Below are 71353 nucleotides of genomic sequence, written 5' to 3' on the forward strand. Positions count from 1 at the left end.
TCAGAGGAGAGATGTGTGTGCAACAGGTAAGTCCTGGACAAAGCGGAGAGGTGAGTGTGGTTTGTGGCTATGACCCCATCTCCTCTACCAGCTGGCAACACCCTGGCCACCTGTTCTGGAAGACAGGATGCCTATTTCATGAAGAACATGTGTGCAGCCTCCAGTCTGCAGAACCGAGACCTGTGGCCCCTTCTGGGGGAACCCTGGGCATCTTTGAAACAAGCCAGCGGGGACATTGTTTTTCTGGTCCATTCCCATTTCAATCCCAATCCTGCTGCACTGGGCCATGGAAATATTCAGTGGGAGAGGAGCTCTGGCCCCATGTGCTTAGAAAGTTTTCCTCCAAGAAATTATATTAACCCTCCAGAGAGGCCAGCAAGGTCATGGGGATTGAGTAGACTGATTGCCCAGTTGAAATGGCAATATGTCCTTCTGTGATGGGCACCAGCCCGGAAGACCATGCAACCGTTTGCCGAAGAGAACTCCTTTGGGAATGAGAATCCCCTAATTCCTATTTCCATGCCCAGATTCCATGGAAACCTTGGCCTCTGGGGGTGGGGAAGGGGAAGCAGGTGGGTGAAGTTTACGGGACCAAAGAGCAGGCGGGGGAGGCCTGGAGAAACTTCAAGGAACTTATCTAAGTGTCTTTCCTTTGCCGTGGAGAAAAATGACTTGAAACGCCTCTGGAGAAGAGTGTGGCTAATTGGCATGTAAGTTGGGGGTTAAAGAGCGGAAGGAAGAATCTGATTGTTTTTTTAAGTTACTGAGAAAGTGAGAATGTCACTTTGGGCCGAGAGAAATCTTTTTTTTCTGGGGTGTGTCTTTCTACTACAGACCATAGTGGGCCGCTGAGACTTGCAAAAAAAGATTTCTTTTAATCCACCTTCCTTTTTGCAAGCAGCAGTAGAAGGGCCTTTAAATCAAATGCAATCAGCGAACTTGTCTCTTGCGCTCATTCCCCACTTCACTCCCTGGAACTTGATGGATTCTGGATATGACTTAAGTCTTTTTCCAAATCCAAGACTTGGGGAATTTTGTTAACAGTGCAATAAAATAACTTCATAGTGTTACAGGAGAAACATTAAAGAAATTGTGTGTGTGCTGCTCTCTTTCCTTAAAAAAAAAAAAAAATACAGACAATGTTTCTTTAAAAGACTCCATCTGCAAATCCCATTAGATGTGCATATAAGGTTTCTGATGATTAATAGTTGCCTACTCGGGTTTTGGTTGGAGGGGATCGTGTGTGTGCTGGTTAACCCCTCCCTCTCCTCTCTCACATTTCACTTCAGAAATCTGTCACTCTCTCCCCTACCGAAGGATTTAAAAGTGTGTCTCAGCAGCCCTGGACCAGCTCTTTGCAGGCATTTGCTGCGGGCTCCAAGACAAGCACTCATCAGCTGGTGCGTCTGGGCTGGGACAGTGAAAATGTTTAGTGTCATCGGCGACAAATACACGTACAGGGGACCCCACTAGGCAGGTTGGTGTGTCGGAGGGGGGGACCAGGAAGCCAGGAACGAAGTCCAACATAGGTGCGGGCACACGTACGTGTGGCCAGACACATGTGTGCGTAGCTGTAAGGAACAACGTTAGCTTTGGTTTTTGTTTTGGTTCCTGGGGTGAATTTTCTGTTGAACCTTTTTCCCTCCTGTTAAAAAAAATTTTTTTTTTTTGCATTTTTAACACTTTGAATATAAAAAGTGTAAGACTCCAGCCTTTGAAAGGACTGAGGCGTGCATCAGACAGCAGATGGATCCAGTGGCCAGCAGCTGCATGAGGGGCCCCCATCCCCCGGCCCCGGTCTGGGGCTGCCTTCGAAACCCTCACTCAGAAGGCAGTGGGGCCTCAGGCCTCCCCCACTACCCGCCAACCCCGTTCTCCTTCCACCAGAAACCAGACTTCCCAGGGACGGCAACAGCAGCGTACCCTGACTTCTCAGCCTCCTGCCTAGCAGCCACCCCACACAGCCTGCCCCGGGAGGAGCGCGGCTTCACTGAGCAGCACCCCGCCTTCCCACAACCTCCCGACTGGCACTTTCCTGTCTCAGAGGCCCGGCATAGGCTCAACCCGGGCCCAGCAGGGGGCTCCAAGGAGATGGGGGCCAGCAGCCCAGGCCTGGTGGACACCACGGGAGGCCCAGGCGAGGACTACGAGGTCCTTGGGCGCACTGCCAATGGGACGGAGAAGAAGTCAACCAGGCGGAAAAAGGAGAGTTCGGGTAAGTGCCTGAGGAACAGCTGACCGTTCCTTTGCTGTGTGACCTTGAGGAGGTTGCTTGCCCTCTCTGAGCCTAGGTATCCTGACCATGAATGCAGAACAATATGATCTAATCTACCCAAAGGCAGGAGACTTAGAACAGTTACTTTTGGGGTTGCTTCTACTCAGAGTTCTAAGATTCTCTGGTGACGGGGGCTATGTCTGTGTCCTCAGCTCTCCTGGGCCTTGGGAAGGATGTGCCGGCAAGAGAACGAAATAGGATCCACAAAGATTTGAAGGACATGTGGGACAGAGCCTCTGGGTACAGGCTGGCAAGGGCTGGAGAGGGGCTTTCCTGAACCAGGCTGCCTCTGGGTCACGCTTCTCCCCACCATGCCCCAGTCAGCTCCAAATGGTCCCAGAGCCCCAGGGCTTGCTCCCCAGGGGAGTCAGCTGAGACCAAGGCTCGGAGGGCGAGGACCAAGGCTGGGACCCCGGGCAGTCAAGTAGAACCAGGACTCCGTGTCTGCAGGAGTCTAGAGGGAGAGAAGCAGACATAGCGCAGGGACGCAAGAGGCAGGCAGTAAGAATTGGGGCAGACTGCCCATGAGGTATCGCCCTCTGCAGCTGGGCTGTGCCCAGGCCAAGGGGCAGCTCAGCATGCTAAGGTCTGGGTGACCCCCCCCACAAAAGGCCACTCCTCTGAGGAGTCCTCCTGAGGGATTGCCAGTCTTGGAGAAAGTCGGGGAGGCAGGCAGCAAAGGGTAAGCACTGGACCCCAGAGTGCAGGTAAAGCCCTGCTCGGCACTGGAGGAGCAGAGGCCAGATGATGGAGCTGACCTGCTTGTTCAGGTCCCAGCTAAAGTCCACCTGTTGTTTCCTCATTTCCCCGTGGGACTGCCCCGCACCGCCCACCCCCCCAGCCTCTCTCACTGCCCATTCACCTTTTGTCTGGTTTCCTGTCCCCACCTTGCCCGGAACAAGACAGTGCCCTTGCCTCCTGCCCCCACTGCCCCACTACGTCCTCCTGACGGCCGCCCTTGGGGCACATCTGTCTGTCTGAACCTACAGAAGACCTTTCATGGGGCTAACAAGGGGCAGGCAGCAAATGAGAGGACCGACTAACCAACGAGAACACTCTCTGCTTTGCTTTACGAAGCACTTTCAGGGTAGCAGATTTCCCGAGCATCTTTTTTTTGGCCAAGCATTGGCAGAGGTCCTGGGACTGCAGAGATGAATAAGGTGGTCTCACCCCCAAAGAGTTCAGACCGAGAGGGAGGAGAAGCCAGCAGATACCTTTCCGGCAGTGGATGTGCTGTGATCTAGGGGGTTCGAGGTGCTGCAGGAAACATACGATAAGTCTTTTGAGTCCCACAAGTTTTCGAGTTTGGTACAGCAGGTCTTGTCAGTGACTTGATTCTTTACACGTGGAAAAGGAGAGACTGAAAAGTCTGAGGGGATCTCTGCTAGCATGGAGTCAAAACAGAGTGACCCACTCATCTCGACGTACCCAGGACTTTTCTGGTTTTAGCATTGAAAGTCCAGTGTCCCCGGGACAGTTGGTCACCCTAGAAGAAAGCTCAAACCCCAGACTTCAGACCCCGAATCCCACACCCTTCAGTAGATTTCAAGCAGGATCCTCATTTTGAAATATCTGGTCTCCACGCTTGAAGAAGCCCCTCATTGTGCTCACAGTGGATGATAAAAACCACAGCCTTCCTGGCTACTAAATACAAGGGCCCTTTAAATCCCCAGCCAGTCAAACCCTGAACTATTCCTAAGCCTGGATGGAGATTTGCAGAGAATGGGGCACTTTCTGCTTCTCCTCTCCAATGAGCTGTCAGCCACTTGGCTCTGCGCCTGGTTGAAGAGCTCTCCCCTCCTTGGCGCCTGCCACTGTGGTTCCTCCATCTCTGCCCACATCCACCTTGGCTGCATCCAGCCACTTTCCAGGGACCTGTGAGCCAAGAGCCTTGGGAAGGCATGGGCAAAGCCAAGGGCTGGGCTTAGGCAAAAGCTCATTCCATGTTTCAGCAAGACCCAAATGCACCATCTTTCCTTTTGGCGAGTGGCCCATGGATGGCGCTGCTCACTTGCCAAGCAGCTGGCCACCCCAGATCGCCCTCTTCATAGGGTCAGCCTCTGGTGGGGGGAGTTTCCCACCCAGGAGGGAGCCTGGGCTCTCCCTCGAGGTCCCCTCAGAAGCAGCAGCAGGAGTAGCAGTCGCACAGGACAGGGCACAGCCAGCTGACTCTCATTCATTCTCTGGGGTTCCAGACCCTCTCTGGTCAGCATGGAAACCTTTTTTGCACGGCTGCTTGCATCTTCCTTCAGAATGTAACTGAAGGGGAAGGAGGCAGGAAAGATCAGTGTTGTAAGAGCCTAAAGAAAAGGGAAAGCGATGGACAAGGCTCACAGCCAACTCCAGGAGTCTGGAGTTCAGTTCACGAGAGACAAACCCACGAGGACCCCCGCCCCACCCTACCGATCCTGAGCCACTGGTTGCATTCTCTATTTTGAATTTTGACATTCTGCTCATTGTGGACTTTTGTATTAATTTTGATTTTTTAAACCTTTGCGTTAAAATATTCTTTCTCTTGATTACTGAGGTTTTTGGCACCCCTTGCATTTTGCATTCATCGTGTCTCACGCACCTCACCCTGGCCCCTGCTAAGCCGTCTCTGGAAGGTTAACCAGCATTGCCCAGGAGTGTGTTTTCCATCGTGCTTCACAATCAGGCAGTCAGGTTGCAGGGTCGGCACTGCCACTTTTGGCTGCTTGACTCTGGGAAAGGTCTTAAATTCTTGGAGTCTCTGTTTCCCCAGCTGTAAAATGGGACTATAACAATATCACTCTCCATATGGAATCACTGTGAAGGTTAAATTCTGCGATCTGTGAGATTAACACTGTGTCTGGCACATGAGTTCGATAAATAGCAGCTATGAATGGTCTTAGGCCCATATTTCCAGAACCAGTCTTCAGAACATAGAATCTGATAAATAGCCCTATGTTACGGGCGACAGTGGAATTGAATATTTCAAATACGCTGTCTCAGAAGTTCCTGAGTCTGGGGTATAAGATGTGGGAATTTCTCGCAATCGTTGTTGGTCCTGAAATCCAGTTGCCATTCACTAGGAGCCTGGAGCTCAGAGATCTGCCAGAGAGGCTGGGGTAGGGGGTGAGTCACGCCTGGTAAATGTGTCCCACACTGGCTGGCCTGGCCAGGCGGGTCCGGTAACAGAAAGTTACTGAAAGTTTGTTTCAAAAGGAACGTTCTCTGCTCTCTCCTCTTCTTCCTCTGCCAGTCCCAGCTGCTCCCCCATCACTCCCCATTACTGGAAGTGGAGCCGATTTGCTGAGGGAGATGGTCAGGAAAGCAGGGGTCCTCGGCTCCTACCCTGAGACTTTCTGTTGGTTCACAGCACAAAACTGATTTAGGAGACAGCTGCGATAGTAACTCATCCCAACGGCTCCCGCCCTGGGGCCAGGGGGTGTTAAAGACCCCTGCTGGCAAGGACAGCTGCAAGGCCACTCTTGTTTGCCCCCAATCTGTCGTTGCTACCGTGGTCGTCTTTAATTTATGGGAATGAAGGATTTCGCGGTGATTTCCTGACGGGGTTCAAGGGAAGGTCGCGCGTGATCAGCCCGGCTACAGGTGAATCTGATCGCCCGCCTGGGAGAGTCGCGGTGCCCCGGATCAGCTCAGCGCCGCTCGCCGACACTCACTCTGCCTTCATCAGACTCGCTTTGCCCCATCCTCCTGCAGCTCCAACACGCGTGCCTCCCAGGGCTTCTCCTTCCCCGATTTCTCCCCTGCAAGATCTGATGTCCACCTCCCCGTGCCCAGCTTACGCGCACTCTCAATTTCCCCTGAGGTTGAAAAACCCTCCACAGATGACCTCTTTCCCTGCTTATTTCCCGCTACAGGCCACCCCTCCCACCTCCATCTTCACTCACCTTGCCACGAAACCATACCAGTTTACTTGTCTTGCAAAGGCACCCCACATTTTCTCCCCATGCCCCCGCCCCCCGCATTTGCTCAGTTCTTCGCCTTGCCTCAAAGACCCTTCTCTTCCCGGGCTCTTCTGCCTACTTATTTTAACATCCAGCTTGAAAGCCACCTACTCCAAGGACCCTCCCTTTCTTTCTTTCCTTCCTTCCTTCCTTCCTTCCTTCCTTCCTTCCTTCCTTCCTTCCTTCCTTCCTCCCTTCCTTCCTTCCTCCCTTCCTTCCTTCCATCCTTCTTTCCTTTATGACTCCACTTGTACCTAGCATCATTTTCAGTGAAAGTTACAGTTCAGAAGTTTCAAACTATAGTATCGCTAGAACCTGTGCTGATTTTATAAATACAGCTTGTAACTTCATAAAGGAGCTCCCCTGCATTTTCTTACCTTTGAACATCTTGCATTTGAAATCTGCTTTTTTAAAAATTGTGGTCAAGAACACATAATGTAAGATTTACCATCATAACCATTTTTGACCATGCAGTTCGGAAGCATTAACTATATGTTCACTGTTGTGCAACAGATCTCTAGATCTTTTTCATCTTATAAAAGGAAAACTCTATATCCGTTGAAAAACAACTCCCCTTTACCCTCTCCCCACGGGCCCTGGCACCCAGCATTCTACCCTCCGGTTTCTAAAAATTTGATTACTCTAGATACCTCATGTAAGTGGAATCGAGCAGTATCTGTCTTTTTGTGACCGGTTTAGCTCAGCACAACGTCCTCAAGGCTCATCCATGTTGTAGCACATGATAGGATGTCTTTATTTTTTTAAGGCTGAATAATATTCTATTGTATGTGTGTGCACGTTTTCTTCATCCATTCATCTGTCATTGGACACTTGGGTTGCTTCCACCTCTTGGCTATTATGAATAATTCTTCAATGAACATGGGTGTGCAAATATCTCTTTGAGATCCTGCTTTGAATTCTTTTGGATATATAACCAGAAGTAGGACTGCTGGATCAGGTGGTAATTCCATTCTTAATTTTTTGAGGAACCTCCATGCTGTTTTCCATAGCAGCTGTACTATTTTACAATCCCACCAACAGTGCACAGAGTTCCAATTTCTCCTTTCTCCATATCCTTGCCAACACTTGTTATTTTCAGGGGTTTTTTTGATAGTAGTCATGCTAGTAGGTATGAGGTGATACTTCATTGTGGTTTTGATTTGTATTTCCCTAATGATTGGTGGTGTTGAGCATCTTTTCATATGCTTATTGGCCATTTGTATATCTTCTTTGGAGAAATGTCTATTCAAGTCGTCTGTCCAGGTTTAAATTGGACTGTTTGATTTTTGTTGTTGACTTGCAGGAGTTCTTTGTATATTCTGGATATTAATCCCTTATCAGACGTATGGTCCACAAATATTTTCTCCCATTCCTTAGGTTGCCTTTTTATTCTGTTGATTGTTTCCTTTGCTACACAGAAATGTTTAAGTTTGTTGTAGTTTTGTCTATTTTTGCTTTTGTTGACTATGCTTTTCGTGTCATATCCAAGAAATCATCACCAAATCCAATGTCATGAAGATTTCCCTCCATGTTTTCTTCTAGGAGTTTTCTAGTTTTAGGTCTTACATTTTTATGCCTTTAATGCATTTCGAGTTAATTTTTACATATGGTGTAAGGTAAGGATCCAACTTTATTCGTTTGCCTGTGGAGATCCAGTTTTCCCAGCACCGTTTGTTGAAGACTGTGCCTTCCCCACTGTGTAGCCTTGGCACCTTTGTTGAAGATCATTTGACCATCTACGTGAGGGCTTATTTCTGGGCTCTCTATTCTGTTCCATTGATCTAAGTGTCTGTTTTTGTGCCAGTACCATAATGATTTGATTACTATATCTTTGTAATATGTTTTGAAATCAGGAAGCCTGAGGCCTCCAGCTTTGTTTTTCTTTCTCAAGATTGTTTTGGCTATTCAGGGTTCTTTGAGATCCCATGTGAATTTTTGGATGATTTTTTTTTTTCTATTCTTGCAAAGAAATGCCATTGGGATTTTGATAGGGATGGCATTGAATCTGAAGATCACTTTGAGTAATATGGACATTTTAACAATATTAAGTCTTTCGATCCATGAACACAGGATGTCTTTCCATTTATTTGTGCCTTTAATTTCTTTCAACAATGTTTTGTAATTTTCATTGTACAAGTCTTTTGCCTCCTTAGTTCAGTTTATTCCTACGTATCCTATCCTTTTTGATGCTATTATAAATGGGATTGTTATCTTAATTTCCCTTTTGGATTGTTCATGTATAGAAACACAAATGATTTGTGCATGTTGATTCTGTAACCTGCAACCTTGTTGAATTTATTTATTAGTTCTAAGAGGCTTTTGTGGAATCTTTAGGGTTTTCCACATACAAGATTATTTCATCTATAAACAGAGATTACTTTACTTCTTCCTTTCTGATTTAGGTGCCTTTTATTTCTTTTTCTTGCCTGAGTGCTCTGGCTAGGACTTCCAGTATTATATTGAATAGAAATGGTGCGAGTGGGCCTCCTTTCCCTAGTTTCTGATATTAGAGGAAACTATTTCCCTTTTTCACCACTGAGTATGATATTAGCTATGGGCTTTTCATATACGGCCTTTATTATATTGAGATAATTTCCTTCTACTCTTAGTTTGTTGAGTGTCCAAGAATCCTTTCATGACCTCTCTCCCCTCACACATGGAGCATACCTTGCTGACATCTCCATCTTAGAATCAAACCACAGTTGGCCCATATCCAGAGTTCTAGATGCATATAGCTGCCTTTGTCCTTAAAATTGAAGTGTCTAGAGGGCTGGGATGCTATCTGATTCACCTGTGCAGTCTCCCTAGCACCTACTGAAACATGTGTACACAGGAGAAGCTCATTCAATGTCTGGCCAATAGCCTCTAGTGCAGCCTGGCATTCACTCATTCATTCTCTCACTTTCTCTCTGAGAGTGGCTCCACCGCCTGGCATGAGGGTTTTCACCATGCGCGATGTGCTTCTGGAAAATGCATCAGGATTTTTACAGTCTCACTCACAAAAAAGTGTGCAGAGAGCCAGACTTCAGTCATAAAACCAGCCCAGGGTCAGGGTGAGTGCTGGGTCAGAAAGATGTATAATATTCACACGCAGGTTGGACTTGCAGGAATCCGCTACGGGGTACCGGGGTTGCATCCCAAGGACTCCCATGGCTGGAGCTGTTGTGGCTGAGCAAAAAGGGGACCCACCACGGCCAGGCAGTTAGGGGGGCTCACGGCTGGGCAACGAGAGGGCCCAGCTGCCACATGGACAAGTGACTGTGCTCTCCAGTCTAGAGGAATGGTACCTTTTTCTGATTTGCAGAGCCGTCCCTATGGCCTTGCATCAGCCTTGCCAAGCACCCCTCAATGGCCTTGCTCCCTCTCTCTCCTCAGTGATAACCACGGATATGGGGAGTTGGGGGCATCTTAGTTTGCTTGGGCCGCCATAACAAATACCACAGACTGGGTAGCTTAAACAACAGACATTTATTTTCCCACAGTTCTGGAGGCTGGAAGTCAAAGATCAAGATGATGACAGGTTTGGTTTCTGCCGAGGCTTTTCCCTTTGGTTGGTAGACAGCCGCCTTTTTTGTCATGTCTTCACGTGGCCTTTCCTCTGTGTGTGCACATCCCTGGTGGCCCTCTGTGTGTCCTAATCTCTTCTTATGAAGACACTAGTCAGATTGGATTAGGGCTCACCCTAACCGCCTCATTTTAATTTAATCCCCTCTTGAAAGACCCTATCTCAAAATACAGTCACATTCAGAAGTACTGGGGGTTAGAATTTCAACATATTAATTGGTGGGGGGGACACAGTTCAGCCCATAAACAGAGGGTACAGGGACAAAGTTCTAGCAGCGGGACAAATGCTCCAGTCCTGGGTCCGTTGGCCACTAGCGTTTGCCCATTCAGACAGAGCGTTGCTTCTGGCCACAAGCAGATGCCCGCATTCTTATCTTACTCCCATCAAGAGAGAAGAAAAAAAGTGGAGACTGTTTTACTAATGAATCTCTAAAAAAGCAGGCTGTTGGACAGAGGAAGAAGGAAAGGAGGTAATAACAAAATAAATGGACAACCTCAGTTGAGTGTCGCCTGGGTCACAAACGTGACACCGAGTATCAGGCTGAGCGATCTCAAATCCACACTCACCCCTTTCTGAGGGGCAGGACTCGAGGCCCCTGCAGACCCCTGGGGCCAGCTTCCCCAGTGCCCACTCCACTCACGGAATCAGGGTGCTCTGGCCCCTGGCCAGGATTCCTCTCGCAGTCCCCACCCCCATTCCAGACTCTTCTATGTCATGTTATCCTTGAACTCAGTGGTGGAGAAGCAGTGTGAGCAGTGGGCCCTGGGTCTTGAAGCCTACGCTTCCTTCGGTGACAGCTGAGCGTGACATCTGGAACTGATAAACACAAACAAAGCCCAGCGCTGCTCTCGCCTGCCCCAACCATCTCAGAAACTTGCTGCTGTTCCAGCCTCTCATTTCCACCGCCCCCGTACCCCCTCCACTTCTCTGCTCCCCTCTTTCACGGTCCCCACACCCCATCTCCTCACCCAGTCCATTCCACTATCCCTCATCACTGCCCATCCTCACCCACCCCCCGCCACCTGGGACTCTCAGCAAAGATGACTCTAGCCCCAGGTATTCCCCTCCCTGAATCCCCCAGCCCCACTGCTGGGCTCCTCAAAGAGGCTGGGAGCCTCACCAGGTCTCTTCAGGCCCCCATGGGAGACAGAAAGGGCCCGGACATTGAGGTGCGTCGGGACCCAGAGAGAAAGTCAAGCCAGTCCCAGGAAGCCAGGGAGGTCTGGATGCAAACGCCCATCTGGTCTTGGGACTGGCTCCATCCAGGTCTTGTCTATTTTCAGGGCTTTGACTCCTCCCTCTGAAGTTGAAAGTATCAAAACTAACGAGCACATTAAAGGTCTGGTCTGTAGCCCAGGAAGCTGTAGACCCCATTTTCAGAGGATCTGCCAAGGGGAGTCCCAGGGAGGCAGACCTGGACCCAGACCCAGACGCCATCCCTGGAGCGAGCACAGCTCCATACTCATCACCCCTGCAGTGCAGTGTGACGTAGCCTGAACTGGTCCCAGGGGACTTCTGGCAAGCCATTTAGTCTCTGGGTCTTAATTTCCTCGTCTGTTCCATGGGCTAATGTGTACCTTACCTACCTCACAGGATAATTAAGAGGACCCAGTAGGAAGCAGCCTAACAGTCAGGAAATAGCTTCCTATAAAGGAAATCTGGGTTCTCAGCCCAATTCTGCTGCTAACTTGCTGTGTGTCTTTAAGCAAGTTTCTTACCTTCTCTAGGCTCACCTGTAAGATATAAAGGCCACATCAGATCATCTCTAAGTCCCCTTCCAGGTCTACTATTCTATGATTCTGTAGTACAGAGGAAAACCCCAAAGAAGTTTATCTCTGGGGGAAAGAAATCCATTGTCAATTGTCAACTGCAAAGTGCTACCCGAATATGGGGCTTGTGGCTGTCTATCTGGTCCCGGATAGAAATTTATGTTAACTGGCTGTTAGAGTTGGGGAGTAGGAATACAGGACTCCAAAAAGGCACGTTCCCCAAGGTCTATCTGAACCTCCCCGTAGTTCCGATAAAGCTGTCTGCTAACTTTAAGAAGGTCTGCCAAACGTGATAGCTACTTATGAAATAATTTACCTCGGATGGTGTAAAAGCTCATGGTGGAAACCGCAATCACACACACATCCTGTTTGCATTTCTCTGGGTGCTCCGGACCATTCTATCATGGCCCTGCTCCCTCTGAGGGTGTGCAGAGGGTGGGGCGGGGCCGGGGGTCTCCTCCTTAACCACAGAGGCAGCCAGCTGAGCACCGGCCTCCTCCCTCTGCAGTCCTGGAAGAGGCACCCGCTGGCCCTGAGGAAGAATCAGGACCAGGAGGACTGACGTGGATTGTCACGCTGATCAGTGCTAGTTACTGCGCCTGGAAGCAATAGAGACACGGATTCAAGTACAAATGTGCAAAAGTAGTGGAGAAGGGAAAACAGTTAAAAGGCCAGACGTTGAAAAGGCATCCCTTTCACACAGCTCTGGAGATGTGGTGCCTTGAGATGCACTGTGTTTTATCTCCGCCTGTGTCATCTCTCCAGCATCATCTCCAGTAGAACCTCTTCCGGTGGTTCTCCAAAAGGAGCCTCAGCTGTGTGCCAGGCACTGTGCTAAGTGTTAACACACATTACCCATCTCGTTTTACCTTCTCAGAAGTCTTCCGATCACAGGGGGTGAGGCTATTCTGTTTTACAAATGAGGAAGCTGAAGCTCAGAGAACTTAAGGGACTTGCCCAAGGTCAGAGAGCCCTTTCTTGGAGCCAGCTAAGGCTCAGGCTCTCCAAGAGGTCCTCAGAAATCTCTGCAAACACAACTCCCTTCCACGCAGCTCCAGGCTTGGGGTGCTGTGCATGTCAGAGGGAGAGAGAAATTCCCCAGCATAGCCCTGATCTTTGGGCTGAGGGCCTTGGGAAGGCTGCGGAGGGCCTTGGGACAGAACACACAACACACTGTTCCTTCCTGCTGACTGAAGGGTGTAACCTGGGGCCAAGACAAGAATCTTTGAAACTGGAAAGGACCTCAGATTCCAGGCCGGGGTTTCTCAACAGAAGAGGGAGTAGGGAGAGAAGAGAGTGCCAGGGTGGCGTATTAGAAAAGAACTCTGACAACAGCTCGCCCAGGGAAAGAAGGCCCAGCCCAATCCCATATTTCTACCCGTGGGGAAGCTGAGGCCAGAGAGGGGAGGGAGGCTCCCCAACAAAGGGATCAAACCATCTTGGGGGTAGCGTGCATAGGAACTGTGCGCGTGATCCAGCAGAACGGACACCCCCCGCCAGAAACGGTATAAAAGTACTTATTTTTCTTTGTCTTTTCCTATCTTGATGAAAATGTTACCATTTTTTATACTATTGTAGAACAAAGAGAACCATAACTTCCACTTTCGTTTTCATAGCTAACTTGCCATACTTCTGACCCCTTTGTCATTTCTTTCTTTTTTTTTTTTTTTGCGGTACGCGGGGCCTCTCACTGCTGTGGCCTCTCCCGTTGCGGAGCACAGGCTCTGGACGCGCAGGCTCAGCAGCCATGGCTCACGGGCCCAGCCGCTCCGCGGCATGTGGGATCTTCCCAGACCGGGGCACGAACCCATGTCCCCTGCATCGGCAGGCGGACTCTCAACCACTGCACCACCAGGGGAGCCCTGTCATTTCTAACAGTGATCAAAGTTCTTACCCCTCTGGGAAGCTGATGAAGGACAAAGGTTCTTCCAGTGTCAGTTGCCACCCCCTCTAGTGGGTGTTGCCCCGAGGTTCACACAGGGGCTCAGACACTCAATTCCCAGCCCAGGCTCCTTTGTCTTATTTCTTCTTTCCCATCCTGAGGCCCCAGTGCCTAAATCAGGATACTAAGAGGTGAGAGAGGACAGTGGATAGGGAGGGGTTTGGCCTGGTTGACAATGGTCAGCTGCCCCCATAACCAGTCCAAGACCAGCTCCAAAGGTCTCCTCCCTTTATCTCCCTTCTTCTGTCTAGGAAGGATTATGTGCAGAACTCTGTGTATGTGGGGGGGGGGGGGTATTTGGGGGGTTTCCATAGGGAACCTGTGCACACCTCAGCAGGCCTGGGAGAAGGGGAGGGTGGGTGTGGGCATCGATCCAGGGCCCACAGGAGCCCTGGAGGTGGAGACGAGCAGAACTGCGATGGTCCAGGTCCAGCTGCCAGCCAGCCGACGCAAGATGGAGAACCTGACGCCAGGGTTGATGGCTAAGGCTCTAGTCAGGTGGATCTGGATTCGAATCTCGGTTCTGCGGCCCAAAAAGCTGCCTGGCACACTGGGCAAGTTCCCGGGCCTCTCTGAGGCTGCTTCTGCCTCTATCTACTGAGAAGGATTTAGCAAACATTTAGCAAGAACCTCCTAAGTGCCAGGTACAGTAGCAAGTGAGAAAAAGCAGTTACATCCCTGGGGAGAGAGCGCTATTAATCAAATTATCACACAAATCCACACGACAAAGCTAAAGGGATAATACTACTACCTACTCCTACGTGTGGTGTATGGGGAGGATTAAAGCAGTGACTGCGTCTTAGCATTAAAGCAGTGACTGCGTCTTAGCACGTGGAAGCCTTTAAGAAACAGTAGCTATTACCCCAGCCCCTCAGATGGCGTCTCAAGGAATTGAAGAATCGGAAGAATACTTTATATTTGTCCACAGCTTTAGAGTTTTAAAAGCATTTCCCACACACAGCAGCTTGTCCAAGCTTCCCAAAACCTCTGGGAGGTAGATTTCTGGATGAGAAGCCCAGAGAGGTTAAGCGACTTCCCCAGAGGCTCCAGCAAGAAGATCCAGGATTCAAACGTCGGGGCAAGTCCTCTGGGTTTAACACCCCCGCTGCTGCGAAAGCTTAGAGCTGGGAAATACTGAGCTCCAGGACAGGAGCGGATGGGAAACAATCCAGGTTTCCCAGCCTCGCTCTGGGCGCGCAGGCGAGGATGTGCTCCGGAATGGGCGTCCCTCCGCGGCGTGACTGTGACCGCCCCTCCCTCCCGGGCTCCCGCCAGCCAAGGCTGAAGACTCCTGGGGGACCCCAGCCAGGCGGCGCGTCCTTCCCCGCCAGCCCCGGCTCTGCTTCCGGAGGGGTCTGGGCAGACAGCCCGGCAGGAGAACTCGCCCCCTTCCTTCCCGCCCCCGGGCGCGCCTGGCAGGCGGCCCACCCGGATCCGGCACGGGCAGCCGAGCATCGTGGTTGCGGGGACCCCCGGTGGCGGCACCCGGGCGGCGGACCCTCCTTCGCCTCTTCTGCTTCCCGGGGGACGTCGGGAGGGGACGGGCGGCTCCCCCTTCTATCCGGCTCCCGGAGGCGTGGCGCGGGGGCGGAGGACGCGCAGACAGAAGTGCAAGGGGGACTGCGTGGAAAGCGCTAGAAAGAACCGGCGGGCTGACGTTCCCATCGGGAACGTGGGGTGGACGAGGGGGCTCCACATCCCCGTCCCGCTCGGCAATCTGGCCGCTTGGCCGGGCTGCCTGTATGTACAAGGGCAATGAAGTGAAAGACTTCTAACTTTTAAAAGCGCTGCAGTAAAACGTGCTTCCTGGAGCCCTTCCCGGGCCACGTGGCACGCGTTGTGTAGGTGTGTCGGTCTGCTTCCTGTGTGCTTCTCCATCCACCACCGCCCCTTCCCCTGTTCAGATCACGATACAGTCCTTTCTGGGTGCACAGTACTTTACAGTTTGTAAAGCCTTCCTACATATATTTCATTGGAACACTGTGTGAGTCAGACTGCCTGAGTTGGATTCCTGTCCCCACCACTCACTGGCCAGATGAACTGGATGAACTTGGACAACTTGCTTCACTTCTCTGTGCTTAGTTTTCTGGTCTATAAAATGAGTCTCATCCTAGAACTCGCCAGGCTGAATTACTGTGAGGATTAAGTGGCTGATGCATGTAAGGTGCTTGATTCCTGTACCCGTTACCAGCTATGGTTGAGCCCCTGCCCTGTCGAACTCAGAGCCTTCTTCGTAAATGAACTTACCAGACCTGGCCCCTCCTGGTGTCAGAGCGTTGGGGGGCAACGGGAGAAACTTAAGGCAGCACTTCTCAATTTACACGTGCACACGCCTCCCCTGGGAATCTGGCTGAAATGCGGGCTCCGATTCAGTAGGTCTGAGGATGGAGTGAGGTGGAGCTCCTGCAAGTCTGACAGCTCCCTGGCCACACTACTGCTGCCACCAGGCACCCTCTGAGTAGCCAGGTCTTAGAGCAGAGGTTTGTAACCATGACCATGTGTCAGACTCATCGAAGGCTTGTTAAAACAGATCACTGGGAAAAACAAAAACCAAAAAAACAGATCGCTGGGCCCCACTCCCGTAGTTTCTGATTCAGCAGGTGTGCGGTGAGGCCCAAGGATCTGCATCTCTAACAAGTTCCTAGGTGATGTTTCTGTCGTTGAGGACAGAGAACCTCAGTTTTAGAGCATCCTGCCCCACAAGCTTACAGCCACTGCTAATGTCAAGCTGTGGGTAGGTGGGGACTGAGGTGGGGTGGAGATCATTAAAACAGCCAAGGGCAGTTTCTTGTGCTTTGGGAATTAAAAACAGTTGTGGGGGAGGTGTGCCTGAGGTTGATATCCAAAAATCTTTCCAGTTCTCTGGGGGTGAAGACGCTAGAATGAATGATAAAGGGACACCGTGGGTTCTTTCTCAGCATCCTTTCAAAATAAGAGCAACAGGGAAACGCTGCCCCGCTTCTGCTTGAGGACAAAAAGAAAGGGAACCAAGGCCCTTGCGGCTCACTTCCTCCTGTTTGGGGCCCTCTCTCCCCAGACAACCAGGAGAACCGAGGGAAGCCAGAGGGCAGCAGCAAGGCCCGCAAGGAGCGGACGGCCTTCACCAAGGAGCAGCTGCGGGAGCTCGAGGCCGAGTTTGCTCATCACAACTACCTGACCCGGCTCCGGAGATACGAGATAGCCGTAAACCTGGACCTCTCCGAGCGGCAGGTGCCCCTCCTCTTCTGGCCATCCCTCCTTTCCTGTGCTCTGTCATACCCCTCTCTTCCCCCGCTTCTCCCAGAACCTCCTTCGTCTTCTCCCTCTGCCCCAGTCCAGTGGTCCTCAACTCTGGCTGTACCTGACAATCACCTGCGGAGATTCTAATAACACCAGTGCCTGGGCTCCACCCGCTAGAGATTGTTTTCATTGGTCTGAGGTGAAGTCCAGGCATCAGAATTCATCGAAGGTCCCCGAGGTGATTCTCACATGCAACCAGGGTCGAAACCTCTGATCTGGTTATCCCTAGACTTGAGCGTGCAGTGGAATTATCCAGGCCCTGTTTAAAACGCAGCTTCCGGAGCTCCACAGAGCGATTTTCCAGTAATAATGAGTGGGGCCAGGAATCTGCATTTCTAGTAAGTTCTCCAGGTGATTTGGATTTGCAGCTGGTTCCTGGACACACTCTGAGAAAAGCTTCCTAGCCCTTTGTTTTGGGCTTTCTCTCAGAGCATTCCATCCATACCCGTGCTCTGACATGGAATAAAATATTATTATTATTATCATCGATTGCAGCTTTCAGTTGAGAGAGCATCTGCCAAAATGCTGGATTTAGAATCAGAGGACTTAGATTCAGATCCCGCCTCTACCCTTTCGTAGCCCTGAGACCTCTGGGACATGTCTTCTCCTAACCTCTCTTGGTCTCCATCTGTAAGGCAGTGTCATAACGCCACCCTGCAGTTTTACCTGCAGGTAAATGCTGAAGCTCAGATGAGAAAATGTCCAGACCAGAGCTATCTAAGCTGAAAAGTGCTTTATAAATGTGCCTAAGGGTGAGGTTGGTGATCCTGTGTTCCCAGATGCTTGGGTAATAGAAGCTACAGGGAGAGGGTGTTGGCACAGGAGGGGAGGGGCTTGTGAAAGGGGGTGGGGCCAGTGTGACTTTTAGAACTGGTTCTTCTGTCGGGCTTTCTTTATCTGGAGACATAAGACAAGCCTCTGGGCTGATTGGTGGGTCTTCCCTTTCAATTCCTGGAGCCTTTGGAGGCGTGGGGAGGGGCAAGCAGAATTTGGAGCTGGGTGGTCCCCAGAGCTGCACCCCAGGTAGCTTCAGCATCAATATGAGGAAATGGTCACACCTGCCGTGAAGCGACCAGGCTCCTCTGCTTCCTTCATCAGGTCAAAGTGTGGTTCCAGAACCGAAGGATGAAGTGGAAGCGCGTGAAGGGGGGTCAGCCCATCTCCCCACATGGGCAGGACCCCGAGGATGGGGACTCTGCCGCCTCTCCAAGTTCAGAGTGAAATTCTCCAGGGAGAAAAAAAAGACTGAGGACTGAGCCCCATACCAACTACCCCCACCCCAATCCTACCTTCACCTTCTCCCACCCACCCAGGGCAGCCTCTCCACATCTCGCAGTGACTCTTGGATAGGAAGCTGCCCAGGGTTCCCGGGAGCCTTGAAGTTTCCCAGAAAGCTCTGTCCAGCATTGCTCTATCTTAGCAGCCCCTTCCCCAGGGCCTTTGCTTCTCACATTTCTCATGGAGTCAGTCATACAGCAGCCAGAATGGACCCTAGTGAATCCCAGGAATAGCTCCAGGGACACTGTTTCTCGGAGTCTCAGCTGCCACTCATGAACACAGATGCCCCCAAAGAAAGGAAAGGAGACACACACACCCTAGACCACCCTTCCTTTCTGGGCTCTATATCTGAGGCTTTGGGGGACCTCAAAGGTCCCAAAACCCGAGGGGAAATCAATGTGAGGAAGTTGAGGTCAGAAACTTAGCTGCTACAAATCAGAAGCCATCCCTGGATCCAAATTTGCTGGTGAAATGGGAAAGTTCATGATCACTAGCTAGAAGCAGTCAGCCAGCAGAACAGCCTGGTGTAGGTCTCTGTGGTCCCCACGCAGGCCTTTCACGCTGGCTTGACTGGGTTAGGAGCATGGACCCAGGACAGCACCTGCTTCTTCAAAATCAATTCAGGGATACACGCAGGACAGTTGAGCAGGATCCCCAGAACACCGGAACAGCTATTCCTTTTAAATCTATAATTTCTGGATTGAAAACCTATCCAGATGCTCACATTATTGGGGTGAGGGCTGGAGAGGGTCCCCTATATTCTACGAATGAAGTGATCACTTCATGAAGCGATTGAGGTAAAGGCTGCTGGGTGAGGACCTAGAAATGTGGAACCCTGTTAAGAAAGTTTCTCCAGCTGCAATGTCCTGTGCTTTCAAAGAACTCTGACCGCAAATAAGGACCAAAAAAAGTCCCCCTATCTCCATGGGATGCATCTGAGGCCATCCAATGTGTTCCACAAATGTTGTTATGACCGGAAGAGCTGCCACGTTTATGTGTGTGGACTGCCCAGATGCCCTGGGACTGTTGGCCAAACAACCTGGGGTGACTGACGCCTTGAGAGAGACCCCCTGCCTGCCTCAGTGCTCTGTCCCCCAACACCACCTGGTGTTGCAGAGGGAGGTCAGTAAGAGTTTGGAGCTCTTGTATGTAGATGTAATCATTCACGTGTAAAAAAAAAAAAAAAAAAAAACTCACCTCCCCATCCCCGAAAGGACAGACGCTGTGGAAAATGATTGCCAAATGGCTGGTTAGAGCATGTGTAATTTTTTCTAAAGCATACTTCATCTATTTTCTTTAGATTACATCAAGTTAACTGTGTAAGGTCAATTCACTTAGTAAGAAAACTCTTCGAGAAATAAAATCAATAAGAAAAAGCCAGGCTCCTCGCAGAACTTTTTCCTGGCAGAGCTAAGAACCACAGCTCCGTGCGCAGTCCTCTGACGCTCATGTGATGATTGGCCAGACAAGGTCTAGAAGCAACGAAGAAATGGAAGAAATCCTCTGGACCAAGGTATCCCTTGGTTCCTCGAAAGGTGGCGGTGCAAATGTAATTGATGTAAAAGAAAAAAGCATCTTGTCTTCCTTGCAACTGTGTAGTCTGCATTTCCCATTGAAAAATTTTAGCTTTCAGTTTCTCTAACCCATGGCTTATCAAATAGACAGTGTTCCGTAAACAAAAGATGAACTCTTTTGTTAATAAAGGAATCTTGACCATAAACTAACCAACCCTAATTTTTAAATTCAAAGTTTGAAGATTTTTGTTTTTCAGGGTACAACAATATACACCAACGGTAATAAAAAAAAAATGACACAAGAAAAAATGTGTCTTTTTAATGAAAAGAGATTTGTCTCACCAAGATGTCAGCCATGGACGAAAGAAGACTGGCTAGAGAGGAGGGGAGGGAGGGACCTCGGAGAAGAGACCTGGCCAGGATTTGGCATTGAGGCAGTCTGGGCCTGGTGTTGGCGGTGACCAGAAATGATACCATCAGGAGCTGGCAGAGGAAAGCAGACCCACCAAAATCAAGGTGCCAAAGGGAAGGTTCAGGTTCAAAGCCAAGCAGAGCAGACATCCTCAGGCACTCCAACACTCCCTCCTAACTCAATTCCTGTGGCTTCGGAGGACATCAACCTCTCTTGGTTTTCTTGTGTGTCTAGAATGTTCCTTCTCTGTCTCCCAAGCAGACTTAATCTCCCTTTCGCAATGCTTTTGCCCCCACTGGTGGTTCCCAAGTTTTCCACTTTCTGCCCACCACCCTCTTCTCCTCTTCTTGCCCTCCCCAGACAATCCCATCCACCTACATTTATAAAGTGTTTACTCTGTGTCTGACACTGTTCTAAGCGCTCTACGTGGACGAACTAAGTTACTTCCCTTAACAGTCCTAAGAGGCAGTACTGCTATTCCTGCCTTACAGATAAGCTAAGCAAAACAGAGAGAAGGTGAGTAAATCCCCAAGGTTTTATAGCCCATTAGTGGTTGTCATAGGTCATATGGTTGGGCCCAACGATTTTCTTTTCTCTCCACTAGATGAATACAGCTCCCCGACCGTTGTCATATGCTGTACCTCCGGTGGGAGGAGTGTATGTCCCCATCTGGCTGACTTCAGACTTGCCCATGTGACCTGCTTCGGCCAATAGAATGTGAGCAAATGCACCGAGTGCCCTGTCTATGCAGAAGTTTTAGGGTCATCTCATGGCTCTGCCATCGCTCTTTTCCTTCTGCACGAGGCTGGGCTGAGACGGGGGTTCCACCATCACCCTGGGTTCCAGAATGAGAAAGACGTGGAGCAAAGCCAAAGCTAGCTCCCAATTTTCATCTATGTCAGTGAGGATATAACAGCTCACTGTTGTAAGCCACTGGGATTTGGGGGTCATTTGTCACTGCTGCACCACTTTGTGGAAACTGACCGCTCCAGTGATGACACTGGGATTTGCATCCCAGCGTGCTGGTACCAGACCAACATTCCCCTACCCCTGATATGGGAGCTTAAAGTTTCATACTCTGCTGCCTACTGCCCTTTGCCACCTAAATGGCTACAGGCACGTCAAACTCAAAATATCTGAAGGGGAAACCTCCATTCCCCAGCTTAGGCTAGCTCCTCCGCCTGCATTCTGAATCATCTATTTTAGTTGGCGACACCACAACCTACCCGTTCACTCATGCTAGAAACCTGGGACACATCCTTGATACTACCTAGCTGCTTTGCAGAACCAGTCGGTTACCTGGTCCTGTTCATTTCACTTAACTCGTAGGTATCTCTCACACCCACGCGTGCTTTGTCTTCGAACCACCATTGCCTTTGCTCAGGCTGTCAACATCTCACAGTTGAATTAGAACCTCTAACAGCTCTCAAAGTCCATCCCCTACAGCAATCACACACACACAAATTCAACCTTGTCACCCGATTTAAAACCTATCAATGGCTTCCTATCACCTACAAAATAAAGTTCGAAACCCTTTATACGCCTCCAGGTTCCCCATGCTCTGGCCCTTGCCTAACTCTACAACCTCGTCACACCAACCCCTGCCACAAAACCCAGCAATACCAAGCCACTGGCCCTTCCATATACAGATACCACGTGATTTCTTACCTACATTCCCTTCTGTTTGGAAAGATCTCCCAGACCTGGACCTGCCCCCCAAGCACTTAGGCATTCTACTGGCACTTAAAGGGACGACTTGAAAGGCACACAGAGGAAGTTTTAATGGGTCAGTGTGGCCCCGTTTTCAACAGGAGGCCGATGCCTGACATCAGGCAGCAACATTATCCACTTTCTAAAGTCAATAGAAGAAAATCTCTTTCAATATGAGAATTTTAATTTCTCCAATAATAGTTAATAAATCCTTGGAGGAGAGTCTGATAATGAAATTAAAGGTGCACGCACATATCAGCCAAGTTTTCTGGTTTCTTTTGAAGAGTCCCTGACTCTTCCCACTCTTCAGTGTTGGCATTTGACGGAACAATGCTAGGTCAACAGTAGCTGGGACCAACTGCTCCTCAAGCTGGTAAAAATCTTCTGCTTTTTCTCGGGTGCAAAGCTGTGCGAGGGAAGCAAGCCCACTCACTGGCGACTCCCTGATGGGAACCAGTGACTGTGACCAGAGATGGTGGCTTGGTAGGAATCCAAACAGCCAAGAATTCTCCGACAGTAACTTTTCAGTAATGGGTTTCTCCATCCTTCAGAGAGCGTTGAGGACAAGCAAGTATGTAGCTGCCCTTTGGAGAGAGGGAGAGAGGGGAAAGTAAGACGAAGTATGCAGAGAATCCATTTCCAAATGCAAGGGCCTGGAAGGACTCAGGGCTTCAGAAGTCTACCCCCTTGCCTGGGCCAAACCCTGTGGTGGATGCATTTGTAACAGCTCTTCTATTCAAAAAGGAGAATCAGTGTCAGGCAGGAATCCACTCTTTCCTGTCTGGACCCCCAAAGTGCCACAGCTCCAATAACCAAGAAAACCCATGGTGGATGGCTTTCTTTCCTTCCATTGAGTAGAAACGTTTTCCACTGAGAGCTATATATTCTTCAGCCAAGTAGAAAGGCCTGTGCCAGGTAATCCCACACAACTACCAACACAGCAATTACAAGTGGTGTCCTCTCTTAGCTACCATAGCGTTAGGCTCTCACCACGTTCCTTCTCTCACGGGTTGTGCCTTCTCAGTCCCATTTGCTACAAACCATGAATAAACCTTCAAAAAGTATCTCATATCCATGCCCTTCTCTGATGTCACCATCAACCCTGCCCACTACTATCCTTTGATCTTTGTCTTCTCACCTTATGTGTGTTCCTTTATGGCTGTTACCACAATTTATAGTTCTTTTATTTGTTGTTTGCTTATTCATTTGTGGTCTGTGTTCCAAGCTGGAGGGAAGAAAATGAATTATGGTTCTCTGACCATTTTATTCCCAGCTACTAGCATGACGCCTGGAATATAATAAATGTTCAATAGATAGTTATTGCATGGATGGATGGATGCAGGGATGGATGGATAGATGGATGGATGGACAGATGGATAGATGTATGTATGTATGTACGGATGAATGGATGGATGGATGGACAGATGGATGGACAGATGGTTAGATGATGGATGATGGATGGAGAGATAGATGGATGGCCAGATGGATGGATGGATGGGGGAATTGTTAAATTAGTGGTGTCAATTGGCTTCTCAGCTCACAATTGCCCATTGCTGGCCACGCAGACCACATAGGGGAATCTCTGGCCAAGATGCTGGTTAAACTGGCTGGCTTGATGCAGTCCAGGCCTTTACTGCCCACCAAGTTTGGCAGGCCATGCCCTTGCCAAAAAAGAGGGCATCGGACACCCACCCTGTTTCTGTGGCTCAGGGAAACTGTCTCTGATTCTAGCCACAGGACCAAACCAAGATCCTCTGTCACTCCCCACCTCACAGCCCTGGGCCCTGAGGTCTAAAAGAGCCGCTTCCTTTGACCTGCAGTGGACAAAAAATTAGTGTCCAGGGTCGACCACCGACAAGAGCAAGACTCAGAGGTAAACCTGATAAAAGCTTTGTGAGATCCTCTTTCAAGCCTCTAAGGGTGATGCTGAATAGCTCAAAGGTGACCTCAGGGTCAGTACTAATATGCGACTGAACGGGAAGAGACATGACCTAACTCGTCTCTCACCATGGGCCTGGCTGCGAGAGCTTCTCTTTCTTTATTAATATCCTAATTGGTGCTGCTGGCTCAGGACTCCACCCTGTCCCCAGGGCTAGGGCCCACGGCTGGGCTGAACTCCAGCGTTACTGGGAAGGGCACAGGCTTAGCCAGGTCTGAGAGCCCCTGTGAAGGGCGTCCACTATCCAGCCTGTGCTCATCTTGGCCAGAGCCCGATGCTTGGTTTTCTCTCCGATCCAGCAGATTTACCATACTTTGAGAAAATCCAGTAGGACAATTTAAAATCTCTAAAGAATTCTTGATGGTACCAAAGAAAAAATGGCTGCAGCCTTTCCCAGCACCTGTAAAGGATGGTTTTGTTTGTGTTTTTTAAAAGGATTTAAAACCAGTTTTCCAGGAACACAAATCCTTTCGAAGGCACCCAGCACACCTGACTAGGGAGCTGCAGGTCTGTGTCTGAGCTGGCCGGCCGCCTGTATGGTGGGACCAGGCTTTCTTCGGGTTGTTTTCTCCTAATATGCTCTGCATTGCAGGAGGAGAAATCCCTTATTCCTTATAACATTCCTTCCCCCACCTCCACCTCCCCCCCGCAACACACACACACACACACACACACACACACACACAGACACACCATGTTCTAGACAGAGTTTTCTTCTCCTTCTACAGGGAGGCTGCAGTGTAGCAACAACAAAAGCACAGAGCAAGAAGGAGGCCTGGGTTTTAGGATCTGCCGTCCTACTCATTTGCTGTGTGACTTTAAGCAAGCCACTTACGCTCTCTGGGCCAATTTCCAGGTGTGAAAAAAAAAAAGCAACCTTATACCTTGCTCTGCTTTGAGTATAAAAGATACGCAGACACCCTGGGCAGAATGTTTTCAAAGCACCAAGCTGTCCAGATAAGAAGCACTGCTGTGGGGCAGTAGGGGATAGTGATCAAGGTCAAGTGTTTTCAGGATTCTGGGGCTAGATCTGCTTCTGATACGTTAGCCCAGAACAGAACCCCTGCCCACTGCCACACTATGGCCTCACACCACAGCCCCCAAGAGAACCCCCTATGATAGCGATTCAGTTATGAAAGCTTCCTTACCCCTATACCGCCCCCAACACATACCCTCCACGGGAGGCATCTATCAGACCTTGACCCAATAACCTGGCACCTGGGGTGGAGCAGCCTCTTCAGAGGTGTCCCTGGAGGGAATTAGAAAGTGGACGCCCAGGCCCCTGCTGAACGGTGTTCTCCTGGGAAGTTTTGCGATGGCTCTCGGCCCCATAAGTCCTCTCTCGCCAGCCCACTCTCCCTTCCTTCTGTCTTCCTTGGCACTGCCCCCCAGAACCCCACTTTCCCTCCCCAGAATGTCCAACCCATGGAAACACTAGAGCAGGAAAAACCAGACACAACTGCCTCTTCCCAGCAGCCTGCCTGGCCTTCTCCCCTCCATAAAGGAGACCAAGGGCTAAGGGCTTTTCTTATGGGAGAGGGTGGGAGGGCTCCTGTCCCCTTAAAATGCCTTTTCATCCTCAGTCACCACCTCTTCAATGGTTTCCTCACCCATCTTGTCCCTGAAAGGCCTGAGGATAAGCTTCTCCAGAGCCCTGGGGCACCTGGGAGGACTGGCGGGAGGGTGGGAGTGCTGCGGACGCTGAGGCCTGCGAGGCTGGGGGACCCTTCAGCCAGGACCAGGTTCTTTCTGCTCAAGAATCCGTGGCCCTTCTGTGGGCTGCAGCTCAGGACGCGGCGCCTTCGTCCCCCAGATCCCCTCTGAGCGTGCCCCCCGTCGGATCTCTGTGGAGCAGATGCCAGGGGTGTGGAGGCAGACACAATGGCCCTCTTTGTGGGGGGATCTGAGCCGGCAGGCAGGGGAGGAAATCAGACAGCGCTCCTGACAGCGGGCTCTGTCTGGGGTGTCTGTGAAATATGGGCCAGAGGGGCTCCTTCCCGAGACCAGTTCAAGGCTGCCGAACACCCCCAAGCCCGCTTTCGGCAAGGCCACTGCCTGTTTGGAGAGAAATGATATACGACACCCAGCTTCCTTCCCTCCTCCCCTGAGGGGCTTAAGGGAGCTCACAGTCTCTCCTGGGAGGTGTGGATGGACATGCATGTGTGTACACACACGTGCACGGGTGTGTGTATACGTGTGTGTGTGGCTGCATAAGTGTGCATTGTGTGTATGTTTTCTCTGTGTGTGCGTGTATGTGTCTGCTCATTCCATGGCCAGAGGAGAGAGTTCAAAATGCTGGGCCTCCACAAAAAAACAGCCAAAAAAAGTGCTGGCCAAGATGGCCCCCTTTAGCCGGCCTGATTTCGCCCAGACCGGGAGGAGGGCCCTTAGGACCCAGAGCCTGAGCAAGCTTAAAGAGAGTCGTGCTGTGAGGAGAAGGGCAGGCGTCTTGCTGAGCCCCTGCCCCCTGATTTCATCCTCCAAGTAACCACCTCAGTATAGGAACTGTTTTCAAGATGAGCACAGCACCCGCCTCACGAGGCTCCAGGAAGGCTCCCAAGCCAGCCACAGCCTGCAGGGTCTCCAGTGGCCCCTGAACCATTTGTCTTCAGGGGAGGAAATGGGAGGATGTCCCCACCCACCCACCTCCTCCATGGCCAGCCAGGCCTCCACATCTGGGCTGCAGCTGGCTGCTGAGCTGCCCTTACAGGCTAGCTCTCTGTAAATGACAAGAAGACAGAGAGCTGTCAGCAGAGGGCTCTGAAAGTCACCACAACTCCTCAGCCAGCTGGGAGCCATAAAAAAGCAGCCTCAGGGGCTTCCCTGGTGGCACGGCGGTTAAGAAGCCGCCTGCCAATGCAGGGGACACGGGTTCGAGCTCTGCTACGGGAAGATCCCACGTGCTGCGGAGCAACCAAGCCCGTGTGTCACAACTACTGAAGCCCACACGTTCTAGGACCCACGTGCCGCAACTACTAAGCCCACGTACTGCATCTACTGAAGCCCGTGTGCCTAGAGCCCGTGCTCTGCAACAAGAGAAGCCGCCACTCACTGCAACTAGAGAAAGCCTGCGCGCAACAATGAAAACCCGACGCAGCCATAGATAAATAAATAAATAAGTTCATTACAAAAAAAAAAGAGCAGCCTCAGTTTCCCCATCCTGTAAACTGGGGCCAAGGGCAAAGGGCAACCCTGCCCTCTGAAAGGTCTGCTGGGAGAATTAAAGAATATAAGGTGTGGAAATATTCAGTAAATTCCAAAGGTCTGTCCAAATTATGGTGACTAATTTATACCCAACGAATGTCTACCAGCTGTGGGCTACAGGTGTCCCTGGGATGGGGGCTGTGAGAGAATAAGAAAGATGGTATATTTTACATCAGAGCCAGTGAAGTCTCTTCACTGTTGCTGCCTGTTGAGGTGGGTGGGGGATCTTATGCCCATCATGCAGATGAGCAAACCGAAGTTCTGATTGTTGGAGGAACTCGCCCAAGGTCACAGATCTACTCTGTGTTGGAAAAGATGGCACCTGGCCTTGTGTCATTTGGGCTGTTGTGTGGGACTCATTCTAGAGGCTTCTCTGGTAAGCCAACCTGGTCAGTGAAGCTGGCCACGACCTGAGATGGGGAATGCAACAGGCGTGAAATCATATGCAGGGAGCCCAGGGCTCAAATTCATTACTGTCATGTCCCAGTCGATTTCTGAGACTTGAGAACTTCCCTTCCCCGTCTGCCAAGGAGCTAGGCCTTCAAAGCAAGACCCCACATTTGCCTACTCTGCCATCCTGCCCCTTCTGTCCTCAGGTTGCCTGGAGCCTCACCCAGGAAGAACCCAGATGGCTAGGTGACACAGGAAGGTGATGTAGTGAAGAGAATCTGACCTTCAGAGTCAAACACACCTGGTCTGAATCCTGGCTCCGCCTCTTTCTGGTGTGGGAGCTTGGCCAAGCCATGGTTTCTAAGCCTCAGTTTCCCCATCTGAGATGAGACTTATCCGTGGCTCTGAGCTGCTGAGAAAATTAAATGAGCTAATATGTGGAAAAGGGCCAGCTTAGTCAGTGCTTAGGGGGGATGGATTGCCTTTCTCTTTCCCCAGGGAAAAAGTGACAAAAGAGAGACAAGATGAAGTGAGTCCAGGGTAGGAGGAAGGTGAGACCTCATGGGCTCTGCCAACCAAGGGGAGAGGGCTAGAGAAAGGAAAAGGAGTGATGCTTCAGTGAGATGAGCCTAGAAAAATGGCAGAGAAGACTTCTGGCTAGGGCTGTGAGTCACCGGGAGAAACAGAGACTATGTGTTTCCTCCCTGTTGGAGGAATCCTATGAACAAACACCACCATAGGGCAGAGTTGACAAGACCTTGGAGACCAGTTCATCCAGTTCCTTTGATCCACAGGGAAACTGAGGCCCAGAGAGAAGGGACTGGTTCAGGGTCATACAAGGCATTCGTCACAGACTCCTGACTCCCTCCAGTGCTCAGCTAACCTCCCAGGAGGCCTTGGGCGGGGGGCAGTGGCGGGTCTGGGGAGATAACGCGCTCCTGTGAGTCGACAGTCAAGAGGGACAGGAGGAAGACCTGGGCCAGAGAAAAGAGCCAAAGGCTGGGCTCCTGCCTTTCTGTCCAGGGCCTGATGTCCTCTTGACAGGTCAGATCTGCCCACGGAAGCTGGCTGGCCAGCTCTGGAGGTCCCTATCTGTCTAGACTGCTTGCTGGCCCATCCCACCAAGAAACTCGACTCAAGGCAGGCTGGGGCAGGCGGGATGGCCTTGGAGGTCCCCGACAGCTCCGGAAGTCTGCACACAGAATCTCTGGAAGACTGAGAGGTGTTGTCTCTGCAGAAAAGCCGTCGGACATTTCTGTGTGGCGGTGACACAAACCATTCCTTCCTCCATAATCACCCTCGCTGCAGTGCTGGCTCAGGGCAGACAGCCTGCCGTGCATGGGCTTTATTTTCAAATCCCTCTTGCTTTTTAAAAAATCCCTGTGAATGCCTGAACGCCCAGGGCAGAGGAAAACACTCAAATCTGTCCTTGAGTGTGCTGGTGGTGACGTGATGGCTCAGACGGGACCCTCCGAGCTCTGCGGTAAGAACAAACCCCCTGCTGATGTAATTTAAAAGAATAACCTCCCAATTTTCTCATCTCCCTTGGCTGGATACACCTTATCAAATGACAAGAGAAGCCAATGTTTGGTTAAATGGTTCAGAGGTTAATACTCAACAGATGGAAGACTTTTTTTTCCCTTTCTTTTCCCCCCTTCCAGGAGATCTGGTCTTGTCCTCTTGCTGGATATATGAGGCTGGGGGGACCCAGGGGCATTTCTCCCATCATGCCCTTCGAGGGAGCCCATCTCCCACCAGCCGCCGCTGGTCCTCAAGGTGTCTCAGGCTGTGTCCACAGCCTCCACAGGGTCTCAGCCCGGGGCAGGGCCAGCCCGGGCTGGCTGAACTCGGGAAGCAGAACTGTCTACGCTACGAGGTAGCTAGGTGGGACAGGAGGGCAGGCAACAAACCAAGTTCCCCACCACCAGGGGAATGCTGTTTTCCTGGTTTAAAATAAATAAATAAAATTTAAAAATTCAGGGGGTTGGAAGCAGGTGGGAGAGAACATTTACCTCCTGCACCTGGTTCTGTTCCAGGCCTGCTGGGGGACTGTCAGCAAACCTCAGCCCAGCTCTGAACCCCAGCATCCTTTCTATGGAATGGGAAAAAAAAAACCTTCTTTTCTTCCTGGCTTCACTGAAGTGGAGAATGAAAGAAGCCCCTTTCTGGGGCCTCGTTCTCGCAGAAGCTGACCCTGGAACGAGGCTTTGAGGGCAAATGGTTTATTTGGGAGTGAGGCCAGGAAGTACCAGTAGGGAAGGGGGACTGAGGCAGGGAAGAGAAAGGGGTCCCTGAAGAGTGTGTCACAGCATGTTGCCCACGGTGGGCAATTGGGGCCCAATCACATGGGCGCACAGGGAGACTTGTATGGGTCTCAGCGTCCAAGGCAGTACCACTGGCCACTTGTGACAACTGGGCACTTGAAACATGGCTAGTCTGAATCGAGAGGTGTTGTGTGAAATACGCACCAATTCAAAGACTGAGGACAGAAAAAGGATGCCTAATATCTCATTAATAATTTGTTTTAGGGCTTCCCTGGTGGCGCAGTGGTTGAGAGTCCTCCTGCCGATGCAGGGGACGCGGGTTCGTGCCCCGGTCCGGGAGGATCCCACATGCCGCGGAGTGGCTGGGCCCGTGAGCCATGGCCGCTGAGCCTGCGCATCCGGAGACTGTGCCCCGCAACGGGAGAGGCCACAACAGTGAGAGGCCCGCGTACCGCAAAAAAAAAAAAAAAAAAACTCATAGAACTGTACACCCAAAGAGCCAACTTTAATGTATGATTTTTTAAAAACCTATCTACCCATCTACAAAGAGAGGGAGAAAGTGAATGCAACAAAATGCTGACTACTGTCAGGTCCAAGTGGCGGGATACCAGTTGTGTTGTACTAGTCTTTCTGTTTCTCTGTACCTTTGTTATTTTTCTTAATACAGAGGAAGAAGAGGTGGGAGATTCCCTCTAAAGAGCCTGCCTGGGTCTGTCCCTCTGAAGCACTGGTTCCCTCTCCCCCGGAAGCACAGGGGAGGCAGCCACTCCGCTCGAGGCCTGAGTAGGTATGATGTCTCACCCACACCTCCTCGGCCCCCAAGAACTGACAAAGTGCTTTCCAGGTCAGCCCCCAGCCAGGCTGCTCAGTGTCTGATCCGAATCTTCTTCTGTGGCCGATGCCTGCCTGGTACAGGCTTCAGGAGAATGAGTATATCTGGCCCCTTACTCTTTTTTTCTATTTATTTGTTTTTAATTTTATTGAAGTATAGTTGATTTACAATGTTGGGTTAATTTCTGCTGTACAGGAAAATGATTCAGTTATACATATGTATTTGCTCTTTTTCATATTCTTTTCCATCTTGGTTTATCACAGGATATTGACTATAGTTCCCTGTGTTATACAGCAGGACCTTGTTATTTATTCATCCTATATATAATACCTTGCCTCTGCTAATCCCAAACTCCCAATCCTTCCCTCTCCCAACCCCTCCCCTATGGCAACCACAAGTCAGTTCTCTATATCTGTGAGTCTGTTTTTGTTTCATAGATACGTTGATTTGTGTCATATTTTAGATTCCACATATGAGTGATATCATATGGTATTGGTCTTTCTCTTTCTGAGTTACTTCACTTAGTTACTTTTTACATGCTCATTCCAGAGACCAGATAGATAAGTTCAGGACCCCTGCTCGGGGGTGGTGCTCCCTCAGGACCCCCCTCCTCCAGGTTCCTGTTTCACTGCACACATAGGTGCCTATGGCATTTCTCACACCTCAAGGTCACTGTCTCTGGAACAGGAAGGAAACATCCTTGTTCCATGAGAGGGGCTGCCATCTGAGTGTGCACTCACAAGGATTGGGCTTCCCAGTGTGCTCTGGGGCCCACCTGCCTCAGAATCGTCAGATGCTGATGAAAAGGCAGCTTCCTTGTCCCTGCCCTGGACCCATCTGGAATAAGGCCCAGGAGTCAGCATTGGAACCAAAGTCCCCTCACAGAAATCTAAGAACCACTGGCCCAGGAGAGCCGTTCAGTTCCTCTACAGATGAGAAATGCTCTTCTAATGGGTGCATTAGGTTGGGGAAAAAAGCTTCCCCCTCCCTCCTCCCTATAACCCCCACCCAAGTCCTAGCCCACATTAGAGGTCAGAAAACTTTTCTTTCAAGGGCCATATAGTAAGTACTGTAGGCTCGAGGGCCACAGAGTCGCTGGTGTAACTATTCAACTCTGCCCTCCTAGCACAGAAAGCAGCCCTGGACAATTACATAAACAAATGGGTGTGGCTGTGTGCCAATAAAACTTCACAAACATTGAAATTTGAATTCCATGTAATTTTCACATGTCACGAAATCTTCTTTTTTGATTTTTTAAAAACCACTTTAGGGGGCTTCCCTGGTGGTGCAGTGGTTAAGAATCTGCCTGCCAATGCAGGGGACATAGATGCGATCCCTAGTCTGGGAAGATCTCACATGCCGCAGAGCAACTAAGCCCACACGCCCCAACTACTGAGCTTACGTGCCTCAGCTAGAGTCCACGCGCCACGGCTACAGAGCCCACGCGCCCTGGAGCCTGCACACCACAACTAGAGAAGAGAAAACCCACACGCCACAACTAGAGAGAAGCCCACGCACCACAACGAAGAGCCCACATGCCTCAGCAAAGATCCCACGTGCCACAACTAAGACCTGACGCAGCCAAAAATAAATAAATGAATAATAAATGTCTTTAAAAAGGTAAATAAATAAAATAAAATAAAAACCACTTTAAAATGTAAAAAGTATTCTTAATAGAGATAGAAAGTAAATTAGTGATTGCTTAGGACAAGGAGGATGGGGGAGTGGGGGGCGGGGACTGTGAAAGGGTATGGGGTTTCTTATCGGAGTGATGAAAATATTCTAAAATTGACTGTGGTGATGGTTGCACGTATCTGGGACTATACTAAAAACCACTGACATACACACTTTAAATGGGTGAATTACATGGTATGTGAATGCTCTCCCAATAAAGTTATTAAAAAAATATATATGTATATATATATATATATATATACATATATTTTATATATATATATATATTCTTAGCTCCTAGACTGTGCAGTAACAGACAGCAGGCTGGACTTGGCTCCTGATGTAGCTTGCTGATAGATAGGAAAGATTTAGCCTAACAAGATTTAAATGCTCTGCATAATAAGAAAACACTATGGGATGGGGACCTGAGGGTAGGTGGAGAGGAGATGGGAGGAAAGGTCTGGAGGAGACAACTTGAAGACAGAGCAATGCCTACACCTGAAAGCTAGTTATAGAGGCAGGGATTGGCTGATGGACGTCTAGCCCAAGGGTCACAACCTACGGTCCATGGGCCAAATCCACCTGCCACCTGTCTTTGTAAGGCCCGTGAGCTAAAACTGTTTCCTACAGATGATCATGTCAGTTTGATGATGGGGAACACTAACTTTGAACCAACTAAGCAAAATGTTATATCCCCCCCCAAATAATTCCATTCTTCTCCTTAGTAGACCTGTGTTACAAAGAAATGTACTCAATTATTACTATACATTGAATTTCATTAATAAAAAATTTATGGAAATTTGCTTTCTCTGGTGTTATATAAGCATACTATACATAATATGCTTGATTTTGCTTGCTGGTCCATAAGCCTAAAATATTTATTATTTGGCCCTTAACAGAAAAAGTTTGCTGACACCCGGTCTAGCAATAGATGATTTTCAATTTCAAGTGGCTTCCTGTCTGGAAACCCCATATTATCTCAAACCTGGAGTGAAATTCTATAAAACACACACCAGCCTATGTTAGGGGAGCTCTGATGACCAGCAACAAGTTGAACGAGGCCCCAGAGAAAACTGGGCGGGTTCAGAGAGGTGGAGCCAGGTGAGAGCTGAGAGAGAAGATACACAGAGAACTGAATGACCCAGGAGCCCAAGGGAGAATATTCTCCCTGAATATTCTAGAGGAAGTTGGTTCTGGAGAGAGGAAGGGAAAGGACTAGGTCCTTCTGTTACCTAAATGGGAACAAACAGTTAATTACTTCCCCACCGGGAGGTCAGTCCCCCAAAAGCGGGAACTGTGTCCTATTGATCTTTGTTTTCACCCTATGCCCAGACTGGCATTTAATAAACGTTTGATGAATGAATGAATGATCAGACTCAATTGGCCTGAGTGAAGAGGTTGCTCTAAGGGTGACTTGGACTAACCTCTGATATGTGCTCCTGTTACCGGTCAGGGTTCTTGGCCTTTCCCCAGTCAAGAGAATGACTAGAGGCCAGACAAGAAATTCAGGCAAGGCTTTATTGGGGCCCCTGCTGCGGCAGGCGGGAGTGAAAACAAGTAGCGGGTTCCCTTGCTTGTAAGGAACCAGGAAGCTGGTTCCTTACATGAGGTGAGGGTAGGGGTGTGTCCAGGGGTCAGGCCAGAGGGGCGGCTCAGGGGGTCTGCCCACCCCTTTGGTGGTGTTGAGTGCAGGGGGCATGTGCAGTACCCCGCTTCTGCTCCCGGCTCTTCAGAAGTGGCAGTTGGGTTTTTTTTGGTCTTTTTGTATCTTGTTGTCCAGAATTTGCCCTGACCAAGCACACACGCAGTTATTTGTAGCCCCTTATAGTCTCTTTGTATTTTATTGCTTTGGTCCAGGTGCAAGCACTGCAACAGAGGGTCCCAGGTCCCAGCCTGCCTCACTCCCACCCCACCTCCCAGCCGCTGGCAAGTTTTAACAGCATTGCCCAAGCTATGTTGCCTCAAGCTGTTTAAAAGTGAGAGGGGAAAAAAATGTCTCAGAGATAAATCTGTTTATAAAATGCTGCCTAATGAATCCCATTTGTGGACGGTCTCTCAATGTAACTGCACATCAGCTTCTTAAAGACCCTGAGAAGTCCTGCACCACCAGCTGTTCAGAGTGCGGGAGGGACCTGGGGCTGTTTCTCAGATTTCCAACCCATCCGCCTGAGTAGAGCACTCACCCATCTCCCCAGAGGATCCAGAGGTTCCCCGAGGCCACCATTCCTGAAATTCAGGGCATGAAAATCAGATGGGTTCTCAGCTTTCCCCAGGACCGGGGTAAGATTAAGTTTTCTTCTGTCGCATATTGTTTTACTCTCCTGGTCTTCTTGTTCTTGTGGATTTATGCCTTTAACAAAAACCCAAATCCGTTGTTTCCATGGGATTTGGGTTTGGGAGGGAGCAAAAGTTGATATGCATGTTCATTTGCCATCTTTTTTTTTTTTTTTTGACCACACAGCAAGTCTTGCGGGCATCTATAGTTCCCCAACCAGGGATCGAACCCGGGCCCTGGCAGTGAAAGCACCGAGTCCTAACCACTGGACTGCCAGGGAATTCCGTCACTTGCCATCTTTCAACACAAGAAAAGAAAGGCTCTGCAGTGGGGTCACGTCGGGCAGCAGAAAAAGACGGGGAGCAGGTAAATGAGAGATGGGGTTTGGGGGTAGAGGGCTTGCCTGGCTTCCCCGAAGGGGAGGCTGATCGGCCAAGAGTTTTGCCAGGGCCTGGAAAAGCAAAAATGTAAAAATGTGGAGAAGATTCCTCCTTCGAGGGGCTTAGTGGCTGAGAAGTAAGTAGATGATTAGAAAAACAAAATGTGGTAGGACACTGTGACAACGGAGTTTGGAGAGGATGCAGGGGGAGGACAGCAGGGCTTTGAGTACCACCTAGGAGCTTGGGCTTTATCCTGTGGGTGATGTGGAGCCTCTGAGGCTCTCTTGGGCAGCTGAGTGGAGGACGGGCCCAAGGTAGACGGCACTGGAGTCTGGGAGGCCACTTAGGCAGCTGTTGCAAAATCCGGTGAGGAATGAACGATGAGGCTCACGCTCAGGCAGCGAATGTGTTCGTGATGGAGCACTGGGGACAGAGTCAAGGAGGTGAAATCAGTGGTGCGTGGGCTGGGGCGGAGGGAAGGGGAGGGTGGCCTCCTGGAAGTCTCCCAGGTTTCCAGCTCTGGTTGGCGGCTGGGGGAGGGGATGGATGAGCCCTTCCAGCTCCCCTCCCTCCTGCCCAAAGCCCAGAATGTTCCCCCACCACCACCATGAAAAAAGTGTTGGCTCCCCTCCCTGCCCCACCTTCCCTCCTCCAACTGTTTGCCTGGAGCCCCCAGGGAGGAGAGAGAGCAGGAGATGAAATCATGGAACAAAGAGGATTAGAGACGCATTTCTTCCCTCCTCTACAATGGAAAACTCTCAGTTTGTTGAGAGAGGGGAGGCTTTAGGGGGGCGGAGGGGGAGCTTGATGAGGTTATGGTTTTGAAATAGGAGCTGCGGGGACCTGCCAATCTGACAGGAGACAAGGTTCTCATTTTTCTTTCTTCTAAGTGGGAGCTCTACTTGGTTGACCCCAGTTTAGAGCCTCCTCTGCTGGGGTGAGACTGTCCAGTATATTCCCAGCCTGTGTGTGCCCCCTTCCACCTGGCTCACCACTCAGCCATCCTGGGCCCCCACAGAGAAGCAAGACACCACATCCCAAAACAGAAGCGGCTCCCCATGGCAGGAAGGAGGTCCAGGCAGTAGGAAGAGCCAGCAGTGGAGTTGGAGGGTTTGATTTCACCTTGAAGTTCTGCCATTTTCCAGCTATGCAGACTCAGGCCAGTGTCTTAACCTCCCTGAGCCTCAGAGTCTTCATTTGGAAGTGAAAATGATCAGACCCAGCTCACAGGCTTAGAGGAGACCAGAGGTGTTTTGGAAACCAGGCCCGCCCCTAACAGTGGCAGGGCCTGGGGCCACAGTACAGATAGGGGCTCCTCTGCGTGTGTCTAAATCCTTGGGTTAAAAATCAAGTCTAGGGCTTCCCTGGTGGCGCAGCGGTTGAGAGTCCGCCTGCCGATGCAGGGGACACGGGTTCGTGCCCCGGTCCGGGAAGATCCCACATGCCGCGGAGCGGCTGGGCCTGTGAGCCATGGCCACTGAGCCTGCGCGTCCGGAGCCTGTGCTCCGCAATGGGAGAGGCCACAACAGTGAGAGGCCCGCATACCGCAAAAAAAAAAATCAAGTCTAACAAACTCTTAGATGAAATATGTGTTATCCTCCAAACTTGACAAATATTCTATGATAATATTTAAGAAAATATCATAATCTGGAAGGCCAGGTCTGAATTCAGAGTTCCTGGACTCCTTGGAGTAGAACTTGGAACACCACGGCATAGGGAAGCCCGCCACAGCCCACAGCCCATTCCCCCTTCCCTTCGCAGTGCGGCTCCATCCTGCAGAGCAAGGGCTTCATGCAGATGCAGGAGGACGCCCAGCCCTAACCTCTAACCTACACGTACATACACACATTGCAAACAGATATGGACCTAGAGGTCCACACTCTGAGGGCGTCTGGGGAGGATGGATTTGGGGAAGAAGCCCACGCAGATCCTGGGAGAGGCTCAGACGTTCCTGGGTCCCAGGTACACTCAGCATGGTGTAGAAGGGGGGCATTGGTGCTAGTGGGTGCATCCCCTTGGCCTTGCACACTGCTCGGCCCATGGAGAGGGATGTGGCTGGAGGAGGCTGAGCACGCAAATCAGGGGCCCCTTTTGCCTGGTCTAAGGTGCTAGGTACTGCTCGAAACTCTAACGTGATCACAGGTAGGAGGGATTATTATTCTCTCCCCCAGGTTTTGGTATTTCCTTCCTCTCTCTCTCTCTGATTCCCCACTCCTCTCTTTTCTATTTTCCTTGGGAAGAATTGGGAGATAATTTACACGCCAGCTGGTCAGAGAAGTGGGAGAGCAGATGCCTTAGGGGACAGATGAACCAGGATGCCAGGAACTCTTGGGTCAGGTCCAAATCTTCCTCGGGCCTCGGTGTTGCTGAGTTTCTTCCTCCCCAGATCTCTGGAATACTTAGAGGCTTGTAATTTATTGTCTGAAAACAGAGAATCTTTAGAGCCTTAGACATGAGCATGGCCAAAAACCTGGGGGGAGGAAAAATGCTCCAAGCACTCACCAAGCACCATGAAATATGTAGTGCTGAATGAGGACATTTGGAGAGACTCAGTGACACCCACCTGGACAGGAGATCCAGGGGGAAGGCTGAACTCAAAGCCTTCCTCTCCCTGCCCCCACATCGGGTGAGCCAGCGCACCCAGGCCCTCGTGAGCCTGGAATCGAGAGGAAGAAGCCACAGGAAGTAACACAGGAAAGATGGAGTCTGGACCAAGAATCAAGAACCAAGTGCCTGGGCCTGGATGAAGGGCTGATGGGCATTCTGGGGAAGAAGAACATGGACTCCAAGACCCCAGACCTACGACCAGTGCAGCTAATCCCACCTACCAGCAAAGTCCCTTCCCTCTCTGAGCCTCAAGTTTCTCATCTGTAAAATGGGGTTCAGGGTGTTTTCACCACAGAGTGGCAGTGAGGATTTAATTAAAGCATGAGATACGCTTAGCTCCGTGCCTGGAATGGAGAAAAGGATCAAGACATGTTAACCACGTGATTGTTACTATGAGCTCGGCGCCCGGAAAATATCAATCAAATGCAAGTTGAACTCGTGTGACCTTCAGCAGATCATGTCCCATTTGCAGACCTCGGTTTCCTCGTCTGAAGAATTTCTGTTCTTCTCTAGACACATTTCACTGTCAATGCCCAAGGAGCTCCCTTGACACAAAGAATAGCTGACCCTTGCAGAGCACTTGCTGGGGGCCGGGCGCTATCCAAAGCTCTTCACACACATGACATCATTTCATCCTCACAATCCCCTTTGAGGGGTCTTCTATTATTTTCCATTTGGCAAATGAGGAACCTGAGACATAGGACGATTAGGGAATTTGCCCCACGTCACCCAGCAAGACTCAGGCAGGCTGGCCGCGCAGTCCATCCTTCCGATGGCTAATCCATCCTCCTTCTATGGCCAGATGTGGGCCCTGCCTCCACTGGAGCCACCAGGCAGTGCGTTTTGACTGATCCCACCAGTCAGTTCAGCCAGCTCACTGGTTTGGCTGGTATTCCTCACACTGAGCTAGTTATGGGGCCAAATTAGTCATTTTGGCCCTTGAGTCAACGATCCTGCTTCGGGACTTCCCTGGTGGCGCAGTGGTTAAGAATCCGCCTGCCAATGTAGGGGACACGGGTGCGAGGCCTGGTCCGGGAAGATCCCACATGCCGTGGAGCAACTAAGCCCATGTGCCACAACTACTGAGCCCGCGCTCTAGAGCCCTCAAGCCACAACTACTGAGCCCACGTGCTGCAACTACTGAGCCTGCACGCCTAGAGCCCGCGCTCTGCAACAAGAGAAACCACTGCAATGAGAAGCCCGCACACAGCAACGAAGACTAGCCCCTGCTCTCCACAACTAGAGAAAGCCCACACAACGAAGACCCAAAGCAGCCAAAAAAATAAATTAATAATTAATTAATTAAAAATAAATGATCCTGCTTCAACATGTTTAGACTTTCTGACAGTGACACGTCCCTCCGCCTCTGGGTCTGAGAGAATCGGTGGTAAGAAATACTGATTTTGAATAAAAATGGGAAAATGGCCATTCCTAAGATCATTTACATCCTAACCAAGGATGCTGACCCACCTTTGTCTCCTGGGGGACCCGCCATCATGCAGTGAGATACACAGGCTGGGACTGTCACCTCATCCCACTGATGAGGAAACCCAGCTGGGACAGAGGGGTACAGTCAGTTGCCCGGGATGGCACAGCCTGCTGGCAGTGGGGGGCAGAGGTGGGATTTGAATCCATGTCTCCTGATGCACCATCCAGCATATACCCAGCTGCCTGGTCGATTCGGCGGTAACGCCCTCTGCGGGCCCTGGAGCCCCCAGCCACTTGTGGTATCACCATGAAGGGTGGGAATGGCTGCAGACCATTTGGCCAGCCCTCTCCCATTTGCTCTGCCTTTTGGCAGTGATCTGCAAGGCTACATTAAGCGTTCTTTTCTGCGTTGTTTGTGGGCAGGAGAAGCCTGGAAATTACAAGGAACGAAGGCACCTGGCTCCCCGGGGAAAATTTCGGAGTCCATCTCCTCACCTTGTTTATTTGTAAGATGGGAACACAGACACAAATGGTGTATGTTTTACATTAAACCAAAGAAGAGATTGTGCCACTTCTGTCTGCACTTGAGACGTGTTTATACTGCTGGGTCCATTATGAATCTGTTTAATATCCTCCAAATTCTCCGAGTCCTTCCATCCCTGCAGCCAGGAAGTGGGTAATGTGCACATAGGGAAGAAATTTCCAGGCACTCAAGCCTTTAGGTAAATGAGTCTCTCTCTCTCTCTCTTTTAAGAAGGAAAAAGCCTGGTACAGAAAAATTAAATTCTTCCTGTTCAAAATGACTTTTCCAATGATCTTTTCCTTGTAGGAAATCGCTTAGGTCCTAAAGAGATGCCAGGGGAGCCATCAGCTAGGGGAACCTGTGGTCTATGCTGGTGAGAGCAGCATCCCTTTGCCCTGGAGAGCCAGGGATGGGGACATGGAAATGAATGACCCTCCAGGGCTGAGAAAGACAGCAGGGATCCACAGCCAGAGGCTCGAGGTTGCCTGAGCGCTGCCTTGCCTGCTGGGGGGCTCCTGGGAAGCCAGCATCAGACTAAACCTGCAGGATTGGGAACAGGCTTCCCACAGGACTGCTGGCAGGCGCAGCTCTCTGCTCGCTGGCAGAACAGAGAGGTATTATTTTAAGGAGAAAAATGAGAATCCTGTTATTGCTTTATTCCTCCTGCAGAAATGTTGGTGTGGCCCATCCAGGGCCAAGATGGGATGCGAGTCGGTGCCAACAGAAGAATGAGCTCATCGCATGTGGGGATGTGAGGTGTTTCCAGCAAGGCGCAGTGTGGAAAAAAACTCCCTGCCTAGAATCCAAAATCCCTTGTCAAAGCAGAACCCCTTGACCCTCCCCTCACCTCCCTCTTCCATCAGCTAGTCTGTCTGTCACCTTCCCTCTCCATCATTTCCCACCTCCATTATCTGAGTCCACTGTCATTCAATCCCTCTGTCTTCCTGTATCTGTGACCAAACACCCCCTCAACACCCTTGAGCATCTGTGCATGTTCTTGTTTGGGGAAGAAGAGCCCAGGCTTTGAAATCCGAGAGACCTCAGTTCAAATCCCAGCCCTGCCACTTACTGGCTGTGTGGAGTTGGACAAGGGCCTTCACCTCTCTGGGCCTCTGCTGTTACCATGTAAGATGGGAAAGCAAATGCGAAAATACCTAGCACACAGTAGATATTCATTTAGTGTTTCCTCCCTCCCTTCCTACCTGTGGAAGCAAATGATATTGTATAATTAAAGAATTGTAAGACTTTGGGGTTTACAAATGTCAAGTTCCCACAACTCTGGGAAATATGGGGTCACAGGTTATTTGCTGTTTTCATCACCAGATTCCTGGCATGGCCTAAGGTTGACATAAGTCACTCTGAACTAAACCCAGAATTAAGAAGAGGGGTTCCAGGGCTTCCCTGGTGGCGCAGTGGTTGAGAGTCCACCTGCCGATGCAGGGGACACGGGTTCGTGCCCCGGTCCGGGAAGATCCCACATGCCGCGGAGTGGCTGTGCCCGTGAGCCATGGCCACTGAGCCTGCGCGTCCGGAGCCTGTGCTCCGCAACGGGAGAGGCCACAACAGCGAGAGGCCCGCGTACCTCAAAAAATAAATAAATAAATAAAGGGGTGTTCCAAATGTTCATAACAGCACTATTTACAGTAGCCAAGACACGGACGCAACCTCAGTGTCCATCAACAGAGGAATGGATAAAGAAGATGTGGTACATCTATACAATGGAATATTACTCAGCCATAAAAGAGAATGAAATAATACCATTTGCAGCAGCATGGATGAACCTAGAGATTCTCATATTATGTGAAGTAAGTCAGACAGAGAAAGACAAATATCATATGATATCACTTATATGTGTGGTCTAAAAAAGTGATATAAATGAACTTATTCACAAAACAGAAATAGACTCACAGACATAGAAAACAAACTTACGGTTACCAAAGGGGTTGGGGGGAGACAAATTAGGAGGTTGGTATTAACATGTACACACTGCTTTATATAAAATAGATCACCAACAAGGACCTACTGTATAGCACAGGGAACTCTACTCAATATTCTGTAATAACCTATCTGGGGAAAAGAATCTGAAAAAGAAAGGATATATGTATATGTATAACTGAATCACTTTGCCGTACACCTGAAACTAACACATTGTAAATTAACTATCCTTCAATTTTTAAAAAATGGTTAAAAAAAAAAAAGAACAGGGATTCCAAGGAGCTAAAGGGAGCTTTCCTGGTCTTGGCCACGAAAGAAATAATGTGGCCAGGAGCCCAGGCCAGAGGAGGCAGGAAAGTAGATGATGCTGGTTGGATAGAAGCAGACTGAATGTTCAGGAACAAGAGACTCCATAAAGTGGCCACAAAGTTGTACCAGGTGGAAATTCTGAAAGGCAAGGGTGAAAAGGTGCAGGGCCCATGGAGTGAGTCACCTCTGGTAGGACACAGAGCTCTAACTGGCATTTTAGCTGCCTCAGGCAAGGCCTAAAGCACATCCTCAAGCCAGCTTTGATTTTCCATCTGTGAATCACTGAAGCGGGTGTTATTAACAATGGGCCTCTAGAAGCTTCCTATAGAGAAGCCAAATCCCTTTGTTTCAGTGTCACTGAAGGAGCACATGTGCTAACAGTATGTATATTTCACAACATTTAAAATTTTATCACCTTCTGTAATTATAGTTTTAAATTTCACATCCACTAAATTTCCAGCCCCATGGGCAAAAACCACCGTCAGCCTGCCCTGGTCATGGCTGCAGTTGGGTTAAGGTATCTCTTAGGATAGAAACTGGACTGGTTTATGCTTAGCTTCCTGGATTTTGTTTCTCCTTTGATTTGTCTTTATTTCATGAAATCCCTTTTTTTAAAGAAATCTATCCTGTCTCACTTTTGCTAAGGAAAATTAAGAAAAGGGATTTGAGTTCACTTTTTTTTTGCAGTACGTGGGCCCCTCACTGCTGCGGCCTCTCCCGTTGCAGAGCACAGGCTCCGGACGCACAGGCTCAGCGGCCATGGCCCACGGGCCCAGCCGCCCCGCGGCACGCGGGATCCTCCCGGACCGGGGCACGAACCCGCGTCCCCTGCATCAGCAGGCGGATTCTCAACCACTGCGCCACCAGGGAAGCCCCTGAGTTCACATTTTGATGAATGAAGGACAAAGAGTGGACCAGTGGCCTTTAGACGCCAAGTGGGGGGCGGGGGCGATGAGATGGCAAGCAAGTGACCTCGTGTGGGCTAATGTACAAACTGAGATTCTGGAGCAAACAGAAATATGGCATTTCATTCTTCTCCCATGCTGTGGCAGGCAAACTGGGCCAACTCCAAGAGCTTGTCTGGACGCCCAGATTCCTTCTATTGTGGTGCCCTGTCATTCCCTAGAGCGTTGTTGTCCAGGTGAGCCCACGTTCCAGCCCAAGGCAAGGGGGAGAGAGAAGGAGAAGGCAAGCATCGTTCTCATACAGCTGACATCAGAAGATGCCTGTAGCTTTTCCGCTTCATCCCATTGGCCACAGCTTAGTCACATGACCATGTCTAGCTGCAAAGGCGGCTGAGAAATGTGGCCTCCTGTGGGCACCACGTGCCCAAACTAAAATCTGGGGTGTTCTCTTACTAAAAAAGAAGGGCTGGGCTTCCCTGGTGGCGCAGTGGTTGAGAGTCCGCCTGCCGATGCAGGGGACGCGGGTTCGTGCCCCGGTCCGGGAAGATCCCACATGCCGCGGAGCGGCTAGGCCCGTGAGCCATGCCGCTGAACCTGTGCATCCAGAGCCTGTGCTCCGCAACGGGAGAGGCCACGACAGTGAGAGGCCCGCGTAGGCAAAAAAAAAAAAAGAAGAAGAAGAAGGGGGCAGTGAATAATGGGGACAGTCATCGCTTTCTGCCATAAACCCCAAGAGGAAAGTAATATCAGGGCCACAGGCAGAACTCTGGGACCAGCCTGTGGGACTCTTCTAGAGATTCTCCCCCAGGAATAAAGGAGGTTCAGGGCTTTTTCTTAAGGGAGGCTGTGGTAGATTGTCCTTCAGCTCTTCGTTCTCACCTACCTTGTAACCTTGGGGCAGGAGAATAGGCAGAATATATTTCTCCACCTTAATAATGCTGGGCTTGGCCATTTGACTAGTTTTAGCCAATGGGATGTGAGCAGAAATGGCAACATACCAGTTCCAAGCCAGAGCCTGAAGGGGCACTGTAAGTTTCTGCTCCTGCCGTTCACCACAAGAGGGACGTGTCCCAAACATCAGCTGCCCCGGAAAATGAAGAAACACATGGAGCATACCTGAGCATAAGCCTGGAGCCAGGAGTGCTGAGACCAGCCGAGACAGCCCACCCCAGGACTCATGAGTATGGAAACAATGTTCATCATTGGTGTAAGCCCGTGTTTGGGGAAGCCTCATCATGGAACATTATTGCAGCAAAACCGACCAGCACAGAGGCTATGGCGCCTCTAATCCCTGGTCCTGTCCCCATCTTTCCTCCTACCCACACTCCTCCAGTTCATTAACTCGCTTAGTCAACAGTCATTTATAGGATGCCTGTCCTGTGCCAGGCACTGGTCCAGGGGCTGCGGCTACAGAAACCTTAAGGCACTTCCCGGCTAAGGAGAGAGACAGATGTATAAATAAATGATGACACTCTCACATGGTATGATATTGTGATTTATAATAAGAAATATGTATTTGGTCTTTATCCCCTTCTCTGCCAGGAGCTCTTAAAACCCTTGGAATTTCCTAAGTGAGGAGAGTGATCAATGTATCTTTTGTTACATTAATGAAGTGATTTTTGAAAAGCCCCTGGGTCACCTAAGGATGAGGGCTGGTCCCCAGCGGAAGCAACCTTGTGACTGGAGGGCTGGAACCTTCATCCCACTTCCCCTGACCTCTGGAACGGGGAGAGGGGCTGGAGATTGAGTTCAATCACCAATGGCCAGTGATTTAACCAATCGTGCTTGTGTAATGAAGCCACCATAAAATCCCAAAAGGTCAGGGTTTGGAGAGTTTCTGGGTTGGTGAATGCATGGAGATGCAGGGAGAGTGGGGCATACTCAGAGAGCATGGAAGCTCCGTGCCCTTTCCCCAAACCTTGCCCTATGCATCTCTTCCATCTAACTGTTCCTGAGTTATATCCTCTTATAAAAAAGCAGTCATTTAGTAAGAGAAATGTTTCTCTGAGTTCTGTGAGCCACTCTAGCAAATTAATTAAGCCCACGGAGCGGGTGGTTGGAACCTCCAATCTATGGCAAGTCAGCCACGTACCGGTGACAACCAGGACTTGTGATTGGCATCTGGAGTTGGAGAGATAGGCAGCCTTGTAGGACTAAGCCCTTATCTATGGGACCTGATGCTATCTCCAGGAAGGTAGCTTCAGAATTAAGTCAAATTTGTAGGACATCTGGTCAATGTCCTCCGAGAATTGAGTTATTTAACGGTATGGAAAAAAACAACAACAGGTATTTCATAATGGTAAGTGCTATGGTTGGAGTCTATACAAGCTGCTGGGTAAGGCAGAAGCTCAGCACAGGGCTCAGAATGGGAGAGCCAGATAGCTCTGCTTTGCTGCCTTTTGCTCCCACCCCCTGCCCACAGCCCTCCTAACCATCCAGAAACTTGAGACCTGGTCCGGAGCGAGTACAAGACTCCAGGATGTGCTACAGAAACAGCTGTGAATCACAGATGGTTACTGTTCTTTCACAACAGCCAATATTTATTGGATACTTACTAAGCGCTACGGTGCCAGAGGAGAGTCACATGCCCTGCTGTCAAGTTCATCCGTTCGCCTGGGGATGACACTCAGGAGACAAGTGCTAATAATCAGACGCAACCTAAAAGCACATCTGTGACTCTGGGGAAATAACTGACCCACTCTGAGCCTGTTTCCTCATCTTTAAAAGAACATCCAGGGCTTCCCTGGTGGCACAGTGGTTGAGAGTCCACCTGCCGATGCAGGGGACACGGGTTCGTGCCCCGGTCCGGGAAGATCCCACATGCTGCGGAGCGGCTGGGCCCGTGAGCCATGGCCGCTGAGCCTGCCGCGTCCGGAGCCTGTGCTCCGCAACGGGAGAGGCCGCAACAGTGAGAGGCCCGCGTACCGCAAAAACAAAAAACAAACATAAAAGAACATCCATCTCACAGGGCTTGGTGAAGATTTGGGAGCACATACATAGCTTGTCTGGCACAGTTTCCAGCACAAAGCAAACGAACAATCAACAGAAGGCATTCTTACTTCCTGACTTACTTCACTTACTGTGATAATCTCTAGGTCCATCGTGTTGCTGCAAATGGCATTATTTCATTCTTTTTTTTATGGCTGAGTAATATTCCATCGTATATATGTGCCACATCTTCTTTATCCATTCCTCTGTCAACGGACATTTAGGTTAAGTAAGTCAGACAGAAAAAGACAAATGTCATATGATGTGGAATCTAAAAAGATGATACAAATGAACTTATTTACAAAACAGAAAGAGACTTGGACTTCAAAAACAAGCTTAGGGGAAAGGGGGGGGAAGGGATAAATTAAGAGTTTGGGATTAACATATACACACTACTATATATAAAATAGATCATCAACAAGGACCATAGCACAGGGAACCCTATTCAATATTCTGTAATAACCTATATGGGAAAAGAATCTGAGAAAGAATGGATATATGTGTATGTATAACTGAATCACTTTGCTGTACACCTGAAGCTAACAAAACATTATAAATCAACTATATAAATAAAAAGTAAATATAAAAAGTAATATAAATAAAATATATAATATAAAATAAATATATTTTATAATATAAATTAAAAATATATAATAAATATAAACAATGTAAAATAAAAAGTAAATTTTTAAATAAATAACTAAATAGAAGGCATTCTTAGCTAACTTGTGTAAGGCAAGTGGTAAAACCAAGCGTGTACCTCGAGCATGAGGTAATCGTGAGGTGCCTTTGGAGTCATGTGACCCACAGGGCAAATGTTAGCTCTTCTCACCGCTGGACTTTTAGGATGTTGCTGGTTGAGGTCACTACCATACCAATGGATACCTTCCTGCCTGAGCGTTTTTCTTCTTTTGAATTATTTCCCTGGGACAAATTCAAAATCCTTTCTCCAGCCCTTTCTGCATCTTTCAGATCCAAAAAAAGCAGGTAGCAGTAAATCCTGCAGCAGCTGAGGCCCAGGACCAAGTCGTGGCAGCTCCCCTGCTATGAGCTGCCTGCAGCGGGTGACCCAGAGCTGCTCCTTCTAGCTGAGGCCCGTGTGCCAGAGATGGCATCATCAGGGAAGATCAGTTCTCAGCAGTGGAGACAGGAGAGGAGAGGGGAGCAGGACTTTTTGTCTCTTGGGATTGCTACCTCATCCTCAGGGGGGAGGAAAATGGTACAAATGCAGAAGACAGGCTTGCTCAGTAGTCCTTTGAGAACAGTCCAGAAAATTCCCATGGGAGTGTAGGTGTCACGTCGGAGCGGAGTTAGATGGGGCTGAGTGTTGGGATTGAGGCCTCAGCCTTGGAATCTTCTGCACGAGAGGAAATGCATGACTAAGTGTGGAGGAAGGAAGGAAACTCTGAAAGAGGAGGCAGGGTCCGAGATGGGGGCTGTCCACTGGATAGGTTTCAAGGGATCCTGAGTCCTCAGAATCGTATGCAATATCTTGCGTGTGTGTGATCCGGATGTCCGCTAAGACACCCGACCCTTTGAGCTCTAATAAAATCAGTGCCTACTCCATCCCACATGCACCCCTCCCAGCCCCTCCAAGGATTCTGGCATCTCGATAATGAATTTCCTGTTTATCACTGGCTCTATGGTCTTCCAAATTAGTTGTCTGTGGAGCATCTCACCACCTTGCAGGTACTGCCCTTGTTCTACTCTGGGTTGACCTGGATGTGGAAATCAGCCCCTCTCTGTGACTTCAATACACACACAAAATCACTCATACACAAGTATATTGCAGACTGGGCTAAAGACTCAAGGGCCAGTCAGGTAGAGAGGAGACATTCGTTTTGTTTCAATACTATTTGTGCGTGTGTTGTGTCTTTGTTTTTTATCTGCCCAGTGTCTCTTTCACCATCGGGTAAAAACAGAGGACTCTTTTCCCCAATTCCATGGTTCTGAAAGTGTTGCCATATACAGTATCCAAGCTCACCCGCCCCCGGACTAAGCACCTGACCCGGGCCTGGTCCAATCCAACTAAGGTACCCCGTCCCCCAGAGACTGGGGATGACTGAGCTGCTTCAAGGTAGGCCTGGGGCTGCTGGGGCTGCTGGGGCCACATCTTCCCAACTGTGTGGAATAGGCCTCTCTACAGGAGAGAGAATGAAGACCAAAAGATGCCAAGCCAAGAGAGACAGGGGGACAAGAAGGGAGTGTCCTCAGTCCCTGGATTCTCTTGAGCTACAACAATGTGAACAGCGCCCCCTTGAGTTGTACATCTCAATGGGACCATGGCTGTATCATCAACTTCCCAGCTAGGGGGGTCAACACATTTCATTTTTCCTGGGTTTTTTCTTAAGAAATTTGAATTGCGGTTTAATCACTTGCTACCAGAAGTCTGAACACAGCAAGGGTTTCCGTCTACTTTACTTTGCTGGTGCTCAAAGTTTGGCCAAGTCTGCAACACATTTTCTGGTATAGAAGTCATGGAGAGGGGCTGATTTCCAGTCTGGCTCAACCCAGAGCAAAAGGAAAGCAGTACCTGCAGGTCAGCGAGACTCTGCAAACAGAACTATTTTCTTTTACAGCGTGGTTAGTCATCACTTTGTTAAGCTCGGGCCTTTCATGCCCTGCTCTGGGGCCTGAGGTCCCATCAAGTCATTTTGGCAAAGGAAAACATTTTCTTTCCCAAAAGGGTCTGAAGGCTAAAACAGTTATATTTTCACAGCGTGTGTATTGTTTTTCTATGTGAATTTTTCTGGAGAGAAGATTGGTCATCTTCAATTCAAAGAGTTCCGTGACTCAGAAAACAAAATACAGGAAGTCCCCTACATACAAACGAGCTCCGTTCCGAGAGCGCGTTCGTAATTCCACTTTGTTCGTAAGTCCAACAAAGTCAGCCTAGGTACCCAACTAACACAATCACTGTATAGTACCGTACCGTAATAGGCTGATAATACTTTTCACACAAATAATACATAAAAAACAAACAAACACAAAAAATAAAGAAAACATGTTTAATACAGTACCTTGAAAAGTACAGCAGTACGGCACAACAGCTGGTGATTCTCAGCAGTACCAGCTACATCACCGCTGCTTTTACGCTTGCTTCTGGACAGCCCGGGCTTGAAATAAAGATACTGTACTCTATATCAGGGGTCCCCAACCCCCGGGCCACAGACCGGTACTGGTCCACGGCCTGTTAGGAGCCGGACTGCACAGCAGGAGGTGAGCGAGCGAAGCTTCATCTGCCTCTCCCCATCGCTCGGGTTACTGCCTGAACCATCCCCCACCCCCCCGCCCCGGCCCCGGTCTGTGCAAAAACTGTCTTCCATGAAACCGGTCCCTGGTGCGGGAAAGGTTGGGGACCGCTGCTCTATACGACACTGTAGAGGATGCATGCACGTGACAACGTACGCCACACGCGTAAACTAATTTACGTGATTGGACATGCGAACTCACGTTTGCATCTTTGCAAGTTCACAGTTTGGAGGTTCATATGTAGGGGGCTTACTGTAGAAGAAAGGAAGGTGAGGGTGGGGGGGAGGGCAAGGGGTCCTCATACACTAGAGCAGGACGGAGGAACTCACTGCCAGAAGGAAGGCAGAGTCAGACACTACAGGGCAGATCGCACACTGTTCCGACCAGAGGAGTCCTGAGCAGTTTTCAAACATTTTCAGCCTCAGGACCCTTTGTTTCAAACAAAATCTTACCAGAAAACCCAATCTGTAAAACAGACAAAAGGAGTCAGGGAAGGTGGTAAGCGGGAGAGGAAGCCTTGAGCGCCAAAGCCCCCAGAGAGGCCCTGAGGAAGGTTCTGTGAAATCTTTAAGTCTCCTCAGTGGGCACTTTGCAAAATCCCTGGATTTAATCGACTTATTTTACAGATGGGGAAACAGGCCCACCAAAAAGAGAGTTGCTTGAGTGGTCCAGCTCGTTGTAACATCATCGAAACTAGAAAAGAAGACTCCCAGTCTCCAGTGGTCAGGTCTGTGCTCTTCTTGTTTTTTTTTGTTTTTTTTTTTTTTGCGGTATGCGGGCCTCTCACCGCTGTGGCCTCTCCCTTTGCGGAGCACAGGCTCCGGAGGCGCAGGCCCAGCGTCCATAGCTCACGGGCCCAGCCGCTCCGCGGCACGTGGGATCTTCCCGGACCGGGGCACGAACCCGTGTCCCCTGCATCGGCAGGCGGACTCTCAACAACTGCACCACCAGGGAAGCCTATGCTCTTCTTGCTGCCTGGGAAAATGTGAAAAATGCACTTTCTGCCCCCGAAGCTCAGGGTGCTCTGTCTCTTCCAAAGCCCACACACAGGGCCTGCCTCCAGTCCTATAAAACGCCTCCACTCCAGCCCTGTGGCCCTCCCGGCCTTTCTGGGCAGGACACTGGAGAGAGCTGTGGAGGAGGGGCCAGAGACGCCTCCTCACTCAGCTGGCAACACGAGGGTCCAGGCTGAGTGTCAGCTATCACGGCCCCCCGAGGAGGAGCCCGTGTGAACCCGGGGCCTCAGGGAGCAAGATCTGCTCGGGGCAGAGTCCCAAGACATCTCACTTTACAAGGATGGAATTTCATGACTTGTGTACTTTAATTAAAGTTTTATTTTTATGGAATTTTAGCTAAGGTTCCCCCACTCCTGCAGCTTTCTCATTGTTATTAAAAACCATGACAAGAGGAGGGAAAAACAAAAAACAAACAAACAAAAAACACTGTCCAAGCGGTGAAAATGAAGCCACCTTTTAGAAAAGATCTAACAGCATTGTGTACCTCAAACCCACTCCCAGCCTTCGATGCTGATTCCGCCCCCATAACTTCACAGATCAGACTTTAAGTCTGTGGCTTATTGCCTTCTGAGCCTCCTGGGGCTTATAGGATTATTCTGGATTTAATCCTTTAATAATTTTTCCTCCCTCCTGTCTAAGGTCCTGGTTTTCCAGCTGAAATCGGCAGGGGTGAAACAGCTTGTTTCCAGCCCTGATGGATTTCCCTCTGAGACTGCTCTCCTCTGTTACGGTTAGAAAATTACGGAGGGGAACTGGGACTTACAAAGAAAAAGTTTAAGGTCCCTGTTCTGAAGCTCTGGTGGAGAAGAAGAGGCAGCCACGCCAAGGCCTGTGCCTGAAGCCTGCAAGACATTATCCTCTTTATTCCTTACCACAGCCTGGCAAGGGAGGGTTATACTCCCCATTTTACAGAAGAAGAAACTGAGGCTCAATGACAAAAATAACTTGCTCAAGTTGACCCAGGTGGGAAGAAGCAGAACCGGGCTTTGAACTCTCTGCAGCTGGACTTGAGAATCTCTGGGCACTACCCCCCTCCTCACCAACCTGTTGTCCCATTCAGCTGAGTGTGTGGCTAGACAGGGACCACCCTGAAATGGGGAGTTGCGGGGAGAAGACCCCTTGCTCAGCCAAGGAGCCCTGGCACTTAAAGAGTCAGTGATGGAGCTTCCCTGGTGGTGCAGTGGTTGAGAGTCCGCCTGCCGATGCAGGGGACGCGGGTTCATGCCCCGGTCCGGGAAGATCCCACAGGCCGCGGAGTGGCTGTGCCCGCGAGCCATGGCCGCTGAGCCTGTGCGTCCGGTGCCTGTGCTCCGCAACGGGAGAGGCCCGCGTACCGCAAAAAAAAAAAAGAGTCAGTGATGCCCCAAGCTGATCCCTCTCACCAACACGTTCCCCGAGATGAGCCGGTACAACCCAGTTCAAAGGGCCCCGACTGAGCAACCCACTGTAAACCAGGAAGGGTGCTAGAGGCGGGAGAACAGAGGAGGAGGAACGAATAACCCTATCTGGGGCGGAAACCAAACCCATTCGAACAAATATAACAGACCGTGATGTTGCTACCGGGTGGGACCCCAGGGGAGCCAATGAGGCTCTGACCTGCACAGAGCGGAGGTGGCACATCTGGACTCAGCCTAGAATGGACGTGTTGGATTTCGACCAGCAAAGAAGGAACGAGGGGATTGTTGAGCAGGGGCGACAGCATGAGCAAAGGTGTGAGCTGTGGAAGAAACGGTACATTGAAGAAACCATAGGAAACACAGTTCAAAGTGTGGAAGGGGAAGGGGCAGCTACAAAGATGATCAAGGCATAGGATGTGTCCTCATAGTTTGGGGCAGGGGCTGAGATCTCACCTGGCCATGCGGCTGGAGCACGAGGTGGCAGGAGCTGGCACTCAGATGGTGCTCAAGAAAAGGGACAGGGTCCCCATGTCCTTTCATCATCTGCGCGTTCCCGGGTCTCAAAGGGAGAAAAGCAACTTGAAACCCTGACTCCCATTCCTCCTCTGGCATCTCTGCCCAGCAGCTGAATCAGTGACCCTCCTGTTTCAGGCTTTCTGGGAGACCTGCAGAAAGTGGGGCTGACCCCCACTCGTGCTCCAGAGATCCCCCACGAACCAGTCCTCTTGCCCGGGCGCCCCCCTCTGCGCGACAGCAGCCAGGTCCTTAAAGGACAGGCTCTGTCTGCCACCCTCCTCCCCTCCACTGAGCTCTGTGACCAGCAAGTCGGTTCTGTGTCCACAATTCAATCAACAAACCTCCAGTGGGCAACTTCACTGTGTATTGGGCTATAGAGCTGAAAAAGACCATCCCAGCCCTCCCAGGAGATGAAAACTACAAACAGGTCATAGCAACACAGCAGAATAAGTTCTATCACTGGAGGTGCTCACGTGGGGCTAGAGTAGCATCAATATCTCCTGCGATCTTGTTAGAAATACAAATTCACAGGTCTTTCTCCAGACCTGTTGATTCAGAAACTGGGGGTGGGCCTAGCAATCTGTATTTTAACAAACCCTCCAGGTGACTCTGACACAGGCTCATGTTTGAGAATCTGTGAGCTATAGGAATACAGAGGAGAGAGTGGTACTTAACTCTGAATGGAGTGATGGGGAAGGCTTCCTGGAGGAAGAAACTCTTTCAGGAAATCTTCAAGAACAAGGAGCCATATGAAGGGGCAAAAGCATGCCCCGAGTGGATGAAGCTGTTTGAGCAAAAGTACAGAGGGTGAGGGGCTCTGGGTGTTTTCAAAGAACTGCAGGGACAGTGGGTTATCAATGGCGTGGTTGTGATGAAGCTGGAGGGACTGGGAAAAGAAAGAATAAAAGATTTCAGAGTTTCTGAGAAAAGGATGGTGAGAAAGAGAGTTCAGGTGTGCAGGTGGACCCCCTGCAGTAAACAGCCCAGCCTGAGCCATGCAGGACAGATCCCCCAGGGACTTGGAAGGCCCCCACCACCACCACCACCTCGCCCCAAAACTCCTCCGGTTAACCAAAGCAGCATGACCTCATGTGTTATGGCTGCAAAGGCGCAGGAGAGGCCAGATCCGGTGTTTGTATTGAAATTAATTGGGGACTCCGTGGATGATGGAGGCTCTGAGGAATGCACAGCACGCCCCCCCTCCGCAAGTGACCCTGCGAACAATGGTGTCGCTTACGACCACCGCGGCCCCCCGCAGTTCACATCTGCACATCCACAGCCCTTCTCGATGAAATCATAATCACAGACAGATATGAATATTTAAAATCCAAAGCAGATACCTACAGGGATTTGGGATGGGGAGGACTCAGGACAGCAACCCCAGAGCTATTTTCGGCCTAGGAAACGGAGCCCCCATTTTATCAGGGTAGCGGCTTGTCAATCAGGAAAATCCCATCACTCGCCCCCAGCCCTGATTTATGGTGATTCAGAGGGGAGATGCTGCCAGGAGCAGGGCTGGGGCCAGGAAAATTTCATCTGTCTGGAATCCGACAGGAAAAAAGAGGCCTGGAAATTTCAGAGGAAGCTGGGATCGGTGCCGGCACAGCACCTCTGTTTGTGTTCGCTCAGCTGGCTCCTGTTAGCGAGTTAAGGGTCCGCTGAGGAAAAGCGTCAGGCCAGGTTTTTCCATCACTCCAGAACCTTGAGCTGGATCCCTAGGCAGCGTTGCTCCCGCGACCTCCGACCCCAAACAACAGGAGCCTTCACCAGGTTTCCCCTGGGCCCCCAGCCCTGGGCCACATCTTAAATCAACATTTTGTTTTCTTCTCTTTTCTCTTACCAAAAAAAAAAAAAAAAAAGTAGCTAAGCGATTTTATCTTTTTTGTTGTTTGTTTAATCAGACTTTAGCACATTCAAGAAGCAGGGTTCAATACGACCACTCATTAATTCAATTTAGTTTTCATTTCCTCCCCTGGAGTGGCCCAGCTCTCCTGAAGTGTCTTCTCATTTGACCTCCCTACTGCTGGGGCACCAGGAACCCCCGACTTCCAAATCTGATGCTGTGAGCTCTAGAATGAAGCCAGGGCTGAGGGCTCTGCTCAAATTCTTGCTGCGAGTGTAGCAAATCCTAGAGGGGCAAACAAGACTCTGTCCTCTCCATTCATACATTCGTTCATTCACTCAGAGCCTATTTTCTGCCAGGCCCTGTACTGCGGGTGTGGGGCTGGGGCGCTGCAGGAGGGGAGGGGATACAAAATGGTCATGACCTGACCTCCAAGAGCTCACAGTTTGGTGGGGGCGGGTGGGGGAGGGGTGAGGGCACAGCCCTGTAAATAAATAACCACATTGCAGAGGAATGAATGGGATAACTGAGGTAAACAGAGGAGAATCACAGAGCATAATAGGAGAAGGCCCTTGGGCTGGTTCCGGGGACAAGGCATCCAAGCGGGAAGGAACCATATGTGCAAAGACAGAGGAGAAGGAAAGAAGGAAAGACACATACAGCAACATCTCGAGGAGTCTTGGTGAGCCTGGAACGTAGATGGGATTCGAGGGCTGGGCTGGCCCAGGAACAGGGTTTGTTTAGGGTGTTGGGACTTATGCCCAGGGCGCTGGAGAGTTTATCCGGGGAACACTGAGGTCAGATGTGCACCTTATCCGGGTGACCCTGGTGGTGCTGTGGAAGCTAGGGTGCAAAGTGGTGAGGTTAGAGGAGAGGGACCAGTCAGAAGAGAGGACGGGGCGGATCAGGCAGGGCAAAGGGGCTGGAGGGCAGGGTTTAAAAGGCATTTAGAATCTCAGTTCTGTTACCCCCAGTGGCTGGCAGATAGGAGCTGTTCAATAATCCAATGCCAGTGGGCCAGGGGAGACCTAATTTCCTAAGGAGTCCAAAGAAAAACCTCATGCCACAATCCCCAAAGGACAGAAGGTGTCCAGGCCCTCAGCTCCTCCATACAGGCTGGCTGGGGCTGTGGTCAGCCAGGGACCCAGGGGAAGTGAGCCCTGGGGGCCTGACAGTGACCTACAGCTGCCTGTCTTGGGACCCATCGTCTTCAGGACACTGGGGGAAACTCTGGAAGATCAGTGAGGCACTTCCTGGGGCACAGAAGGTAAGGGGGGGTGCCCCAAACCTCAGAAATCAAGATAGATAATATTTGAATGCAGTATTTTAATCAAAATTAATGCAAAAAATCATGATGAACAAATTTTTTGAATAAAGACAAGATCCAACCTTGTTCTCAGTCCCCTACCTCATCTTCCTTAGCCCAGCCCTGGTTCCAATAAAACTTTATTTTAAAAAGCAGGCAGGCATCATCAAAAAATCCACAAACAGGGCTTCCCTGGTGGCGTAGTGGTTGGGAGTCTGCCTGCCGATGCAGGGGACAGGGGTTCGTGCCCCAGTCCGGGAAGATCCCACATGCCGCGGAGCGGCTGGGCCCGTGAGCCATGGCCGCTGAGCCTACGCGTCCCGAGCCTGTGCTCTGCAACGGGAGAGGCCACAACAGTGAGAGGCCCACGTACCACAAAAAAAAAAAAAAAAAAATCATGTACCACAGTGTTCATTGCAGCTCTATCTATAATAGCCAGGTCATGGAAGCAACCTAAGTGTCCATCAACAGATGAGTGGATAAAGAAGATGTGATACATATGTACAATGTAATATTACTCAGCCATAAAAAGACACGAAATTGAGTTATTTGTAGTGAGGTGGATGGACCTAGAGTCTGTCATACAGAGTGAAGTAAGTCAGAAAGAGAAAAACAAATACCGTATGCTAACACATACATATGGAATCTAAAAAAAAAAAAAAATGGTTCTGAAGAACCTAGGGGCAGGACAGGAATAAAGACGGAGACGTAGAGAATGGACTTGAGGACACAGGGAGGGGGAGGGGTAAGCTGGGACGAAGTGAGAGAGTGGCATGGACATATATACACTATCAAATGTAAAATAGATAGCTAGTGGGAAGCAGCTGCATAGCACAGGGAGATCAGCTCAGTGCTTTGTGACCCCCTAGAGGGGTGGGACAAGGAGGATGGGAGGGAGACGCAAGAGGGAGGGGATATGGGAATATATGTATATGTATAGCTGATTCACTTTGCTATATAGCAGAAACTAATACACCACTGTAAAGCAATTATACTCCAATAAAGATGTTTAAAAAAAAAAAAAAAAAGCAGGCAAGGACTACCCTGGTGGTCCAGTGGGTAAGATTCCACTCTCCCAGTGCAGCGGGCCAGGGTTCGATCCCTGGTTGGGAAACTAGATCCCACATGCCACAACTAAGACCCAGAGCAGCCAAAAATAATAGATAAATAATTTTTTTAAAGTATTTACCAAAATCATAAGTGAAAAAAAAACCAACTTATGTTTAAAAACTTAATAAATAAAATAAAATTAAAAGCAGGAAAAAAAAAAAAAAAAGCAGGCAGCCAGCCCATGGGCTGTAGTTTACTGATTTTTTTGAATATTGTGTTAAATTTCATTTCTCTTGATTACTGGGTTTTTTGGTGCCTCATTATATTTTGGGCCTATAGCAAGTGCCTACTCCCCTCATCCTAGACCTGGGCTTGTCACAGAGGGTCCCTTTCTGGACTACAAACCCCAGGGAGAAGAGGTCAGGCCTGCAGAGATCAACATACCCATGTGAATTTGGCTTGAGATCACTCTCATACCACATGTGCTGAGAGCTCCATGCTGGTCAGTGACTCAGAACCAAGGGACTCCACAGATCCTGGTTCCCTGTCTCTTGGAAAATCTGATGCTACTGTATACCTGGGAAGAGTTTAGCAAGTTTTCTTTTTTTTTTTAATCTATTTTTTGGGGTGGGACCAAAGTGAGGCAGCAGGGCAGAGGCTGGCACCTCCCACAGAAATCATGGCATATACTGGCCTCACCGTGCTTCTCATCGTGATGAGCGTGTTCTGGGGCTTCGTCAGCTTCCTGATGCCCTGGTTCATCCCAAAGGGTCCCAACCGGGCAGTTAGCATCACCATGTCGGTGACCTGTTCCGTTTGCTGCTATCTCTTTTGGCTGATTGCAATTCTGGCCCAACTCAACCGTCTCTTTGGACCACAGTTGAAAAATGAAACCATCTGGTACCTCAAGCATCATTGGCCTTGAGGAAGAAGACCTGCTCGCCAGTGCTCAGTCGCTGAGGTCACGAAGAGAACTCCTCTGGATGCAAAATCACCTCCATACGCAGACCACCTTCCTTGACTCGCCCACTTTGGCCATCAGCTGCCTTAAGCGTTCCCACCACATGTGAATATCTTATTCTACAATGCAGAATTTTTTCCTGCCACATTTTTTACACTTTGATGAACGATGTGTTTATTGAATCAGAACTGTGCTCCTCTATAAAATGCTTATGTACTCTTCCAAGACAGAAAGTGCCGTTCTTCTGAGAAATAACATTACTCTCTCCTTGGAAAGTGTGGATTTGAAGATGGTTCCTGCCTGCTCACAACATGAGAACCAGAGAAATGTTTAAAAACTGTTACACGACAATAAGACTCCAGTGGGGCTGTCAGTAAGAGAACATGCTCAGAGGGAAAATCTGTCCCACCAGAATTATACCAAAGTATATTTTCAGGATGAATTTCTTATTTCTGCCCTCTTTTGGAATGAATTCTTTTTCTGCTTTCTATGGAAAAAAATCTATTTTTTATTGAAGTATAGTTGAATTACAATGTTGTGTTAATTTCTGCTGTACAGCAGAGTGACTCAGTTATACATATATATATTCTTTATCATATTCTTTCCCATTATGGTTTATCACAGGATATTGAATATAGTTCCCTGCGCTTTCCAGTAGGACCTTGTTGTTTATCCATTCTATATACACCAGTTTGCATCGATCCTTGGCCTCAAGATCCAGTAGACTCAGACAGACATAGAAAAATAAATGCAAAATGAAGGGACATGTGCTCTTTAGAGACAGAGGAATGTGGGAATTTAGAGGGGACAACTATTGATATTTAGCTGACAGTTAGGGGAGGTTTTGCAGAGCAGGGCCTTGAATTCTATCCAAGTAGAATCGTGCCAGACGGACTAGGACTTTTCAGACAAGGACCTTGTCTTAGTTTGTTCAGCCTCTGCTATAACAAAAATAGAGCAGGTGGGTGGGTTTATAAACAGAAATGTGTTTCTCATGGTTCTGGAGGCTGGGAAGTCCAACATTAGGGTGCTGGCAGATTTGGTGTCTGCTGAGGGCCCACTTCCTGGTTCATAAATGGCTCTTATCACCATGTCCTTCCATGGCAGAAGGGGCGAGGGAGCTCTATGGGGTCTCATTTTATAAGGGCACTAATCTGATCATAAGGGCTCTGTCCTCATGACCTAATCACCTCCCAATGGCCCCAACTCTAAACACCATCAGACTGGGGATTCAGATTTCAACATGAATTTCGGGGGGACACAAGCATTCCATCCCTAGCAAATCTGTACGTGCAAAAGCAGAGTGTGAAAAAAAGGCAGCATGATTGGAGGTGGGGAGAGGCATGGATGGCGGGGCAAAGCGTGCAGGAGGGTCAGTGATGGGAGAGGTAGATGGTAAGATAAACTCGACGTAGGCCACGAAAGGCCCTGTGTGCTAAGATAAAAATTTGGATCTCATTCTCTTGGCAGTGGGAAACCATTGGAAGCTTTTAGGCAGAAAATGGCATTTTGGATCTGTTTTTAGAAAGAGAATGCTGGCAGCTAAGGAGAGGAGGGACTGAAGTTGGAAGTATCTGGAGGTAGAAAAGTCAGTTGGGATGTTGTGCAATAATCCGAGGGAGAAATGATAAAGGCGTGAACCAGGACAGCGATGGCGGGGAGGGAGAGCAGGGACGGAGTTAAAGAGATTTCTGATGAGAAGCGACACCACTTGGTGACTAAGGAGACATGAAGGATGAGGGAGAGGGAGGAGTCTGTTGATTTCCAGGTTTCTGTTTTAGGTACAGCAAACAAAACAGGGGAATATGGGAGGAGGGGCAAATCAGGGAACAGAGGATGTGCTCCGTTTAGGACTTGTTGACTCTGAGTAGATGGAAGATATGCAGAAGAAATAACCAAATGAGATGTGATGGGCTCAAGGGGAAGTTTAGGCTGGAGATATGCTGTGTGGAGATCTCAGGTGAGCTGAGCCAGAGGGAGGGTCTAGGGAAAAAGAGAGCTGAAGATGAGAGGCTGGCAGAGGACGAATGGAAAGAGATGAGGGAGACCAGGGACCAGCGAGGAGATCCGGGAGCAGGAAAGAGTGACATCCAGGGGACCAGGAGAGCTGATAGACAAAAGGAAGAGAAACGGTTCTATGCAGCAGAGCGGTGAGGACGTGAAGACGAGAACCAAACCGTAGCCTGAAGACGAGGAGGTCATTGGCGTCTCTAGTAAGAGCAACTTCAAAATCTGCATCTCCACTAAATCCACGGACTATCACATCTGTTTCCATGGGCTGGTGGGAAGAGGCCTGAGGAATTCATGAGAGGTGAGGAGGTGGATGGTGCCTTCGAGAAGTTCTGGGAAGCTAATGACTCGAACAGGATGTTTGCCTCCAGCAAGAGTTCACGTGAATGAACGCCCCTTCCACTTTTAAAGCCAGCACTTCCTACAGAGTCTGCAATGAGATGGGCAGGCAAGCACCCCGAAACACACCTAGCACAATAAACCTGTGTTCCTTTCTAAACCAGCTGACATGGTCTGAAATGGGGGGACAACTGGAGGTGGGAAATGATGAGGCTTCAAACAACCATTCAAGGGTTCTTAAGGCACTGAGCACCTACTACAGACCTTTGAGATGATCCCATATGGACCAGGAAGTGGATTTATAGCAGAGAATGATAGAGATGGTGGGAAATTCTCCCTGTTCCCCAACACACATCCTGGCTCCCTCCACACAGAGATGAGAAGAGTCGACCCCTTAATACACTGGTGTCTGCAGGCTCCGGGGAGCCCTATACCCAGGGCTCTCCTGCCTGCTGACTTGGTGCTGGACTTCTGCAGGCCTCCTCCTTCCAAAAAGTACGAGGCCTTGGGAGCCATGGGGTGGAAGCCTGAGGGTGTGGACTGGCCCTCTGGCCTCAGGCCCACCCAGCCAGGGAGGGGTTTTCCATCCACTACCCCTCCTCCCACCTCCACCCAGGCCCTGACCGGAACAGCCAGCCTGCAGAGGGCTCTCCCGGAAGTCACTGGCTATTCTTTCAAAAGGAGCCAGAGTTCCAAAACCAAACTTCAAATGCCTTCCCTCCCACATCGTCCCACAGCCCCACCAGCCTGTCTATCACTTGAAGCAGTGAGACTTAGAAACCAGAAGCATGGAAATGACATCAGCAGACACTGGACAGAGACCTGCACCAGAAGGAGAGTGGGTCTTGGCGGGGGGGGGGGGGGGGGCGCGGGGCGAAGAGCAGGGGCCTTAACTGACCCGTCACCCCGCCTGCATTCTGCTTCCTCCCCCCCAGTCCTTCGGGCCTCCAAACAGGAAGATCCTGTCTTCCTCAAAGCGGGAGTAATGTTCGCCTCTTAACTCTAATTATTCCAGCTGACCAGGAATGCAAGCAAAACCAAGACCAACTGTGATGCTGCAAATAGATACCCATGTGAAAAGATAGAAAAGAGAGAGAGACACAGGCGGAGGACCAATGAGCCAGGGGAAGCCAGGACACATCTACTCACAGATCAAACATCACGTCCCTGCCTCTCAGGAAACGCCGGGCTACCACCCCAAGATCCCTCTTCTCCCCAAACCTCCCCCAAATACCCTCACATCCATCCTTTCTCACCCACCCCTTTGCTGTCCCCAGCCCTAGATCAGCCCAATGATCCCTGTTTCTTGTTCATACCAGAACTGCAGTCGGCAGATTTTAATATTGTGTATCCAGAAGACGCCGTGAGACTGTCCTCTTGGGATCATGCTTCACTCCCCGAAGACCCACAGCAGTGTGCAGAATCGCCAGGGAAGCCACGAGAAACAACACAGTGACAATTGTTTATCGGAATATTTGGCTGGGAGAAGCTTTATTCTCACATAAAATCAACCCACATGGATTATGAAGAAGAGAGCGACACGCATGAATTTTTAAATAAAACATCATCTTCCAAATCATGTGGGCTAAATACAGTGTGAGATCCAGGATTAGAGCCTGGAACAGAAAAAGGGCATTGATGGAAAAACCGGTGAAATACAAATGAAGACGGGAGTTTAATTACCGGTAAGGTACCCATGTGAATCTCTCAGTTTTAATTAAAGTACCTTGGTTAAATAAGATGTTAACATGAGGGGAAACTGGGCTAAAGGGTGTACGGGACTCTGGACTATCGTTGCAACTTTTCTATTAATCTACAATTATTCCAAGGGACTTCCCTGGTGGCCCAGGGGTTAAGAATCTGCCTGCCAATGCAGGGGACACGGGTTTGATCCCTGGTCCGGGAAGATCCCGCATGCTGCAGAGCAAGTAAGCCCGTGCGCCATAACTGCTGAGCCCACGTGCCACAACTACTGAAGCCCACACGCCTAGAGCCCGTGCTCCGCAACAAGAGAAGCTGCTGCAATGAGAAGCCCACGCACCGCAACGAAGCATAACCCCAGCTCACTGCAACTAGAGAAAGCCCGCGTGCAGCAATGAAGACCCAACACAGCCAAAAAATAATAATAATGATAAATTTTTTTAAAATAAAATTATTCCAAAATTTCAGGTTTCTTTTTTCTTCTTTTTGCAGTACACGGGCCTCTCACTGTTGTGGCTTCCCCCGTTGTGGAGCACAGGCTCCGGACGCGCAGGCTCAGCAACTATGGCTCACGGGCCCAGCCGCTCCGTGGCATGTGGGATCTTCCTGGACCGGGGCATGAACCCCGTGTCTCCTGCATCGACAGACGGACTCTCAACCACTGCGCCACCAGGGAAGCCCTAGGTTTACATTTTTTAAAATCATATGACTCTTTCTAGCTTCCTGACCTCCCCACTCCAACCTCACTACTCTCCCACCCCCCCACCCCACCCCCACAACACAAGTTCACGATCTGCTGCTCCATCAGAGTTCCTTGGGTGGCAACCACTAAGAGCCCCATGAGGACAAGCTGGGGCCAGAGGCAGGATGTGTGGTCGTAGGCGGATTTGAACCAGCTCGAACACAAGGAAATCAGAACCACAGACAGACCAAAGCCCTGGAATTTCAAATCTTTCCAGATCTAAAGGTCATTTGTTCATTCAATAAGTATTTATCCTAGCACATGCCAAGCGTTGTGCTAGGCTGCTGTGAGAATGGGGATGTGGGGGAAGAGGGCTGCAGGTACAAAATGAATAAGTCTCCTCCCTTAAGGAAGCAGTGAGGGAAACAGATGTGCTCCCCACGCAGTGAAAACACCCGGCAGCGACTGGAGGATGGGGATATGCACAAAGCCTGCCGGGGTGATCAAGGAAGGCTTCACAGAGGAGGTGGCATAAGCTCCGGCAGCTATAGTTCAATTGCTCCCTGTGACCCAAACGTAGTCACACACAAGCCACTGGCTCTGGCAGCTGGAAAGAGGAGCTGAGGAAAAGTAGGACCATGCCTTCTGCAAATATCAAGTGCTGTAGCACCATAAAATCATCATCATCACCACCACCACCATCAGGACTCTGATGGCCCAGTGGGAGGCCCAGGGCCCTAAAGGGAGCCCCTGGTGAGGGGAGAACAGGCGTAAAGGAGGCCTGGGGCTGCTTCCCATACCTGCAGCTAACAGGGCCACTTCCAGGCGGCCTGGGGCGTGTTGACACAGCTGGGGAAGAAAGACTTGTCTGCCTCATTAATCACTTCTGCACAGGAGCTCCAGGGGCCTGAGCTAGCTCTCCCCGGGCTCCTGAGGGTGGAGGGGGCTGCCTGGCCTCAAGCTGGGAGCCAGGGGAAGGTCTGCAGAGGCCAGGATGGCATGGAGCAAGGCTGCCAGGCCCCAGGGACCCACCCAGGCCAGGGGATTTCCCAGCCAGGATGTTTGTCCGAAGAGCAGCGGCCTTCCTGCCCAGAGGTTAAAACTGCTTCCAGTCTGTTGCTGGTAACCCCCTAACAGGCAAGTCCCAGGAGAGGCTTTTTTTTTTTTTTTTTTTTCTGTCTCTTGTGGCCAAGCCAGTGTCAGCGGCTTACCATGCGATTCGTGACCTTCCCTAAACCCAGAATCCCGTGTGTGTGTGTGTGTGTGTGTGTGTGTGTGTGTGTGTGTGTGTGTCAGAGGATAATCTGAGGGCATCAAGGATCACTGCCTTTGCCGAGAACAGGGAGAAGATCCATTCGAACCGGAAGGCTGTTTTAAGCTCTACGAGGGAGAGGATAGGGAACCTGTGGAATTATTTCTTCATCCATTGTTCATTATTCACCCCACAAACATTTAGCAAACACCTACTATGTGCCTGGCACTGCTCTAGGAGCCCAGAAGACAGCCAAGAGCAGAGAGAAGGTCCTGCTTTTCTCAAGCTTACCTTCTAGAGAGAAGGGCAGAGAATAGGAAAAGTGTGTTCACCGGAGTCATAAGGAAGGCCAACGCCCCGAGCCCAGACACAGTTTCCAGAAGTACCTTCCCTGGGCATCTTCTTCCTCTCTCCTTCACAGAGGGTCCCCACCCCAAGTCTGAACCTGGATCCCTGAGGCGGGACTGGCAGCTGGAAGACAGGAAGGCCTGTGTTGTCTGCTCCAAAGGATGAAAGAAGGAGGGGTGGGCATCTCCCCTCCAGTTTAATCTTCAACCCTCTGAACTAGCACGTGGCCCAGAGGTCCAGGGTCTCTGCCCTCTCCCCACACCTCAGGGAGCAAAGGGCGCGCATGCCCTTGCATGTCTCGCTCAGTCCTCGCTCCTGCCTTAGTTCACTCTTTCGCCTCCTTTCTTCCTTCTCCTCCAGCCCCTCCACATTCCCTGTTCTCTCTCCCCCTCCTGCCTCCCCTTCTTCCTGTCTTGCATTTTCCTGCCCAGGAATCAGACCCCAGACAGTACCTAGGAAGTCTGCGGCCTTGCCTAATAGAACCCTAATAGTCCTCGGGGAGGCGTGATAATGACATCCTCCTTAAATAAAAGGACTTAATGGAGATTTCCCAAATTTGAAAACCACATTTCCACTAGCAACCTGTTCAGCCAGTGAGTGCTCTGGAAAGGAACCCATGAGAAGCTGCAGTAGGGAGGGGGTGAGATGGGAGGAGGGAAGGAGTCTGCGCACAGAACCTACCGCTCAGGGATCTTCCACAGCAGGACAAAGCACCTGGTATGAGGACGCAAATCCCAAAGGTGGGCCATCTCCATCCACCACCACCCCGCCCCTGCTGGACCAGCCTAGAAAGAGCAGAAGCTCAGAATCTGCAAATCCTGCGTGACCCTGGGTGAGTTACTTCTCCTCTCTGAGCCTCTGCTTCCTTAGCTGTGAGTTGGGAGATGTAACCATCATCTACCAGCATCACCCAGTGAGGGTGGGGCCGTCAGCACTCACCTGGTTCCTAGCACAGAGCAGAAGCCAAATAAACTGCATGTCGAGCTGTGACAAATACAGCTAGACTGGGGTCCTTCCTGTGAAAGAGCGGGAAACCAGAGCTGGGCCATCCATTCACCCTGGATTTAACAAAAGACCAAACTATCGCAGGGGGAGGGGAGGAGAAATGGTTTTCTGATTGTCTCTGTCACTAGGATACTAACTAACGGTAAGTGAGGTGAGGGGTATGCAGTTAAGATCTTGGGGACTCCGGGATCTCTCGGTTTACTTCCGGTGATTATATAAATCTCTGGGGGGGCTCCTGTTGGTGCCTCTGAAAACAGAGATGCTAAGACTGAACCGAGGGCTCTGAAGCCCTCGTAATTCCCCCGCCCCACCGACCCCTCACCCTGCGGCAAAGAACGTGATGGGAAAGAGCAGGATGGCAACGGTGTGTCAAATGAATCAAGTCAGGAATCCTAGATCAATTGTGAACCCAGCTCTACCACTGCTTGCTCTGTGATCTTGGGGATAGCTCTTCCCCTCTCTGGGCCTTCGTTTCCCAAGGTGTCCAATCATGGGATTAGGTGACCTCTAAAAGCACTCCCATTCTTAAAATAATTTAAATTGGAGGTAAAATTCTTCTGGCTTGGGCCTCTCTGCAACGCATGGGATGTTGTGCATTTGCCAACACTGCCACCTTGTGGCAGAAACACATAACTCCCAGCGGAGGCCTCAATTTGGCGCCCTTGTGGTCAAAGCTTGAACCCCACCCCACCCTCCTCCTGTAACAGAGACATATTCTTATCAACGGGGCTCTGTTTCCAAAAATGTCTCTTACAGTTTGTAACATGGGACACTCGTTGTAAATATGATCCTGTCTTAGATAAGGAAAGGAATGACCATTTCCAAGCTCCTACTATGTGTCAGTTACTGTGGTAAATACTATGTCCTACAAACATTGTCTTGTTTGATCCTGAAAATAACGCTGTGAGGAAGATATAATTGGCTTTCATTTTACAGATGAGGAGACTGGGGCTCAGAGAGGTGAAGTGACTTGACCAAAGTCACACAGTTAGAAAGAGATTACCCTGAAAGTCAAAGACCACCGGACTCCAAAGCTCAGGCAATGTGGGTAGCTAATTTGTCTCAGATATTTCAGACTCCATATTCACAGGCCTCTTAAGATGGGGAGTCACTGAGCTGAAGGGGAGGAGGGAGCAAGGTATCTAAGGAACAGCCCTGCCCTGCTCCAAGAATGGGAATAGATGAAACCTCACCCAAGGCTCTGGGCTCACCAAGCAAATGGGGCACATCACAAGCTTCCAGAATGTTCCCTTAAGTGCCAAAGAAAACCTCCAGATCCTAACAAAGGCATGAACCCATGACTCAGAGGAACCAATAACTCAAATCATGTGTCCGCAACAGTTTGTCAATTTATTCTGTCACCACTAGTGGAAACCTCACCACCACCTCCCAGAGGCCGTGACCAACCTGAGGTGAAAATGAAGACAGAGACCCATCTGGTTCTCATATTCTCAGGAAAAGTGATTCCCTTCCTGACATTCCTGCACCCTAGGAGCAAAATAAGCCCAGATCCAAAAATTTTATCCTCATAGAGCTGCTAACCAGTTACCTCCTCAAACACATTAGAACATCTTTCACAGGGGTCCAGTGGTTAAGAATCTGTCTTCCAATACAGAGGAGGACATGAGTGCAACCCCTGGTCCGGGAATGAAGATCCCACATGCCCTGGGGCAACTAAGCCCATGCGCCTCCACTACTGAGCCCACACGCCCTGATGCACGCCGCAGAGAAGAGCCCGTGCACGCAAGGGAAAAAAAAAAGATCCCGCGTGCTACAACGCGGATCCCACGTGCCACAACTAAGCCCCAGCAGCCAAATAAATAAATATTAAAAAAAAAAAAATCTTTCACAGTCCCCACCAGACGTAACCACCATAACAGCTAACACCTCTCAAGCAATGTGATTATCATCAGGAAAGATGGAAGGGGAGAGCTACACGGCTGTGTTCCAGCAAAACTATTCACAAAAACAACAGGCCACATTTGGCCTAAAGGTTGTATTTTGTTGACCCCTGTTTTAAATTATCTTTAAAAAAAGAAACCTCCAGATCCTTTTTTTTTAATTGCAATATTCACTGTATTGCAGTGGTCTGGAACTAAACCTGAAATATCTCTGAGGTATGCCTGTAATCGAAAATGTGGATGTACACGCACTCCCTAACTCTCCCCACTGAGAGGGCTGGGAACAGTGACACCCCAATAGCAATGAGCACCCCTAGCACCCAGATCATGGTTTCTAAATACTATATTTAATAAAATAAATAACCAACAAGGACCTACTGTATAGCACAGGGAACTATACTCAATATCTTGTAATAATCTGTAAGGGAATAGAATCCGAAAAAGAATATTATATATATATATATATCTCACTGAATCACTTTGCTGTACACCTGAAATTAACACAACATTGTAAACCAACTATACTTAAATTAAAAAAAAAAAAGAAGCTATATTTAGAATGACCTTTAACCCCAGTCTGGAGATATTTGTCTGTAATTGTCTCATCCAGGATTCTTATCTTATTCTTGTGGGCTTTTTGGCCCCTCGGGGTATAAAAACCCACCCATGGACATGTCCCAGATGGACCAAGCCACTGCCAATATCTCCCCTAGAGCCCGCTAACACCGGGATGGCATAAATACTATGGCTGTATGACTCTACTTCCAAAAGAAGACTGTAAGGGCTTCCCTGCTGGTCCAGTCGTCCGTTAAGGCTCCGCGCTTCCACTGCCCACATGCCGCGCGGCATGGCCACAAAAAAAACAAAGAAGACTGTAAAACTCAAAGATTAAACAACAGCAATAACAGTCATAATGACCTAAAGCATGCGGTGTAGTGACTGGACACAAAGTTAACCAGCAAAAGTCTCTGTCCCAAGGCAAATGAGAGGAGGAAGAGCACAGCCACGGTCTTACTCCCATAACGCTCTGTCCCCAAGATGGCCCCCTCTAGTTCCTCCCAATTCCACATCAACAAACCCCCCTTTAAACTAACTCCGACACTTTCCTGTTTATTCACAGTAGAGCGGCATAGCCAAATGTCCTTCATCTTAGACATCGTCACTGTCTGTTGAGCGTGATACAGTGGCGATCTTCCTTAACAGCAGCCTTCATTCCAAGACGCCTGAACAGCACCTGCACCCAGAGACACAGTCCGCACAGCTCAGCGCCAGTGGTCACGATGCGCATAGGACAAGGGCCAGGGGTGGGCTATCCAGCAATCCCGGAACCTGTACACCCCATTCTGAGAGCTACCCACCTGCCCATGTGCTCCCACAATTTTCTGGATTCAACACAGCTTTACCCTGAAACCCACCACGAGTCCCTCATCCCCTGCCCTACTTGATCACGGGGAGCTTGAAGAGTCGCTGACGCCGTGTGCAGGCCAGGAGAACACTTGACCTTATCACGGAACGGTTTCTCGGGGACAGCTTGCGTTTCCTGGTAAACTCCAGAGGAGAGAAGCTTTGTTAATTGGCGGGGTGGTGGCAGCACATCCGACCCAAGGTGAGGCATCTGGTTCTGCACACCCAGGTCAGAACAGCTGTTATAACTGAAGGAGCAGAGACCCCCCCAGCTCCTTTCCCTGTGGGCCAGAGAGGGATCATCTCTAGGGCAGCCCCCCAGACAGAGCCTCGAACCAGCCCCACCTGCCAACCATCTAGGAGGGAACACCGAATGGCCAGGCAGCACAAAGCGCTCATCACATCATGGGCTCCTCCATACCATTTGGGGCGAGGCAGGGCCGAGCAAAGCACCGGAAGCTGAGTTGGGGCAGAGACCGCTCTGGCCTCGAGAGGGTTAAAAACCCACTCTCTGTCTGTGGCTCCGTTCCAAAGGGTCTCCGTTAACACCAGAGGTCTCCTGATATCTCACTCTCTTTAATAGATTTTTCCCGTCGACGTCTCAGTTTATTGACTATCATTTCCTTTTCTGCAGGGGAGCTATTTTCTGGGTCACTGATCCAACCAACTTAAAAGGGGTTGCATTGATTAGGTTTTATTGGTGGTGACTTGCACGGAGACTGAGTCGACTTGCTCCTACCTGCTAAGGGCTCCTTTGTTTCCCCATCCCCACTGGTTCTGTTGACTTATGGGGGGAACAAAGTTGCAGCACTCAGTTGCTGGGCTTTAAGGAGTGATGGAGAACTCCTGGCTGCACTGCTTCAAGCTCCCGGCAGCGTGGGGGTTAAGGCCCTTAAACACACACACACACACACACACACACACACACACACACATACATAGCAGAGCTGGACTGAAGATAGAGGCAAATCCAGAAACTCCTTCATTTTGTGAGCGTTTACCCCCACTGTGTGGAATCATCGTAAAGAACGCCACCTTAGTAACACGGACAGGTTGCAAAACCCTTTTGAATATGTTATCTCGCTTCATGCTCACATCTCTGAGAGATCAGTAGAATATGTAGTATCCCTACTTCAAGGAGGAACCAGCAGCTTCTAAAAGAACCTGCTCTAAATCACACAATTAGCTAGTGGCCAACTCAAAAGTTGAAACCTTCCCTTGTCTGCCTCCAGAGTCTCCATCCTCCTGTGCTGAGAGCCCAAGAGGGTACCAAGAGGGAGAAGACAAAATTAATATTTAATGTCAGTATATGATGATTTTTGTCTATGCAGTGCATGGGCCACTAATCGACACAGAGGAGAGCGAGGCAAGTGCAGAGCTGGAAAGGCTCCCGTAGTTCCACACCCTCAATTTCCAGGTGAGAAAACATGAGTCCCAAGGATGTAAAATCACGTGCCCAATTCAGACAATGAATTCTTTCATTCATTCGTTTTCCGTGCCAGGTGCTCGTATGTGTTCTCACTAGAGCTTCCGTGGCGAGCAAGCACCTGAGAGCAGAGAAGCAGCCAGTGCCTGTGGGGACACTCATCCATGGAGAGATAGCATCTGTCCAGGCAGCCTTTGATCCTTCTCTATTCTGGGTCACTGATCTAACCCTTTCCCCCACAAACCTTCCCACCCCAGCCTGTGACTGCGAGCAGAGCGGCCCAGTTCCGGCCAGGCTCCCAGGGCACCAAGTCTCCCGACTTGGTCTTGCCCCACGTCGGAATGCCCCTCCAGTCCCACCTTTCACCCTCATCTTGTGCTGTTTTAGACTCAGGTAGACCTTGTCCGAAAGGACAGCCGCTACTACCCAGAACCCTTCTGAAAGCCAAGTGCCGTGTGCAAAACAAAAATTGACTGACACGGGACTTCCCTGGCGGTCCAGTGGTTAAGACTCTGCACTTCCAATGCAGGGAGCACGGGTTTGATCCCTGGTCGGAGAACCAAGATCCCACATGCCATGCGACGAGGCCAAAAAAAAAAATAGAATTGACTGATACAATTCAACTCAGCGAGTGAGGGGCGGGGAGTGTGCCTTTGCCCAGCCATGTACATGTCTGTGTGTTTGCATTTGAGACCTGTGGACTTCGTTCAGTTCCCCACCCCCCACTTGTGTGCCTATCCATTCATTCAGGAAGCTTCTATTCACCCAGCATCTCCTCTGAGGCAATTATTGCCCTGGCATCCGGTGATTCAGAGATGAACAAGACAGGGTCTCTACCCGGGAGTAACTTGTGGCCCAATGTGGGAGAAAAACACATGTGCAAAGAGTTACAGCTATGTGTGGTAAGCACCAGAGTTGAGATATTTGCAAGGGAGAGGAGATGGGAAAGCATCTCATAAAAGACCACATCTGAGCTGAGTTAAGGACAAATTAGGGTTCACCAAGTGGGCTGAGGGTGAAGGAGGATGTTCCAGACAGTAGAAAGAAACATGCAGCGGCATGGCGTACCCTTGGAACTAGAAAAGTCAAGTTCAAGGGAGGGAAAGGGAGTTAAGCAGGGGTGGAGTTATGGTCTGCAGCTGAAGGCAGGGACTAGGGGACGTCGGTCCGGAGGAGTCCTAAAGGGTGGTATTGGTGGGAGGACAGGAATGTTCTTCCTCAAATCTGGTCAACGACATCAGCTCTTTTTCACAGAAAGACCCCAAAGATCAATCCTTTTGGTACAAATGTGAAGCTCCTTCCAACGGAGAGAAGTTCTCTTCCAGCTCTAGCTGGAATCACCATGTTTCAATCTTCTCCATCCCTCCCTCTCTCCTTCAGGCTCCTGTAATGCAAAATCTGTGTTTTGCTCCCTGTGAATGAGAGAATTTAATCATCTGAATTAAATAAATTAAATCAATTTCTTCTCCTAGGCAGGAAGCTCGGCACATCTCAGAGAGAATTCCAGCAAACCCTCCAGAAACAAATAGAGGGCCTGAGATCCACCCACATGAACAATGGCTAAAAGGGTCAGCCAGTTACCAGAAGCCGTTTTCTCTGCATAAACCTGCAGCATTACAAAATCTGGACATTATAAATAACACATAACGGCTATCCACAGGAGGAATAGCAGCGGTGTGGGCCAAGCACTCACACCAGGGAGATGAGTCCCAGAACCTCCACGTGCGGCACACACTAAGTATGCCTATGCACACCCCTGCCCAGGTCCCCCATCCACACTCCAAAGGGAGAGGAAAGCTTCTGGGGCCCATTTTTAAGTGGTGCTCACACACACACGTCTCACATACTCATACTCACAATCACACCCACCCACACTTGCACACGCGCTACATACTCTCGCATATATACTCACACATTTTCTGTGCTCCAGGGAATCAAGACCAGCACCTTATATGTTAAGGTGAAAGGTGCGTATGGGCTGGTGAACTTCCGGTCTCATCAGTAGTGTCCTCCTCTGCCCCAGCAGAGCAATAAGGCTTGGGTGACATCAGCAATGCCTTCCCGTTCCCGCAACTAGACTTACCGAAATTTCGCTGTTTTTCCCAAGATGCTTTTGGAGCTATTTTCTGTACAGTTTATTGGAGTAGAACATCTGCCCAGAAACGTGCCCAGGTCATAAGTATAGGTTCGATGGCTTTTCACAAAGGTCATCCTCAGATCAAGAAGCAGAACATTTCCTGAACCCCAGAGGTCCCCATGTGCCTCCTGCCCAGGGTAACCACCCTCCTGGCTTCTAACAGCACAGATTAGCTTTGCCAGCTTTTGAACTTTATGTAAATGGAATCAGAAGTTCACTTTGTTGCCCCCTAATGGCATATCCACATCAAGAAATTCATCACACTGATGCCATTGGACAAAAGAAGCCTAGGAAACAGGAGCGCAGAGTAGCGTTTGTCACTTCGTTTAGACTAAGGATGACCAAGGGCTTTGAAGGGTAAAAATGCACTCCATGGTTGCAAGGCGTCCTCTGATTCAGCAGGCAAAACTAGCCACCCTGACTGAAGCCAGACTTCTTGCTGCAAGTAGCGGGCCCTGGAAAAGGGGACGTAGATACC

The 71353-nt window shown here is 49.8% G+C and overlaps 1 protein-coding gene and 1 pseudogene across 1 annotated transcript; both read left to right on the plus strand.

Moving 5' to 3' along the window:
- The first annotated feature begins 1746 nt into the window (after positions 1-1746).
- On the plus strand, positions 1747-17983 carry MEOX1 (mesenchyme homeobox 1). Its single transcript, XM_065897216.1, has 3 exons — positions 1747-2215; positions 16521-16693; positions 17861-17983. The coding sequence occupies exons 1-3, from the start codon at positions 1747-1749 to the stop codon at positions 17981-17983; spliced, it is 765 nt and encodes a 254-aa protein (XP_065753288.1).
- A 38405-nt stretch (positions 17984-56388) lies between these two features.
- On the plus strand, positions 56389-56634 carry LOC136138514 (V-type proton ATPase subunit e 1 pseudogene; annotated as a pseudogene).
- The last annotated feature ends 14719 nt before the right edge of the window (positions 56635-71353 follow it).

The sequence above is a fragment of the Phocoena phocoena genome, chromosome 19, assembly GCF_963924675.1.
Source record: "Phocoena phocoena chromosome 19, mPhoPho1.1, whole genome shotgun sequence".
Taxonomy (NCBI): domain Eukaryota; kingdom Metazoa; phylum Chordata; class Mammalia; order Artiodactyla; family Phocoenidae; genus Phocoena; species Phocoena phocoena.

Coding starts and splice junctions, on each gene's coding strand:
- MEOX1 (XM_065897216.1), top strand. CDS start 1,747: ATGGATCCAGTGGCCAGCAGCTGCATGAGGGGCCCCCATCCCCCGGCC. Junction 2,216..16,520: donor GCGGAAAAAGGAGAGTTCGG/GTAAGTGCCTGA, acceptor CTCTCTCCCCAG/ACAACCAGGAGAACCGAGGG. Junction 16,694..17,860: donor TGGACCTCTCCGAGCGGCAG/GTGCCCCTCCTC, acceptor TTCCTTCATCAG/GTCAAAGTGTGGTTCCAGAA.